At 49.7% G+C, this 71,158-nt stretch overlaps 1 protein-coding gene across 1 annotated transcript; it reads left to right on the forward strand.

Annotated features, from left to right (window-relative positions):
- Positions 1–20,101: 20,101 nt before the first annotated feature.
- SMOX (spermine oxidase) lies at positions 20,102–59,481 on the forward strand. The gene is given in 9 exon segments (XM_045445208.1): positions 20,102–20,302; positions 46,223–46,456; positions 50,001–50,227; positions 54,742–54,915; positions 55,079–55,372; positions 55,375–55,837; positions 56,421–56,581; positions 58,453–58,542; positions 59,004–59,481. Coding segments are annotated over 8 exon segments (1,755 nt in total). The 5' UTR covers positions 20,102–20,302; positions 46,223–46,248; the 3' UTR covers positions 59,142–59,481.
- The last annotated feature ends 11,677 nt before the right edge of the window (positions 59,482–71,158 follow it).

Genomic DNA, 71,158 nt, shown 5'->3' on the forward strand with positions numbered 1-71,158 from the left:
TCGGACGCTCAACTGACTGAGCCACCCAGGCACTCCTATAATGTTTATTTTTGAGAGAGAGAGAGAGAGAGAGCGAGAATGAATGGGGGAGGGGCAGAGAGACAGAGGGAGACACAGAATCTGAAGTAGGCTCCAGGCTAAGAGCTGTCAGTGCAGAGCCTGATGCGGGGTTCAAACTAATGAACTGTGAGATCATGATCTAAGCTGAAGTCAGATGCTTAACCCACTGAACCACCCAGGAGCCACGTCTTTTCTCTCATGTTTAATGTTGGCTGATAAGCACAATAATTTTCTGCTTTTCTTGTTTTCTAATATTACCATTTATAGTTATATGCCAATCATATGTCATGTTTCCTAGAAGTAGAGCCTAGGTTGGGGATTCTTGTGTACATGATTTATTGAGACAGGGCTCTCAGAATAAGGATGCTGAGGGAAGTTGGATAAGGTAGAGGAAGGAGCTAAGCAAGGATGTGATCTCAGCTGGAATCCATCTGAGCCCGATCCATGGGGAGTTCTGGAACACAAATGGCCACAGAACTGTCTCACTTTGAGGCAAGTGAGCTGAAGTTTTGTACTCCCACCAAAGTCATTGACTACAGACCGCTGTTGAGAGTTGGGGGAGGGGGGCAAATCTCCAGGTGGCTCCCATCAACTGAGGGCAATTCTCTGTAGAAGGGGTAGCCATGAGCTGCTGGCAGGCAAATTCACTATTAAGTGTGAAAAAGCATTATGTCTAAAAAAAATGTACATACCTTAATTTAAAAAAATACTTTATTGTTAAAAAATACTAACCATCATCTGGGCTTTTGGTGAGTTATAATCTTTGCTGGTGGAGGGTCTTGCCTTGATGTTAATGGCTGCTGGCTGATCAGAATGGTGGTTGCTGAAGGTTGGGGTGGGTGTGGCAATTTCTTTCCTTTTTTAAATTGAAGTATAGTTGATATACAATGTTGTATTAATTTCAGGTGTACAACATAGTGATTTGGCAATTTTATACATTACTCTATGCTCACTACATTAGGTGTAGGCAATTTCTTAAAATAAAACATTGAAGTTTGCTACATTGACTCCTCCTTTCATGAACATCATGTGATGTTGTTTGATAGAGCTTTGCACACAGTAGAACTGCTTTCAAAGTTGGAGTCAATCCTCTCAAACCCTGCTGCTGCATTACCAACTAAATGTATGTGAGATTCTAAATTCTTTGGTGTCATTTCAACAATCTTCACAGCATTTTCACCAGGAGTAGATTCCAACTCAAGAACCACTTTCTTTACTCATCCCGAAGAAACAACTCTTTATCCATTTAAGGTTTATCATGAGATTATAGCAATTCAGTCACATCTTCAGGCTCCATTCCTAATTTTAGTTCTCTTGCAACTTCCTCCATTGAAGTCTTAAATCCCTCAAAATCATCCTTAAGGGTTGGAATCAACTTCTTCCAAATTCCCATTAATGTTGATATTTTGACCTCTTCCTGAATCATGAATGTTCTTAATGGTAGCAAGAATGGTAAATCCTTTCCAGAATATTTTCAATTTATTTTGTCCAGATCCTTCAGAGGAATCACTATCTATGGTGGCTATAGTCTTACAAAATGTATTTCTTAAGTAATAAGACTTAGAAGTCAAAATTATTCCCTGATCTATGGGCTGCAGAATGGATGTTGTGTTAGCCGGCATGAAAACGACACTGATCTCATATATCTCCACCAGAGCTCTTAGGTGACCAAATGCATTGTAACTGACCAATAATATTTTGAAAGGAATTTTTTTTCTGAGCAGTGGTTCTCAACAGTGGGCTTAAAATATTCAGCAAACCATGTCATAAACAGATTTGCTGTCATCTAGGCTTTGGTGTCCCTTTTGTAGAGCACAAGCAGAGTTGATTTAGCATAATTCTTCAGGGCCCTAGGATTTTTGGAATGGTAATGAGCATTGGCTTCAACTTCGAGTCACCAGCTGCATTAGCCCCTAACGAGAGAGTCAGCCTGTCCTTTGAAGCTTTGAAGCCAGCCATTGACTTCTCCTCTCTAGCTATGTAAGCCCTGACTGGCATCTTCTTCCAATAGAAGGCTGTTTCATCTACATTGAAAATCTTGTGTTTAGTGTAGCCACCTTCATTCTTAGCTAGGTCTTCTGGATAGCTTGCTGCAGCTTCTACTTCAGCACTTGCTACATCACCTTGTGCTTTTGTTTTATGGAGCTGTTTCATTCCTTAAACCTCATGCACAAACCTGCGCTATTGTCAATCTTTTCTTCTGCAGCTTCCTCACCTCTCTCAGCCTTCGCAGAATTGAATTGAACTGAAGAGAATCAGGGCCTTGCTCTGGATTAGGTTTTGGCTTAAGGGAATGTTGTGGCTAGTCCGATCTTCTATCCAGACCACTCAAACTTTCTCCATGTCAACAATAAGGCTGTTTCACTTTCTTATCATTTGTGTGTCCACTGGAGTAGCACTTTCAGTTTTTTTTCAAGAACTTTTCCTTTGTACTCATAACTTGGCTAACTGGTCACAAGAGGCCTAGCTTTCAGCCCATCTTGGCCCTGGGCATGCCTTCTTCACTAAACTTCATCATTTCTGGGAGTGATTGATGTGTGAGAGATGTGTGATTCTTGCTTTCACTTGAGCACTTAGAGGTCACCGTAGGGTTAGTAATTGGCCTAATTTCAATACTGTTGCGTCTTAGGGAATGGGGGGGCTGAGGAGAGGAAGGGAGATAGGGAAATGGCTGGTGGGTGGGGCAATCAGAACTCACATTTGTTAAATTTGCTGTCTTATCTGGACATGGTTTGTGGCATTCCGAAACAATTACAATAGTTAACATCAAAGATCCCTGATCATATTATATCATATTATATTACGTTATACATATAATAATAAGAAAGTTTGAAATGTTGCAGGAATTACCAAAACGTAACAGAGACATGAAAAGAACAAATGCTATTGGAAAAATGGCATCAACAGACTTGCCTGATGCAGGATTGTCACAAACCTTCAATTTGTAAAAAATCCTGTGTCTGTGAAGTGCAATAAGACAAAGTATGCCTATACATGATGTTGAAGGAATTTCTGCAATTCTGTTTTTTCTCTCTCTCTCTCTTTTTTTTAAAACTTTTTAAGTTTATTTATTTTCTGAGAGACGGTGCGTGAGTGGGGGGAGGCACAGAGAGGGGGAAAGACAGAATCCCAAGCAGGCTCTGCATTATCAGCACAGAGCCTGATGCGGGACTCAAACCCACAAACCATAAGATCATGACCCGAGCCAAAGTTGGACAGTCAACCAACTGAACCACCCAGGTACCCCATGTAATTCTATTTTTTTCTTATAAAACAACAACCAGGGATTTTATGAAATAAAATAAAGATTTCCATGAGTGGATAAAGCAGCATTGTGGCCAAAAAGCTTGCTTGTCACTTGCCAAGCAAGGTGGCTCAAGGCAGGAGAAATTCCCAACCCCCTCAAATTGCATGAAAGACATTTCAAGACAACTAGAGGCTGGTGGGTGTGGCTGATGTATCATGTGGCAACTATTGTCGGAGCTTTGAAAATCAGTTTCCCAGAAGCTTTTTGCTGACTTTGAACAGAAGTAGTTTAATGTCTAGTGATGTCAGAGACAAATGGAACTATTATTTTAGGCAAATAGGGAATGATGACAATATCACACATTCTTTAAAAAACCTCAAAATTGTACCGTCCATTCTAAAATCACTAAAGAAATTAATATCACAAGCACAGATTTCTAAAATAAGCAAATCACTGTGATGCTATATGTAGTTGCCACTAACCCAAAGATGCCATGGTATTTTATGTGAATAAGGTGTTCATATAGTTTAATTTTCAAAACAGAATACTTTTGAGAGTGAAAGAAGAAGTGTGGATACTTATGTAAGGATAGCAGGGATTGTCCCAAGCAAACTGGGTCACCCTGATTTTAAATTATAAAGCAATTTCCGAGAATAGTACTTTCCCCAAAGATGTTAATATCAGCTATATAAAACAATGGATGGATGCTGTCTGAGCCAATGGAGGATTAGCTAACAGGTATCTAGAATAGATGTACAGGGGCCATCGGCAACCAGTCTACCCAATACATTACTCTTGATTCATGTTGTGGGCATTTATTTGAACAGTGAGATAATAAGCCCAAGAGACAAAAAGAAGGAAAATACAAACAGAGGACCAGAGACTGAGAGCACACAGTGAGAAGTTTGAATATATATTTAAGGGGCGCCTGGGTGGCGCAGTCGGTTAAGCGTCCGACTTCAGCCAGGTCACGATCTTGCGGTCCGTGAGTTCGAGCCCCGCGTCGGGCTCTGGGCTGATGGCTCAGAGCCTGGAGCCTGTTTCCGATTCTGTGTTTCCCTCTCTCTCTGCCCCTCCCCCGTTCATGCTCTGTCTCTCTCTGTCCCGAAAATAAATAAACGTTGAAAAAAAAATTAATTGAATATATATTTAATCCAAGTTCCGGAAGTTGAAAAGCAAGAGAGATAGGGACAGAAGCAATATTTGAAGAGATAATAACTGAAAAATTTTCTGAAACTATTGAAAGATACCACCCCTCAGATTCAAGAAGCTCAATTCCAGACAGTCTACATAAAATAAAATCTGCACCTAGATATAGAGGACCAAAGACACAGAGAAAAATATTAAGAACAGCCAGAGGAGGCAGAAAAAAGATATAACATTTAGTCAGCTGGCAGTGGAAGTGAGAAGAAAGTGGAATGATACTTTCACTGTATTGGGAAAAAAAAAATCCATATAATTCTATACCCAGCTAAAACATCTTTTAAGAAAGGTGAAATAAAGGCATTTCCATAAAATGTAAAAATCCAAATTCTGAGTTTATCCCCAGCAGAACTTTACTAATGATCGTTCAATAACTGCTTTAGATAGAAAGAAAATGAACTCAGATGAAAGGGCCAGGAAGCAAAAAAATAGGTGAAGAGAAAAAAAAAAAAAAAAAAGAAAGAAAGAGATGTAAACGTGTCTGTGTATTTTTCCATTCTGTTCACTTCCCAGCACCAGACACATTTCCTCTTCATGGCTTTGCCACTTGCCCAATTCTCAGGAGCTACTGAATGGAAAATAAAGCACTGCTATGAAATGCTTTAGGAGGTTGAGAAAAAGTAATTTTGAGGTCAGACTATTTGCTGCATTAGAAAGACTATGACTACCTTTATTTCGAAATATGTGATGGAAACCACAGAGAGAAAAATATGGGTTAAAGGAAACACATGACGGAATCATTTCAAGGCTCTTCTATTTAAAAACAGGAATATAAAAAGAAGTCTCAATTCAATGATAAAACAAGCAAGCCAATAAAAAACGGGCAAGGATTTGAACAGACATTCTACAAAAGAAATACAGATGACAAAAAAACACATGACAAGATGCTCAACATCATTAGCCATTGTGGAAAAGTAAGTTAAAACCACTATTGAGATGTCACTACACTCCTACCATATGACCCGGCAATCCAACTTCTAGGCATTTATCCAAGTGTCCACACATAAATCTGGATGGAAATGTTTACAGCAGTTTTATTCATAATCTCCCAACAAGAAATAACCCATATGTCCTTCAACTAGTGAATAGATGAAATCTGGTATATATCCATATAATGGAATAGTATTCAGCAATGAAAAGGAATGAACTACTAATATACACAACATTGATGAATTTCAAATGCAGTAGGCTAAGTGAACGAAGCCAGACACAAAAGATTACATACCATATGATTCCATTTATTACAGAAGAGGCAAAATGATAGGGATAGAAAACATCAATGGTCTCCTCAGGCTGGAGAAGGGGGAGGGATTAACAACCAAGGGTCATGAGGGATTATTTTGGGTGATAGCACTGTTCTATACATCAGTTGTGGTGGTGGTAACACAACGTAAATGTTTTTCAAGACTTACGGAACCAGATACTAATAAGGGTGAACATTCCTGGAGGTACTTGATACCTTAAAAAAAAAACAACAACAATAAAAAAGTCAAGGAATCCTCAGGGTATTTTACAATCTCACTTTCTTTGACGTGAAAGTAAATGCTGTTCATTACACGCTTGTGTGCGTGTTCAACCCCCTGTCCCCAACACACCCAAAACATTGGTTGTTGTCATGTCAAATTTCCAGAACTGTTCCTTCCAGCCTTCTCTCTCCTTTTGGCAGAGGACTTTTCCACGTACTTTACCAAGAACTGGATTCGACGAATACATCTGAACTTTCCTCCTCCTCAAATGTTCTGTCCTTATTCCTATGAGGATACAAATAACCTCTAAACACCTCAGGGCATTTTTATTCTAGCATGGGAAGTAATTTTCAAATTATTAAAGAGTAGAATAAGCTCACCAAAAGGTATAGTGATTTGGCACTATGATCACACACTGACATCCCTCCAGGTTTACAGACAGTTTGAGGACCAATTAACCATTTGGGTCAAGTGAAAGAAGCCAATCTGAAGGCTACATGCTGTGTGATTCCAACTATATGATATTCTGGAGAAGGCAAAACTTATAGAGACAGTAAAAAGCGGTTGCCAGGGGCTTGGTGGGGAGAGAGAGGTGAAGATGGAGCACAGGGGAGTTTTTAGGGCAGTAAGACCATTGTTTTATATGACACGGTAATGGTGGCTACATGTCCTTACACATTTGCCAAACCATAAAATGCACAACACCAAGAATGAACCCTATATAATCCAATATAAACGATTGGATTTAGTTAATAGCAATACATCAATATTGACTCATCACAAAAAAACAATCGGCTCATCAATGAAAACAAATGTACCACAATAACGCAAGATGGGAACACAATAACGCAACATAGGGAAAATTGGGAGGGAGGGTGAGGGGGGTGTATGAAAACTCTGTATGTTTTGCTCAATTTTTCCTTTAAATCCAGTCACTCTGGAAAACGGTGCGGAGGTTCCTCAAAAAATTAAAAATAGAACTACCCTATGACCCCGCAATTGCACTACTAGGTATTTATCCAAAGGATACAAATATGCTGATTCGAAGGGGCACATGCACCCCCATGTTTATAGCAGCGCTATCGACAATAGCCAAAGTATGGAAAGAGCCCAAATGTCCATCGACGGATGAATGGATAAGGAAGATGTAGTGTGTATACACACACACACACACACACACATATGTACACACATACACTGATGAGTGGATAAAGAAGATGTAATATATATATTAATATTAATATATATCATAAATATATGAATATGTAATAAATGAGGTGTAACATATATTAATATTAATAATATATATTTCGTTCTTTTTCACCACCGAATAGTATTCCATTATATGTGTGTATATGACATACAATGGAATACTACTCAGCGATGAAAAAGAACGGAATCTTGCCATTTGCAACAACATGGATGGAACGAGAGGGTATTATGCTAAACGAAATAAGTCAGTCAGAGAAAGACAAATATCATATGACTTCACTCATATGAGGACTTTAAGACACAGAACAGATGAACACAAAGGAAGGGAAGGAAAAATGAGATAAAAACAGAGAGGGAGGCAAACCATAAGAGACCCTTAAATACAGAGAACAAACTGAGGGTTGCTGGGGGGGTTTTGGGTGGGGGGAAGGACTAAATGGGTGATGGGCATTAAGGAGGGCACTTTTTGGGATGAGCACTGGGTGTCGTAAGTAAGAGATGAATCACTGGGTTCTACTCCTGAAGCCAAGACTACACTGTATGCTAACTAACTTGAATTGAAACTTAAAAAACCAAAGAACCTAGAACTCTTAAGAAGTCTCCTAACCTGGGGTGTCTGGGTGGCTTGGTCAGTTGAGGGTCCAACTTTGGCCCAGGTGATGATCCCACGCTTCGTGGATTCGAGCCTCGCATCGGGCTCTGTGCTGACAGCTCCGAGCCTGGAGCCTGCTTTGGGTTCTGTGTCTCTCTCTCTCTGCCCTTCTCCTGCTTGCACTCTCTCTCTCGTCTCCCCAAAATAAATTAACATTAAAAGAAGTCTACTAACCTTTTAAAAAGTGACACAGATGAGTGGAACTTTAGATGTGAAGTTTTAGGAATACTTAACCAATTTTATGTTCTTCAAAATGTCTTCTTATTATGCACATGAGTGATAAGCCATAATTCACTGACTCTAAGATACTTAAAAAAAGTCTCTGGGGGCGCCTGAGTGGCTCAGTCAGTTGAGTGTCTGACTTTGGCTCAGGTCATGATCTCACAGTTCGTGAGTTTGAGCCCCGCGTTGGGCTCTATGTGGACAGCTCAGAGCCTGGAGGCTACTTCAGATTCTGTGTCTCCCTCTCTTTCTGTCCTCCCCTGCTCATACTCTGTCTCTCAAAAACAGATAAGCCTTAAAAAAAAGTTCCTGAATCAGGTTGCATCTTAAAATGGATGGCATTTTAGATTTGATGAAATATGGTATGATAAAATATATGACTAAATAGATCTAAAGGAGGTCTTTTAATAAGTAAATAAAAATCTAAGGTTAGAAAGTCATGCCATAGTTAAACTGATAGTGTTTTTCTTTTTAATGTTTATTTATTTCTGAAAGAGAGAGAGAGACAGAAAGAGAGAGAGAACGAGCAGGGGAGGGACAGAAAGAGACAGAGACACAGAATCAGAAGCAGGTTCCAGGCTCTGAACCGTCAGCACAGAGCCTGACCTGGGGCTTGAGCTCATGAGCGGTGAGATCATGACCTGAGCCGAAGTCTAGCGCTTAACTGACTGAGCCACCCAGGCACCTGGGTGGTGATTTTCTTTTTAAGTGGGGCTTAAAATAATAGTGCATCTTACAACTGACGTGTCTCAGATTAGATGAAATACAGGTTCAGTGTGCACTATAAAAATCGGCTAGACAATGTATATTTAATTTATCTACTGTTGTCTCTGGTGGTGGGACTTAAAAGGAGTTTACAATTTGAATCATAACGCTTTATTTCTTGTATTTAAAATTGACAAAGCAGTTTGACAGAAAATGTCAACAATGATAAATTTGAGAAGTAGGAGCATGGTGTTATGTCTTTCTTGGCTATTTTATTTTACGTATTTAAATTTTAAACAACAAAACAAATACTTGAAAAAAAATTGAGGAACACCTCAGGAACCTTCTCAGAGCTGCTGGCCAATCTCCAGTTTATTTGTTGGGAGTATTCTTGGGCAATTAGGGGATGGCAGAAATTGAGAGAGGAAAAAGTAGGCAGGCAGACACAAAAAGATAAAGATTCCACTCATAAGAGGTACCTGCCATAGTCAAATTCAAAGAGACAGAAAGCAGAAGCCTTGGTAGTTACCAAGGGCTGAGGGTGGGGGTGGGGAGCAATATTAAATAATACTATTTAATGGGTACAGAGTTTCAGTTTGGGATGATGGAAAAGTTCTGGAAATGAGTAGTGGGTGGCAGTGTTGTGATGGTTACACAACACCGCGAGTGCCCTTAATGCCACTAAACTGCAGACCTAAAAATGGTAAATTTGGGGGGGTGCCTGGGTGGCTCAGTCAGTCACTTAAGCGTCTGACCCTTGATTTTGGCTCAGGTCATGATCTCACAGTTCGTGGGATTGAGCCCCGTGCCAGGCTCTGTGCCGACAGTGAGAAGCCTGAGCTGGGAGTCTCTCTCCCCCTCTTTCTCTGCCCCTCCCTCGTTCTCTCTCAAAACTAAATAAACTTTAAAAAGTGGTAAAAAATTTTTTTACCTCCAAACTGGTCAGGGGAAATCAAGAGTTTTGTCTTGGGCATGTTGTGTTTGAGATGCTCATAGGCAGTTGGATAAGATCCAAGCTCAGGGGAGTGGTCATGGGCTATAGATGCAGATTTAGCAGACACCATGTTGAAGCCATGGGGAGAGAGAGAGAGAGAGAGAGAGAGAGAGAGAGAGAGAAGGGAGGGGGAAGGCAGGTCCCAGAGCAGAGGATCTTCCCAGTGGGAGGCAGGGGTCAGCCGTCTGGAATATTTCTGAGACACTGACCGAGGTGAGGACACCCGGGTGTGGCATGGTCTAGGATAGTTCATCCCCCTCCCCTTTTGGAAACTTAGTAACATTTTTTAAAAATTTTTTATAAAAGAGAGATTGAGCGTGAGCAGGGGAGGGGCAGAGACCGAGGGAGAGAGAGTATCCCAAGTAGGCTCCGCCCTGTCAGCACGCAGCCCAATGCAGGGTGCGATCTCACAAATCTCAAGAACCGTGAGATCATGACCTTGGTGGAAACCAAGAGTCCGAGGCTCAACCAACTGAGGCGCCCAGGTGCCCTGCCCACCCCACCGCCCCCTCCCCCCCCTTTTTTTTTTGAAAAGATGAGAGATGCTGGGGAATGTGTGCTCATGGGAATGGTCCACTCTTCCCATAAGAGAGGGGGTGAGGAAAGATGTAGGAGCGAAGAGAGAACCGAAGGAGGAGGGACACTGGGTGGTGTGGGAGGCCTTAGGTTGGGAGCCCGCACGTCCTCCATTTCTGAGGAGGACGGGAGAGAGAGTGTGCCCCAGACGGGCAGGTCTGAAGATCTGGGGGTGGGAAGGCAGTGGCCTTTGCTTCCTCACCAGCTGAGCTGGGCGCACGAGGGGCCGAGGGGCCGTGGGAAGTTTGGGGACAGAGGAGAAGGTATGAACAAATCCAGGCAGAGGTGGGAAGAGACCACACCCTTTCTTGGGAAGTTCGTTGGGGCGGGCAAGGTGGAGTGCCCTGTGGAGCCCTGCGGCCCTGACAGCAGGGGGAGACCAGTGATGAGGTCGGGTGACTTTTCCTGGCAGGGAGCACAGGCAGGTGGGTCTCACTCAGTCGTGATTCTCAAAGTGTGCTCCGTGGACCAGCCGCTCAAGCATCACCTGGGAACCTGTTGAAATGCAGGTGACGGGGCGCCACCCCAAACCTACTGAATCAGAAGCGCTAGGGTGGGGCCTACCCACCTGTGTTTTTCACAAGCTCTCCAGGTGATTCTGGAAGTCTGAGAAGCTCTGAACTGGAGTGGGGGAACCGAGGGCGCTGGAGGCGACCTGCGACCTGCAGGTCAGAAGGGCGGCCGTTCCTAGCGCTGTGAGCTCCCTGATGGATCTAAAACCCTCCAGGGGAACTGCCCCGAATGGAATGCTGTTTAAAGACACTCAGAGCTTTCCAACGAATGATTATTTTGCAAGACAAACAATGTCCTTCGAAGGTACTTTTTTTTTTCAAATCTAAATTTGAGTATTGAGTTTCCTGCCCACCGTGGTTTGAAAGGACCCCAGGCTCTCCTTTCTCTCCCCATGTCACGTCTTCTAGAGTTGTCACAAGGACCTTTTTGGGGCCTGCTCCGTCTTTCCACATGGCTCCATTGCAGTTTTCAATTTTGTGGGAGAAAAGAACGATGAACTGGCCATTCCCCCGTGTGTGAGGCCTTTTCCTTCCCCGACAAAATAGAGACGAGGATGAGTCAGCTTCTCCCAACCTCCAGGATCTCCTAGTGACTCAGAGGATGGTCTGTTTCATGGGTAAGGGCTCCTCCCACGAAGTGAGCAGCCCTAGCCACCCCCTACCTGAGTCACCCGCCCTGGGTGCTCCCATCAAGACACGGCAGGGGGTGGGGCACGCCGAGAAAGGTCAGCGATAAGTGGACCAGGAAGGATGATGGGGGTCGAAAGGCTAGATGCAGGCGGCTAAATTTGTTCCTCACTTGGGGGTGGCCTTGGCTGGACCCACAAAGGGTTCAGTGTCTCTATTTGAAAATGGGAGAAATCGTGTATCCTACAATATGAGACTCAGCAGTGACCCAAAAGGAGAGGAGATGAGCCTCTGGGAATATGTCTGGCTGGAGACACCCTTTGGACCTTTTCTGCGCAAAAGAGAGTGATCCCTGGGGGTGGTTTATCCTTGAGGATTTCTAGGACAAGCTGTAGTCTGAGCAGGGCCTGTGGGAGGAGCCGGGAGGCCTCCACGGGGGAGGAGGGTGGGGTTTAGGGCACTGAGCAGCTGGTATAAACACAGCAGCCCCCAAACCTTGGATTTGGTGCTGCCTGTTTTCCTGGGTCTGACTCCGTCAGTGTTTCTTCTCCTTCACTCCTGTGTTCATCTGTTTTTCTCTGTTTGTCTCCTCCCCCTTCTCTCCTACATCACAGAGAATAGCGAAGGCTTCTCTCCCCACAGGCTGTTTTCTTTCCTGTTTAGATGGTGACTGGCATCTCTCCGCTTATGGAGGCAGCAATCAATCCATCCTGTTTACTTATTGCTGACACGGTGCGTTGTGGTCAGTGAGGTTGTCCACAGCCCCCCCAGGGTGGGGTGGGGACCAGGGTGCTGACACACAGGCATACACACTCAGCCATGACCAGGTCCGTCTGCCTTACCAGTGCCAGGAGGTCCTGGTCTGATGGTCTGATGTCTGGGATGCTGTGGGGCAATCAGCTGGGCCAAGGTCATCTCCTCTGCTGCTGGGGTTCATGGCCCAGCGTGCTTGGCACAAACACAGGGCTCAGACAAGATCTCCCCACGGAAGCTGAGTGCCCAGTGCACAACTCCTCAGGAGTGGGGAGGTCTCAGAAGCAAGAAGGGCAGTGCCCGGAATAACAGTGTCAGAAGGCAGCTCGCTCAGCGTGCCCATTTCTGCACGAGGGAGATAGGAGCAGAGAAGGCAAAAGGCTTGTGGAATGGATCACTCTTCCCTGCATCCCCTCTGCTCTGCCTCTCCTGATTGGGCCCTTCCCTCCTAATTCATGGGACTTGAGACACACATTTTAGTTTGTTTTTCTTGATTTCCCCACATCCTATGCAGTGGCATTGTTCAGGATTGATCAATGATGTTTTCCGGGGTTAGTGGTATGAGTGGGGAAAGGGGCAGGAGGCAGGCCCGACCTGTGGGGAGACAGGTGGTGGTCGTGATGGGCATTTAAACAGAGGTATGGAGGCACCAAGGCCAGGAAGATGACGCTGTTTTCAGGGTGCTTACCCGGGACCCGACTCCTACTAAACTCTGAGCCCAGGGCCCAAGCACACAAAGATTATCAAACAAAAAACCAAAGAACAAACAAAATCCACAGTAGCTAAGAGTCTAGGCGGATGCCCCTTGATGTTAGGAGAGGATTCTCGGAATTCCTGAGGTCATCTGGAGCTCACCAGGGTCTGCCTCATAGCCTGACTGTGTATCTACTGTTATGATGAAGAGCCAGACAGACCTGGGCTTGGGGGTGCCCAACTCTGCCACTCAGTCTATTTGTCTGAGGTTCAGATTGAGCTGAGTGTCCTGTATTTTAATTTGCTAACCTTCTAAGTCCCCCAAAGGTTGGCCCCCACCCTTAACCCCCCATCCAGAGGCCGTCAGTGGCAAACCCTGCATTATTCTGAAGTCTGGGATTTCACCTCAAAAATTCACATAAAATTTAAGCTCAATTCCATGTTCCTATCCTTGTTTTGATATAAAACAGCTATTAAATTATCCTAGTTAAAAAGCAACACATTTCCCGTGTATTTTCCCTTGGTTGTGAATTAGTTAAAGCCCTGCTCATCCTGTTAGCCAGCTTTCCAGTGGATGGAAGGGAGACCTGGGGGTGTTTGTGCTGTGCAAGAGGGAATGAGGAAAAGAAGGGCAGGAGAGTGAGATTTTCAAAAGGTCACATTTGTTCAATTTAAAGGACTCCATTTTTGCCTTCCTGTTTTGCCTTTTTATACGTGTTTTTTATTTTTTTACATTTATGTTTTGTTGAGAGACAGAGAGAGACAGAGCATGAGCAGGGGAGGGGCAGAGAAAGAGGGAGACACGGAATCCGAAGCAGGCTCCAGGCTCTGAGCTGTCAGCACAGAGCCTGACACAGGGCTTGAACCCACGAACCATGCGATCATGACCAGAGGCGAAACCAGACACTTAACCGACTGAGCCACCCGGCCACCCCAATATATGTTGTCTTCTTCTTCTTCTTCTTCTTCTTCTTCTTCTCCGTCTCCTTCTCCTCCTTCCTCTTCCCCTTCCCCTTCTCCTCCTCCTCCTCCTCCTTCCACACGCACACACAGAGTTGAGAGAGACAGAGAGCACGTGCAAGCATCTTAAGCAGGCTCCACGGCCAGTGCAGAGCCAGACCTGACTTGGGGCTTGATCTCACAACCGTGAGATCATGACCTGAACAGAAATCAAGAGTCAGACACTCAACCGACTGAACCACCCAGGCATCTGTAATTGTTTCTTCTTTCACAACGTGGGAATCACTTTGTTAAAACCATTGAATTCTCTTACCTGGCAAAAGGGTGGGCGAATGGAGAGCCAGAGCCTCCAGAAAAGTGGAGAGGGGGCAAGATGGCACATACCCCTTGAAAACAGTGAAGGGAGCTTTTAGAACAGTGGCTATACGTTGGAAAAGCCAGAGTTCCCAGGTGCTCCACAGGTCCCCTGCCTGTGGGGGGATGGGAGCCAGGTGTTGGTGCTTTTAAAAGCTCCCCAGGTTATTCCAGTGTGCAGTTGAGACTGATACCATTGCTTTGGAGCTTTGCTACTCAAAGTCTGGCCTGAGGACCAGTGGCATTCAACTGGGAGCTTAAATCTCAGGCCTCACCCCAGACCTGCTGAATCAGAATTTATGTTTTCACAGTTGCTTTGTCTGCAGTCTGAGAAGACCCGCTTTAGCAGACCTGTTGGGAGCCTCATCTTGATGGGGTGGTCTCAGCAGCGGCTGGTTTCCTTCAGTGGGGACTTGAAGGCCATGGGTGCTAGTCTCTCCATCACAGCCTGCTGTCCTGTCTCCCACTCCTGGGTGTACAAAGTTGTAGGCTTACCCACAGTGATGGAACTTGCCTTCTTTGCCTGGGTCTGTTAGTGTCTTTCCGTTGATACACCATCGTTCCATCGGGACAACCATATAGTAGCCAAAGACGTTGGCTGAAGATCAGGTACTCCTGTCCTGGTGGAGAAACCTCAGGACACCAGTCAGGATATGGGGAGAGGACAGACAGAAGTATGCAGAAGTGTGCCTTGACATCAGATGCAATATTCACGTACTGTATGGCTATGCAGGTCTGGTTTTGAGTCACATAGTCTCTTGTTTTCTAATTCTTTCTTCAGTCACAAGGAATTGACATACTTATGAAAAATCCGGGTAAGTGAGGTTGCTCTTTGCCTTCATCAGTTGGCTATCGCAACAACAGTGCTGTGTAACAACCACGAAACACACAACAGTATTCGTTTCTCACGTGTATGTTTGCTAGCTGGGTTGGCTGTGCTGCTCTCATGCATCTACAGGTTGGCTGCATGTTAGCTGATCTAGGCTTGGATCAGCTAGGTGCTTCAAGATATGGTCTGGGTGAGTTTGGCTCTTGGCTCTGGGCTGAGCTCTGGTCTGCCTCTCGTGTGTTCATCTGCAGCTCCAGGCTAAAAGGCAGTAGCTATCCAGGGGAACGTTTCTAATGGAGGTGGAGAAAGCACAAAAGAAAGTGGAAACATGCAGGAACTCTCAAAGCTGAGGCTCAAAACAGACTCACCACCACTTCTATTCCATTTCATTGGCTAGAGAAAGCCACACGTTCAAGCCTAACATCAGTGGGTGGGAAGATACACTCCACCTGTCTCAATTGTGGCAAGAATATGGATGCAAAATACTACACGGGGAAGTGAAGAATTGTGGCCATTAAGTCAACCCACTATATCCTCCTTGGGAATGAATGATGCTTCCTTGGGGCTACATGTCCCATCCCTTCCAGAACTTTTAAAAACTTCCTCATAGCAGAGACTGCTGGCTGGTCACCAAAAGTCACTTTTCTACCCTTCCTGGATTCACAGCTAGAACATATCTCCCAGCCTCCCTTGCAGTTAGGTATGACCATGAGACTGGTTTTGATCAATGGTATGTGAGTAGAAGTAATGTTAGTTTTCAAGCTAAGGTTTTCTTCTGCGGCTGGCTTTGTGCTGATGAATACAAGACCTTGATGGTTGTTGGAGGCTCATGCTGGAATGAGCCTAGATCCCTGAATCACAATTCGGAGGAAAGCTGTTATGAAATAGGAATACTTCTTTATTGTCCAGGTAAGATATGAATTTCTGTTATGTTTGAACCATTGTGTTCTTGGGTCTCTTTCTTACAGAAACCAGCATTACTTATAATTAGTAAATTTCCTAAAGCCCTTCTTTGTTACTCTGACCTCTCCCCGGGGTGGTGGGTGTGGAAGTGCTTTGTAAACTATAAAGTGCTCCACACATGTGAAGTCTCACTGTGATCAGTGCTTGACTAATGTTTCAACACAAAACAGAATCTAAATCAGTTGTATGGATGTGGCAGAGACTGATGCTAATAACTACTGATATCTGGAGGGGGCCTGATGGCTTGGATATTGATTTTTATATCTCTTCTTCCTTTTTAATCCTCGTCACAACCCTGAGCCACAGGCTCCTGTCATCACCCCCATTTTAAGAACGACAAAAGGGAGCTTTTGCCGAACTTGCTCAAGGCCTCACAGCTAGTCAGGTGCTTAAACCTGACCTATTGTTCTGGGAGGAAGCAATACGGAACCATCTTAGCTCTAATCCACTTTGCACCAATCAGGCTCCAAAGACCCGCTTGGCTCATGGTGGGGGTGGGTAGAGAAAAATTGGTTGTACCCAAGGTAGCTGGTGGTGGTGGTAGGATTTGTAAGCGGTATTTAAAATTCCAGGCCCTGGGGTGTCTGGGCGGCTCAGCTAGTTAAGCAGTTAAGCTTCTGACTCTTGATTTCAGCTCAGGTCATGATCTCACAGTTGTGGGATTGAGCCCCGTGTTGGGCTCCACACTGGGCGTGGAGCCTGCTTAAGATTCTCTTTTCCTCTCCCTCTACCCCTCCCTGGCTTACTTTCTCTAAGAAATAATAAGATAAGATAAGATAGGATAGGATAGGATAGGATAAAATAAAATAAGTTCTAGGCCCTAATCTGAAACTGTGTACCCTAGAAATCCATTCTTGGAGATAAGAGAGAGGTGTGTATTCCTTGAGGCTTCTGCTTTGTAATAGATTATCTGTAAGATGGCTACCAAGGATTCCTTGCACTCTTGCGTGCTCATTTCCTATGGGTTGAATTATGTCTCCCCCATACGTTTATTGGATATGTTGGAGTTCTAATCCCCAGTACCTCAGAATATGACCGTATTTGGAGATAGTGTCTTTACAGAGATAATCAGGTAGAAGTGAAATTATTAGGATGGGCCCTAATCCACAGGTGTCCTTATAAGGAGGGGAATTTGGACACAGAACAGGGGCATGCACACAGGGGGAACTTGTGAGAAGATGAATATGAGGACAGAGATTGGGGTGATGGATCTACAAGCCCCTGAACACCAAAGATTGCCAGCAAAGCACCAGAAACCGGGAGACAGCAATGAAACAGATTCTCCCTGGCAGAAGGAAGCAAACCTGTAGACACCTTGATCCTGGGCTTCCAGCCTCCAAAAACTGTGAGACAAGGAATTTCTGTTGATTAAGCCATCTACTTTGTGCGACTCTCCTGCAGCAGCCCTCCAAACTAATACCACACTGCACTCTTCCTATCAAGAGGTGGAGTCCGCTTACCCTCCCCTTGAATAGGGGTTAGCTTGGTGACTTTCTTAAGCCAATAGGGTGTGGTAGAAATAATGAAATGGCACTTCTGGGTCTATGCCTCAAGATGCCTGGCAGCTTCCATTTCACCCCAGAGAGAAGCCCGGCTGCCATGTTGTAAGGAAGTCCAGGCTATTCTGCAGGAGAGGTCCCATGGAGAGAGAAACCGCTTGGATTGTTCCAGCCCCAGTCAAGCAAGCGGCAGAAGAGCTGTCTAGCTGAGCCCAGTCCACCCAAAGAGTTGTGAGAAATAAGAAATCGTTGTTTGGAGCCCCTGAGTTTTGAGGGTGGTTTGTTATGCAGCGAGAGACAACTGACATGTCCTTGGGCAAGTGTTCTGGCACCTCTGTCACAGTCATGCCTCCAGGGCCGTCCTGGCTACCATCTTCCTGAATGGATTCTGGGTGACACCTGTCTTCCCACATGCTCGCTTCCACATAAAAATCTTCAGTGGTGCATCTGGTTGCAGGGCCTGGTTGGTGCCAGCACCCCAGCTGCAGAGAAGACTGGGAAGGAGCATTTTTGGTTTTGGAGAAGGGGGGCAGGGTTCGTGCTCCTGGAAAGTTCCCTAAACACAGAAGGGTGTTCAAAAGGTACTGGCCACCCCTGAAATTTGATGAAGGCTCCCAACAATGGCCAATTTTTTTTTTTTTTTTTTTTTTTTTTATGTGAACTCTCTGTGTGTCTGGCACACAGCTCTGGGTCCATTCACCTTCTAATTGTAAACAGTGCCCTGACATCACCCTTCCTCACTCCGCATCCCTGTGGTTAGGATGGGCTGACTCCAGGGCTGGGCATGTGATTCAGGCCCAAACAATGATATGTGACCCAGCAGAGCCAACTTGGTGTAACCTTGGCTTTTTGCTGGGACAGCTGAAAGCAATGAGGACTTGAGCTGTGAGGTTGGTACTTACAGCTGCTGGCAGCCATCTTGCCACAGCAAGGAGCAGAGAAGAGAGATAAGGACAGGAAGACTAAGTCTTGGTAGTTTTCAAACCTCTTGGTGTGCAGATCTCAGACCATTGGCGTCCTCTGTTATGTGAGCATATACATGTCCTATTTGCTTACACCAGGCCATTCTGAGTAGTTTTCTGTCATTTGTAATCTGTCAAGCCCACGTTAGCATTTTTATTGAATCCAATGACTCTTTGGAGTAGGTATTATTTATTAGTCCCATTTTATAGATGAGAAAACTGAAGCACAGGGAGGCCACATGGAGGCAGAGTTCAAACCCAGGAAATCTAATTCTGAGAGCCTACTCAAAAGCATTCTGCTTCCTTGGTGACAGGGAAGGATTCACTGAGGAAGGTGACATTAAACTCGAAGGGGATACAGGGGTTTGGGGCAGAAAGGCTTTCTGGGTGAAGGGACTAGCGTGGGCAATGACCAGGACTTTTCTACTGAGAAGAAACTTCACCTCAAATGCACCATGTCCTTGCCCCGTAACCAGTACGCTTAGTGGGTCCCTTTTGCAGGGGAGCATCAAACCCCATTTCTGTAGGGTCACCTCTGCTCTCCTGGCCTCCACTCATGCGGACCTATGCTCTGCACTGGGGCTGGCTGTGGGGTGTAGGTTAGATGTGGCACCCTCCTCACCCTGAAAGACAGTTCAGGGCAGGGGCCTGGCTTCCACCCAAGCCCCCCCCCCCCCCCCCCCCCCCCCCCCCCCCCCCCCCCCCCCCCCCGCCTTGGACTGGGTCTCTATCAGCTCCAGGAGGCCCTGGAGATGTTCACAGAATGAAATGGTCAGAGACCAAGTGACCTTCCCCATAAACAGGCACAAATGAAAACTCTACAAGGGACCAGAACAGTGCTTGCAGAATCTCAAATGGCGAATAAACAAGTAATTTCCAAATAACTATGATTTTTTAAAAAAGGAAAAGAAAAAGTGACCCTCACACCTAGTTGCTTCGGTTTCACACCTATTTGCTTCGGTGTTTTATTAAACCAAGGATGAGGCAGCGCGTCCCAGCGAAGGCTATTTTGTTACAGAGGCCATTTCCACGTAGTGGGCTACGAAGTGACAGGTTGTGGCTCTGTGAGTGCGCCCTGCGCCAACCCCCTACTGTCTAGGATTGGAGACTGAGGCGCGGAGGTCTCAGAGGCGGGGTAGAGGGTGGTGGCGGTGGCGGTGGCCGGGGAGGCAACGGGTGTTGGGGAGAAAATGAGGCGGCCCTTGGGGACGAACCCACTGACCCCAACTAAGATCCAGTGAAGGGTCTGCGGGAGTGAAGGCAGCTCCGGGAGGAGAGGGGCGCCCCTTCCCTCCAACTCTGCGGGTAAACTGAGGCCCGCGTCCTGGCTCTGCTGGTCGCCTGGCAGGCAGCCTTGACCGCGTTACGCCCAGCATCGGGCCGGCAGGGCTGGGCTGGTTACTCTCCTTTTGGGGATGAGTGAGTACGTTTGGCGCCCAGCTAGAGACGGAGCGTTGGGCCGGGGGCTTCGGGGGCGGGCCCCCACCCCTCCTCCCGGGGGCCCGCGGCTCCCGCGGCCCCCGCGGCCCCCGCCTCCCCGCTCCCTGGGGGCCGGGCTCGGGGAGGAGCTTCGCGCGTCCCCGCCCCGAGGCGGAGCAGGGGGCCGGGCCCAGGCGGACCTGGCGGGGTGGGCCGGGGACGCGAGGCGGAGCGGGGCCCCACGCAGGCCGCGGCGGCTGGCTCGGGCCCCTACGGTCCCGGCGGCGGCTGGAGGAGGAAGCCAGACGGCTGGAAGAAGAGGGGAGGAGGAGGAGGAGGCCGAGGCTGGAGCGCCGCTCGCCACAGACTCACTTCCCCGGCTCAGCAGGGAAAGGTACCGCGCGTCCTCCCCCCAGTCCCCCTGCCCCCCCTCCCCCCCGTCCCGAGCCCCCGGCCCTCGCTCACGCCCGCAGGAGCTGCGGCCGCCGCGGGAAGGTGAGGGGCTCCGAACGGCCCCGAAGGCTCCGGCGGTCCGGGGCTCCGGCGGCCAGCGCGGCGCTCGCGCGGGAGGGCTGGGGTGCGCGGCGGTGCCGGAGGCTCGCGGACAGCGGTGGGCGCCGCGCCCCCTCGCTCGCGCCGGGGGAAGCGGTGGTCCGGCCCGGGGCGGTGATCCCGGGGCGGGGGCTGCGCTGGCCAGGCCAGCGCGCGGGGGTGGAGGGCAGGCCGGACCCTCCCCGAGCTCCGTGCAGCAGGGGAGAGCCCCGGGCGCCCGGCGGGCGCGCTCGGTGGGCGCAGACAAAGCCTGGCGCGGGCGCCCCGCGGCGACTCGGGCGGTCCGGGGGGTGGGCGCTGGGGACAGAAGAGGAGGCGCCGGGGCGACGACCGGGACTCGGGGAGAGGCTGGGCCGCCCTCCCTCCGGCTGTCCGGGTGGTCTCGGGGGCGGGGAACCGCTCTCTCCAGAGGGCCAAATAGGGAGCCAGGCTGGGAAAAGGGTAGGGTGTGTTGAGTGCTCACTTTGGGGGAGGGACTGAGGGAGGCCACTGCCTTGGGGGTTGGGCAGGTGAAGGGCCGGTGGACCCCCTCGGAGCTAGTGCTAGGAAGGGGCCACAGCCTCGACGCGATAAGTGCAGTGGCTGGCACGAATGGTAAGATGTGCCCACAGGTTGTTTGCAGAACCTGCTGGTGGTGACACATCCGTGCCAGTCCGTGGGGGGCAACTCGGTGTTTGGAAGAAGCCCCAGGGGTCGTTGGAGTGGGCACGAATGCAGGGTTGAGTAGGCGTGCATCGGAAAGTGTGTGCAGTGAAGGCCCCACGTTTGCCCACCTTCCCTCTTGTTGGGGGCGGGGGGGCAGGGAGAAAGCATTCCAGTTCCCGCCACACGCCCATGCCTCCACTTGGCTCCAAGGTGGTCTGCTCCCTGTCCCACACTCCGATTACTTCCCCTCTTTCCAGCGTTAGAAGTGGCTTCCTATCCCCGATTCCCAACAGGATAAGAACATGCCTTAATACCCTCCACCCCTCACTTACCGCTCCTTTTTTTTGTTTGTTTGTTTGATTTTTTCCTTCATCCTTCATTCCCCCTCAGCTACAGATCTACTTCTTTACTTCTTTTCACAGCAGAACTTCTGCAAAGAGCTGTCCTCACTTGCTCCTCTGGAGCACATCCCTCAGGTCCTTCAGCTCACCTGACCCGGCTTGGTCCTACCACTTCACCGCAAACTGCCCCAGTCAAGGTCTCCAGTGATTCCCACGCCCCTACAAGCAGGTCTTCTTTGACGACCCCCCCCCCCCCCCCCACACACACACACCTTGGTCTTGTTGATCTTCTCTCTTTCTAGAGTTAGTATCCTCTCTTGACTTCTGGTTTTCTTCCTCTCTCCCTGGCTGGCCCTTCCTTAGTTGTCTTTGGGGACAACTCCTTCATTCAGCTCTAAAGGTTGGGGGATCCCAGGGCTCTGTCCTCAGCCCCTCCGCTCTCCTGACTCCCCACTGTTTACCTATCCTCCAAGCCCTCATTCTTTCTTCTGATTTTTCAAATCAAGCATTACTTTACAAACACACTGATCTTAAATGTACATCACTTCTCTTCTCATGATTTTAAGTAGCGGATTTTGTCACCAGCCCCAGCTTCTCTAGCTAGCCACCCATCTGATGGTTTAGGGTATCCTGGATGTCTCATAGGTATGCAAACTTCATATGGATGACACAGAACCCTGGCTGCACTCCCCAGGTGTGACCTTCCTGGGCCTTCTCTAAATAGCCCATAACCCACCTATCTTTAAAGACAGGACCAGATGGTACCAGCTCCTCCCTTTGCCCCCCTCCCCACATCCAGTGCAACAGCAAGTCCTTTTGACTCTTGCTGCAAAATCTATCTCAGGCTTGTTCTTCATACTCTGACTTCACTGCTATGGCCCCAGGCCATTGCCCCAGGCCAGGTCTTGCCCAGGTGCTGTAGTAGCTGCTACCTGCTTTCCCCCAAATTCCCACTTGCCCACCTCAAATCTATTTTTTTTTTTTAAAAATTTTTTTTTTCAACGTTTATTTATTTTTGGGACAGAGAGAGACAGAGCATGAACGGGGGAGGGGCAGAGAGAGAGGGAGACACAGAATCGGAAACAGGCTCCAGGCTCTGAGCCATCAGCCCAGAGCCTGACGCGGGGCTCGAACTCACGGACTGCGAGATCGTGACCTGGCTGAAGTCGGATGCTTAACCGACTGCGCCACCCAGGCGCCCCCACCTCAAATCTATTTTAACAGAACAGCAAGAATGATTTAGAAAAATAGTGATTACATAATCACATTCCTTTAAAACCCTTGATAGCTCCCTACTGCCATTGGAATAAAATTTCAAAGATCAGACCCTCCATGATCTGGCCACTGCTGACCTCCTCCACCCTTATCCTGACCATTGTCCCCTTTGCGTTCTTCCTGATCGCCACATCTGAATCACTTCTGCTCCTTGAACACCCTAAACTTTTTCCTTCTCTGGGCCTTTGCTTGTGTAGTTTCCTCTGCCTGGAATGTTCGTCCAGGGTTTTCTATTGGGCTGGCTCTGCTCCTTCTCATTGTCAGGTCTCAACTTAAATGTGCCTTCCCAGTCTTGGTAGAGGCCCCCTCCCCACTCCCCTGTAATTTGTCATAGCACCTGGTTTCTTTCCTTTCTTAATTATATTTATCACAGTCCATACTATTTGTTGCAGTTATTTGTTTACTTTGTCCGGCTTCTCAAGTGCTGGACCTTGACTGAATGGCCCATTGCTGCCTCGAGAGCATCCAACACAGTCCCTGGCTGACTCTCAGGAAATCTTGAGCCAGGTGGGAAGGTCAGGGCTGGGTTAGGGAGAAAGACATGGGTATTGCGGTCAGTGCAGAAGCAGTGACCCCAAGGATTTTTGTTTTCTTTCCACAAAAGCAGTTGTATAAACTGCTGTAAAAATTGGAGAGGGCCAGTGGGATGTGAAGAAGGGACATGGGGAGGGCACAGGAGGCTTAAAAGCAGGCCTGTCTGCTTAGGGAAGATTGGGCAGGTCTGGGGGGTGTAGAGTTGGTGTGGGTTGTGGTAGGTTGGGCATACATGATTTCCTTTGCTCTCTTTGGTTGAAATCCAGGCTGGGTCCACAGAGGGCTGTGTGTGTGTGTGTGTGTGTGTGTGTGTGTGTGTGTGTGTGTGTTTTCTCTAAGTCAGGAGATGGGGGTGATCTGGGCGGACAGAGATTTATTTCAGGCCTATCCCTTGGGTGCCTGCTGGGTGCCCAGCCCTGGAGGACAGGAGTTGGAAGAAGAAGCTAGAGCTGAACATCTTTCTATAGACCCTTGTCTCTCCACCCACAGCTCTCTTCTTTGCACAAAGGAGCCAGCTGAGAATTAAATTGTGTGGCTGGTGATCTCAGAATGGAGAGCTAAGAGCTAGGGGACCTCAGATCTGGGAGAGCCCTGAATAGAGGGCCAAGGGACACTGTGAGGGGAACAATGGAATAGGGGCTAAGGGTTCAGATCTAAGGTCAGGCTGACATGCCTACGAAGGGTCTTGAGCTGGAATAGGTGGGAGCAAGGAGAATATCCTGGATGGGAAAAATCAAGCAGAGGCCAAGAGGCTGGGCCAGGGACCTGGTATACTCACTGGGTGCCACACAATGGCCTAAAGACCTTGCAAATATTAACTCCTTTACTCTTCTTAACAGCTCTAGAATGTAGGTCTCATGCCCATTTTACAGATGGGAAGACTGAGGCACAGTCCTATAACTCAGTAGTGACAGAGTGAGGATTTGAACCCAGGCAGCCTGGCTCCAGAATCTGTGCTGTAAACCACTCCACTGTGACACTTCTCCCCTGCCACTCACATCCACACCAGCTGAAGGCTTCTTAACTAACAAGTGCTTTTGCCTGACTCCCAGAGGCGCCTGGCCTTGGAGGCTGGGGAGGTAGGAAAGAAGCCATACCCTGAAGGTAGAAGGGGTCCTCACTCAGAGTGGGCAGCTGCGGTCCTCTGCTTCATGCCCCATTTTTTTTTCTTCTAGAAAGGGCTCCAGGCCCAGGCCAAGTAGTTGGGCGTCATGCGTGTTGTGGTTTTGGGGTGCTGGGGAGGTCAAGTACTTCTGGTGCAAAAGCAGCTCTCTGCTCGGGATGCCATTAGAAGGTCACCCCTCTGGGTTTAGCATGGCCCTTTCCCCTCTTCATCTGCCTCTGGAGAGCTCACGAGGTCACGAGGGGCTCTGCAGATAAACCGCCTGTTTTTGGATTACTTTACAATGTTGTGAGGTGGAGCTTTGGACTTGGCCTTGGGGAGTGTGCATGGAGGTTTGAGTAGGGCTGGGTTGAATGTGGGAGCAGAGCTGGGGGACTGGAGAAATGGGACTTGAATTCAGCTTAATCCACATCACTGTTGGTCTTGTCCCTTACCTCTTTTTGTCTGTCTGTAAAATGGGATTGGAGAGACTTTTTCTTTGCTCCCTAGAGGTTGCAGAAGTTGGCAACTCCTGAGATTGCATGCTTGAGTGGCTTCTTGCACACCCAGCATAAAGGAGTGAGGACTTCCCATGAGGTGCCAGCCCCGAGGACCTGGGCCAGGAAGGAGGGAGGCGGGCGGTGGGTGTGGCAGCCCTGTCCTTCAAGGCTTTCCTGTTTGGTCATGAGAACGCCTCTGGGCAGGTCACTTGGCTTCTCCAGGGTCTGGCTGGCCGGCCAAACAAGGGTTGCTGACCATACAGGGATGGAGTTTCTTGGCTCCAAATTCTGAGCCCCACAGTTTAAGGAATCTGCTCATCTATCTCAGCAGATCCTTCCAGTCCCCCAGGGAGAGAAGGAGGCAGAGTTGGTGGCATTCTTTTCATTTTGGGAAACTGCGGCGCAGGGTAAGCACATGGCTGCTAGAAGCTCAGCAGGCCCATGGGTCTCGGGAGTGCCCCTTCTTTGGCAGGGAGACTCATCCACTGAGTTGAGATGGAAGCTGGGGCTCAGCCTGACGCTGTCAGGCTGGAGCTGAGGGTGGACATTCCAGCTGGGTGCCGGACCCTCTTACCTGTGGTCAGCACCCTGTGCCCCAGCCTGGTGCACGGAGCCACTGGCTACACAGGACAAGAGCTCTCCTCTGCAGGAAATGAGTGAGCCACTCCAGATGTGATATAATGAGGTACTGTTCAGACCAGCTTCCTGGAGGAGGCAGTGCTTGTAGAGGGTCCCCAAGTCCTGGGCAGCGTTAGCCAACAGACGAGGGGATGACATTCCCAAGGAGCAGGGGGAGCCCAAGCTTGGAGTACTGGGTTGAAGCCAGGTCAGGGAAGGTCTTAACTGCCAAGCTGCTGAGTCTAGACCTGATTCACTAGGCCCTGGGGAGCCATTGAAGGTTATAGGCCTCGGGTGCAATGACTTGATTAGACCAGTGGTCTATAAAAGTGCTTCTCAAACTCTAACATAGACATGGATCACATGGGCATCTCGTTAAAATGTAGGCTCTAATTCAGTAGGTCTGGGCCAGGGCCTGGGACTCTGCATCTCCCACACGCTCCTGGGTGGTGCAGACCTGGTCCATGGGCCATCTCTGTAGTGAGGGTTGAGACTGGGGACTCAGGGGCCGAAGCAGGTAGGTACAGGGACAGGTGCAGGTCAGGTGGGATCTAGAAGAGGTAAAGGGACCATGCTGGCTCCTGTGGACTGTCTTGTGGGAAGTGAGGGGAGTATGTAGAGGGTGTGGGATGCAGGGGCCACTCTGCTGGGAGGTGGGGCTGGGTGAAGGGGGCTCTGGGAGTCTGGGTCTCAGACCAGTGACAAAGGTCTGAGACTTTTGATTTTCAGAGCGCCTGACTGTGAGGAACTCTCAAGACCATGAAAAGTGTCTTAGGCGACTGCCCCAAGTCAGGGTGACACACAGCCGGGATACAGGGCATCTTATCTTTGCCCACAGCTGAGCCCGGCCCTGTGGGTAGCCAATCTGGGGTGAGCACTCTTCCTGCAGCCAGGGTGGGGCCGAGGAGACTGGGGAGACAGCTGACTCCAGCCCCAGACATGCGATCTTCTCCTAAAAGTGCCCAAAGTCACTCCAGCTACTAAGCTGTCACCCCCAGTGTGTACAGCATCCCTTTCCCTGGCCTGTGTGAGTCTTTGTAGAGGCCACCGATGGTTACGTGAGCCACTGTTGGGGTCTTGTCCCACTTGGGCCACCTCCCCTCATACCTGGAAGTGAGGAGGCCTGGATGCTTCTCTCTGCGCTGCCCCTGACTGGGCCACTACAGGCAAGTGTCTGCTACCCTCTGAGGCCCTAGTTTTCTGTTAACTGAAGGACTTGGTCCCCTCCCTGGGGAGCAGGGGGGAGGGTGACAGGGCTTGCTGAGTGGGGAACCACATCTTCTCAGAATGGCAGCTTAATGCATTTTAATTTTGGCTTAATATTAAAACTCAAAAGTGATGATGGAGTAGATTAAGTAATTTGCCCAGAAGAACTGTCCAGCCTGCTTTAGGGATTTTCCGAGGCCCCTTGCTCTCTGGGCCCTACATAGCCTGGTGGCGTTGGGGCGGGGGGTGGTATCTGAGGGCCCCAGTCAGGTGAGGTCCCTCCAGATGCTGGCAGGAGTAGACAGTCACCTCATTTGGGGGAGGGTGGAAAGGAGAGACTGAGGGGCTCTCAGTCTGAGTTCCCCAAATGTCCCATCGATGTCCTTAAAGGATACTCTTCCCCACCCCGCCACCCCCTGCCATGATCCCTGCCCGTGTGCCCTCTACTGTGCCAGGCTGTTCTGAAAGGTGGGAAGGGGCAGCATTTCACAAAGACTATTCTGAGAAACCTCAAGGGTTTGGGGACAGATAAGGGTAGAAACTGTCAAATTCATTCCATCAGCCTATGGGAGATTCAGAATGCATTTAGGAGAATTAAAGGTTCTGACAAGTCCTGCAGAAAAAGAAACCTTTTACTGTTTTCTAAACTGATTTGACCATGAAAATTTTTTGGGGAGAAGGTGTCCTAATAATATGTTCCACTCACCAGGGAAACACCTGGTGGGCAAGGGCTGATGTGGAAAGATGGGTGGGCCCAGAAGGATGGATGGGTAGCTCCCTGGGGGAAGTGGGCTTGGGGGATGGATACTATTTGGACAGTCAGTGGAAGACAAGGGCACTGCAGAGGGAGGACTGGTCTGAAGGCAACATGGGCCCAGGGTCAGCCCTGGGTTCTTGCAGCAACAGCTCTGCTTCACTTCACTGGGTGGTTGAGGAAGGGACCTGGGCGGACGTGTGTGGTGCCAGGACACAGCGGTCGCCAGGCTGGGGTCTGTGTGATTCTGGGAGGACCATTCCCCTCCCCTTCCCCTGCCATCTCCTTGCCTAAGGTCTCCCAGCCTTTCACCTTGGAGAGGGGGTTTGTGATCTCTGGGCAAGAAGTCAAACTGCTCCGTGCCTCAGTGTCTTCATTTGGACCATGGGGATGACCTTACCTCCCTTGTAGGGCCATTGTGACACGCAAATACTGGTTGGCTGCTCTTTGTGTGATTGACATGGCTGTAGGCAGTGTCTCCAGGAGGGACCCAGGGAAGGGGGCAGTTGCTGGGGACATGAACAGGCACAAAGGCCACCAGAGAGCCTGGTGGGGCTTAGGGTGGGGTCCTGATTAGACTGGAGGAGTAATCTGTAGAGGGTAGCAAGGACCTGCTTCCTGGAGGAGTGGCTGGCAGGGTGGGGAGATTTTGACAGGCCCTCCTCTGGGTGTGGGAGTCAGAAGACCCAGAGGGTGCCTGTGGGAGACAGGGGCCCTGAGGGCAGGGGGAAGGTGTCAGGGACCTGCCTCCGGGGCCATCAGAGTCTTTGAGCAGGGCAGTGGTTGAATCAGAGCAGTGATTCAGGGGCGTCTGGGTGGCTCAGCCCGTTGAGCGTCCCACTTCGGCTCAGGTCATGATCTCGCTGTTTGTGAGTTCGAGCCCCACGTCAGGCTCTGTGCTGACAGCTCGGAACCTGGAGCCTGCTTCGGATTCTGTCTCTGTCTCTCTGCCCCTCTCCGACTCGCTCTCTGTCTCTCTCTCTCAAATAGAAAACATAAATTAAAAAAAAAACAACAATGATTCAGTGTGAAATATGGCATGGGTGTGCAGTGATGGTGGGGTGGCGGTGCGGGACCCCCTTCAAACGCACACATTGGGTTTCCTCACAGAATAGCTGTGCCCCTTCTTGTCCCAAAGCACAGGGAGGGCTGGGTTGCTTATGTGACCCTTATAGACCTTTGACCCTTTGACCCTTATCCTCAGATTCTCAGAGCTCTGAGTCACTTTTCCAAAAGGCTAAGAATCTCACCATGTCACCTTCCCGGAAGGGGTGTTGCACATGCAGAAGGGGGAAGGGGAGGGTCCCCTGTGCCCTTCTGCTCCCTCTCCCCTCCCTGGTGGCCGGTGGGGACCGTCACTGAAGCTACCCTGCCCTGCCCCTTGCCAAACCTCATTTCCTCCCTGGTGTGAGGATTCTTTGTTCAGTAGCTCAGGTGGAGGAGATGGGGTGTGGCCGCTCACAAGGTGACCCAGGAGAAGTTGCTGTAATGGCGCGCTGGGGCGGACAGGCCGACGCAGTGATGAAGCGCTCAGGGAGGCCCCGGCAGACGATGCTTCCTGCGCCTTCTTGCTGAGCCCAGCTCCAGGCCCTTGTCCTTCGGTGCCCCGTCTCTTTCTTCCTCAAACAGGCAGGCACCAGAGCTTTTCCTGCTCCCTCTACATCAGAGGCTGAGAGGGACAGAAGCTGAAGAAAAGCATTCAGGTTCAGCCAGAGCAGGGTGGCCTGGCTGCGGGGGAGGGGAAGACCCCCGCCCCCCCCCCCACCTCCCCCACCCCGCTCAGTCCAGATTCCTTTATCTTCTAGTTGCTTCTTGGCGGAGAATGTTAAGGAAGGTGTGATTTAAGACCAGGAGAAGAAGCACTTGGAAATGATTTATAAGTTATTAGGAAACAGAAGAAAGAACGTAGCCACCCTCCGCCAACTTTGTGCCAGGCCCTGGCAGACCCATAATTCCTGTCCTCTCCACATGGCTGCACCAGGCATGAGCTGTTGCCCCATTTGGAGCATGGAGGTACTGGCAGTGCTGAATGGCATGACTGGGTCTCAAAGCCAAGGTTCTAGGACATCTGGTGTGATGTTCTTTCTTTACCTCACTGCCTGTCCCCAGGCCTGTCCCCAGGTCCCCAGACCTTCAACCATGCCTCTCTAGCCACTGCCAGTTCTCCTCCAAGCCAGCCCAGCCCTCCAAACTCTAGACCCCAGGGAGGAGAGGCTGGTGGGTCCTTCTTTTGGACTGGCCAAAAATGATGAGACTTCAGGTCAGCTAGATTTTAGGGTGACTTGTGGGGCACCTGGGTGGCTCAGCTGATTAAGTGGCTGTCTCTTGATTTCAACTCAGGTCATGATCCCATGGTTTGTGAGATCGAGCCCTCAGTCTGGCTCTGTGCTGATAGTGTGGAGCCTGCTTGGGATTCTCTTTCTCCCTCTCTCTACCCCTCCCCCTTCCCCCACCCAAAGTAAATAAACTTAAAAAAAAAAAAAAAAGATGACTCGGACAGGAGACACTTAGGATCAGCAATGGGCCAACATCCTTGGGAAAGATTTTTAAACAAAGCTTTTAAATATTTTGTTTTTATTTTTGAAAGAGAGAGAGAGAGAGAGAGAGAGAGAGAGAGAGAGAGACAAAGCACGAGTGGGGGAGGGGCAGAGAGCGAGGGAGACACAGGATCCGAAGCGGGAAGCGGGCTCCAGGCTCTGAGCTGTCGGCACAGAGCCCGATGCGGGGCTTGAACTCACAAACTGCATGATTGCGGCCTGAGCGGAAGTCTGCTCAACCAACTGAGCCACCCAGGCGCCCCTTTAAATGAGGCTTTTAAATGTTAAATACACGGATTACTTTTGATCTTCTTTATTTTAGAAAATCAAAAAAATCATACACAATTAATGCAAAACTTTTGAGTTAATCTGAAAATTTATCTCAGGAAAAGACAATGAAATTGACTCATCTCTTGGTTTTAAAACGTAAAACCTGAGGGGCGCCTGGGTGGCGCAGTCGGTTAAGCGTCCGACTTCAGCCAGGTCACGATCTCGCGGTCCGTGAGTTCAAGCCCCGCCCCGCGTCGGGCTCTGGGCTGATGGCTCAGAGCCTGGAGCCTGCTTCCGATTCTGTGTCTCCCTCTCTCTCTGCCCCTCCCCCGTTCATGCTCTGTCTCTCTCTGTCCCAAAAATAAATAAACGTTGGAAAAAAAAAAAAAAAGAAACTTATAAAACGTAAAGCCTGAGCATTAATATCTTACTAAGCGATTTTTGGAGCACATTATGTTGGATGGCAGGTTATGGGACCTCTCGGAACCTCAGTTTCCTCCTCTGTGGGATGGACACATTGGTGTGAGGATTAACTGATATATTCTACGTGAAGTGCTCAGCACTGTGTTCTGTATTTCACATGTGCTCAGCAAAAAATAGTGATAATGATGACAGAATTATAAGAACAGACATTTCTCGATTTCAAAAGCTGGTGAGTTATTAAGTCTGTCTTTGAACTCAACAAAAGGACTTGAAGAATATGTTTATTGTCCAAGCTCAGCGTCTTAACTCTGTAGGTGTTTTATGGATTAAATCATGGGCTCAGGGCCCACGTGTGCATTTTGAAATGAACACCACTGGCTTTTCAGACCCGGTTCCAGCTCTTGCTGGGGGCGGGGGCGGGGGGTGAGGGTGGGGGTCCTGCTTCAGGCTTGAACTTTATGGAGAGCCCTTTATTGGGCGATCCTGTGTTAGGACTCATTAGAAGAGCACAGTGAAACCACTCTGAAGTTACTGGGAGGGGAATGTCTTGGGCCAGTGAGAAAGGAGGTGACTGTCTAGAGGGAAGTACGAGTTTGTTGCTCTTAGACTTTTCTATCGTGTAGGCAAAAGCAATTAGAACACCATTCCTGGACAGGGCCAGGTGTTTATGGAAGGCAAAACCAAGGGCAAAGGGCTGTGGCCGGCATAGCGTAGTGCCCGGCAAGCCTTAGGCCAAGCCTCACTGGGTAGAGAGGCTAGGGTGGCCGCAGCATACCCCACCAACACCTTGGCCTGGAGGCAGGTGGCCTCCCAGTGGCAGCCTAGGTTTTGGCAGGGCAGCTGGGCTGAGCCGCCAGGCTTGGGGATGCCTCCTGCCAGCCCCGAGTGCCTGGCACAATGTGTTCAGTGTCAGCCTGTGGGGAGGGTAAGACGGGAGTGCCAAGCTGAGGGCAGCCCTCGGGCCCGCTGTCCTGGGAGGCTGAGTGGGAGCCTGAGAACCCAGCAGGCAGTGGGCAGAAAGAGATGAGCTCAGTGTCGTCAAGCCCTGCTCTGCCCCTCACTCTCTCTGGGTGGCCTTCATCCCATCTGGGAACCTTTGAGAGCCTGTTTCCTCATCTGTAAAATGGGCAGCAGGGTGTAGGATTAAATGATTCAGTGAATGGAAAGTCCCCAGCACGGGGCCTGGCACACCAAGGGCTCAGTAAATAGAAGTTTGCTACGGAGTGTGTCTGGTGGCTGGGTTTCTCGAGGATGTTTCCCTTTTTTCCTTTTGTGATGGTATGTGTGCCACCTTCGCCTGTGATAAGCTGTGGTGAACGGGGAGGCCATAAGAGAGGGGGCCTTGCCGGAAAAGAGTTTACAGTGGAGGGGTACGGAATCAGTGCTAAGCATTTCACGGCCCCACAAACCCTGCCTGGGCTCGGCAAGCCTTGGGCAGCTCAGCCCTGCCACCAGGGCTGCCTCTTTGTGGGCGGGGTGTCTTGCGCTAGGCAGAGTGGGGACCCGTGGTGGCTCAGGAGAGAGGATGGGCTCGCAGGAGACCTCCCTCCTCCCCGGGCTTGGAGCCGCAGCACAGACGGGCTTTGTGCAGTCACGAGGGGCCGGCCAGGGGGCACTGTGCCCGGGCTGAGTTTGTCTCACAGCCTCGGTTCTTGTCAGTGGTTTTGAAAGAGTCCGTGGAAAGTGCTGACTGGGCTGTCCTCCTTCACCCCAGACCCGAGGCTGCGGCTCCTGGCAGGGAGAAAGGAGAAGCCCCGCAGGGAAGCCACCTCGTCAGCCGCCCGCTCACGCCTCCCAGGCTTCAAGTTCAAGAGTCCCTCCAAGGAATGGGTGGATCTCTGCAAGGGGACACGAGCCCCGGTCAGGGGGCTGCTGCTCCGGGCTGTGATAGCCCCTGGGCCCTCCCCCTGCCCGAGAATCCCACACCAAGTTCTTCAGCCTCAGTTTCTCACCCTTCCTCCCCACAGGCTTGTCGTGAAGGGGAGAGGCGACAACTAATTGACACGGAACTTGTCAGGATTGGCCGTGTCATGACTGGTCACCCAAGTCATCCTGCTCCTGCCCTCGCCCTCACCCCCACATCCTGTCATCCAGCAATCCCCAGGAGGTCACCGGAGCACTCTCATCCTCTGATCCCCCCTCCTGCCTGTCACTTCCTCTGCTCCAATGTCACCTTATCGGCCAGACTTCCCTGACCTCCCCACGCAGAGCAGCTGCGTCTCCCCTCACCCTGCTCTTCTTTTGTTTGGTGGAACTTGTCACCCTGACCTGTTAGATCCTCTGGGGGGTCGGGTGGCGGAGGCCTCTGGTCGTTGCTGTACCCTGAGTGCCGGCTGTAACGTTTGGCACTCACCAAACGCTTTTGTCGCCGTAGTCGTTTCTTACGGTTTCTTTGGGGGTAAAATAGACATCACCTAAAATTTACCATCTTAACCAGTTTGTAAGGGCACAGTTTAGTGACATTAAGTGCATTCACAGTGTTGTGCTGCCATCCCCACCACTGTCCGTCTCCAGGTTTTTTTTTTTTAATGTTTCACAACTGAAACTAGTCCCATCAAACCCTAACTCCCCATCTCCCCCCTTCCCTGGCCCCTGGCGTCCTACTTGTGTCTATGGATTTGACCACCCTAAGTCCCTCGTATAAGTGGGATCATGTAGTAATTGTCCTTTTTTTTTTTTTTTTAAGGTTTATTTATTTTTGAGAGAGAGACAGTGTGAGTGGAGGAGGCGCAGAGAGAGAGGGAGAGAGTGAGAGAGAGAATCCCAAGCAGGCTCCGCACTGTCGACCTGGAGCCCGAAGAGGGGCTCGAACCCATAAACTGTGAGATGGTGACTTGGGTGGGAGTTGGAAGCTTAACCGACTGTGTCACCCAGGTGCCCCAAGGTAATTGTCCTTTTGTCACTGGCTTATTTCACTTAACATAATGTCCTCAAGGTTCATCTATGCTGTAGCAGGTGTTACAATGTCCCCCCCCCTTTTTTAGGGCTGAATAATACTCCATTGTATGCATATACTCCATTTTGTTTACCCATCTGTCCCTGGACGTTGGGTGGCTTCCCCCTTTTGGCTATTGTCAACAATACTTCAGTGGGCACGAGTGTCCAAATATGTCTTCAAGACCCTGCTTTCAATTCTTTCACATATATACCCAGCAGTGGAATTGATGGATCACATGGTAACTTTATATTTAATTAATTAATTAATTAATTATTTATTTTTCAACGTTTATTTATTTTTGAGCATGAACGGGGGAGGGGCAGAGAGAGAGGGAGACACAGAATCGGAAGCAGGCTCCAGGCTCTGAGCCATCAGCCCAGAGCCCGACGCGGGGCTCGAACTCACGGACCGCGAGATCGTGACCTGGCTGAAGTCGGACGCTTAACCGACTGCGCCACCCAGGCGCCCCACTTTATATTTAATTTTTAAAGGAACCAGCACACAGTTTTCCATGGCAGCTACACCGTTTTACATTTCTACCTACAGCACACAAGGGTTCCAATCTCTCCACATCCTCACCATTTTATTTATTTATTTATTTTTATAGTAGCCATCCTAATGGGTGTGAAGACAAAACATCTTTGAATGGATGAATGAATGAGTGAATGAAAAGTCTGTCCCTTGCTTCCTCCAGCCCCTGTTTTCACCCCTCCCCTCCCTGGGCCTCATTTTCTCTCCTACCTTGTTCATGCATCTCCAGTGTCTTCCCCACTGGCTACACCCTAGGCCTGGAACATGTCCCCCTGTTTTAAGATGCAGCTAAGGCTTCCTCCCCATCCTCACCCCTGCTCCATGTCCTGGGCATCTCACCTGGACATCTCACTGCTCTGCACCCTGCACTATGCTGGGTCTGCAATGCCTGTATTGTTTGCTGAGCGCGAGCGTGACCATCCTGCCTCTTTCTCTGGAGGGTTGGGATGCTGCCTGTGGAGTCTTGTGCCCTCTGGGGTGTTGGGGCCACCCTGCCCCTTCTCCTTGGTGCCCCCACGGGGGCAAGCTTTCGTGTGTGGCCGACTCACCTGGGGAAGCTCAGGGGCACCCGTCATGCCTGCAGAGTGGCTTAGGTGGTGGCGGCTGCAGCGGCAGAGGAAGGTCAGGTGAATGCGGCCACGTGGGGCCAGCAGCTTGGAGGAGGAGCCCTGGAGGGAGGGAAAAGCGGTGTTGAGAGTTGATCTTGTAAGCAGTCTCTCCGAGCCTTTGCCGTTGTGCTGCTGGAGCTCCTTTCTCAGGTCTCCCCTGGAAATCCTCTCTGACTCCTTTCCCTGCCCCCGTTAGGTGCCTGGCCCATGTTCTCCCGCATTCACCATCCCAGCTGTTATCACATCTTCAGCATCACGGCTGTTATCACATCATGTACGTTCTCTCTTTAATCCATTGCTGTGTTCTCCCCAGGGACTAATGCAGTGCCAGGCAGGGCTGTATCTTGGGGGAGAGAAAACATCTAAATCTCTCTGAAGACTTCTGATTGGAGAGCTTAGGACTCATGAGAAAGCAGAGCAGATATGAGGGCAACTACTGTTCCACAGATGGAAATCGAGTCTTCCCCAGGATCACTGAGAGCTAGACCCTGTCCTGTATGCCCCCGCCCCAAGAGTCTCATTTAGATGACCCAGCATGGGGGCTGGGGATTGGTCATTTGTAAAAATCTCCAGGTGAGTGTGAATCCCTGGTTAGGTAGGAGTGCCTGTCTCGTGGGCTTGTAAATTGTGGGGCCTGGGCCACCTTGTCTTTTTACTCCGCCACAGCCCTGAATTTCAGAAACAAGGGAGCTGGGCTCCAGAGTAGAATGGGGAGTTTACCTGGGGGTCTCTCCCTCGGGGGTCTCTGGGGAGACAGAATTGCTGACTGTAGTTAGTTACCTATTGCTGTAACAAACAACCCCCAAATGTAGTAGCTTAAAACAGTAATAAACATTCATCATCCTCAGAGTTTCTGTGAGTCAGGAATTTGGGAGCAGTTTAGGTGGGTGTTTCTGGCTCGAGGTCTCTCAGGAGGTGGAATCAAGATGTCGGTTGGGGCCACACTCATCCGAAGGCTTGCCTGGGCTGGAGGATCTGCTTCCTGGTGGTTCACTCACAGCTTGGCGAGATGGTTTGGCTGGTGGTAGGACTCTTGCCTCCTGGGCCTCTTGATAGGATTTCTGGAGTGTCATCACAAGGTGGTGACCGAATTCCCTTTGATTAAGCAGTCCAAGAGAGCACGTGGACGCAACAGCATGTTTTCTGACCCAGTTTCAGAAATCATGCTCTGTCACTTCTATGATATCCTATTGGTTACACAGGTCAGCTTGGGAGGGGACTACATTAGGGCACAAGTACTAGGAGACAAAGGTCATCGAGGGCCATCATGGAGGCTGGTGACCACATGGGTGGTCATTTCGTTGTACCTACAGCCTCGTAGGTCTTGCCTGGAAGGTCCAAGCACCGCCAGGAAGTGGGATGGCCTTCTCTCCTAATCTTCGTTCCTCCCCTGTCATCAGACCATAGCAGTTATCACCGTGGGCTAGGGTGGTTCTCTTTGAGGCCTAGAGGTCTTGCTCTGGAGTCATCCTTCAGGAAGGTCTGAGACTTCTCTACTGGCTCAACATCCCCGCCACATTTGGTCTCCTGGCCCAGGCCTCCCTTGGTGACCCTGATTAGTACGCACTTGGGCCTGTAGGAAAACAAATATAAAAACCATTGCTGCTACATGCCTGGTTCTGGGCTAAGTATTTTGCATTGTCGCACTCAACCCTGTGAGGCAGGCACTCTTTTTTTTTTTTTTTTTTTTTTTTAAATGTTTATTTATTGTTGACACAACACAAGCAGGGGAGAGGCAGAGAGAGGGGGACAGAAGATCCAAAGTGGTCTCTGTGCTAACAGGCTGACAGCAGCAAGCCCGATGCAGGGCTGGAACTCATGAACCGCGCGATCATGACCTAAGGTGAAGTCGGATGCTCCACTGACTGAGCTACCCAGGTGTCCTGAAGCAGGCACTCTCTATCCTCATTGGGTTAGGTCACTCATCTAATAAGTCACAAAGATTCAAACGATTGGTACTAAAAAACAAGTGATCTGATCCCAGGGAGAACCTATATGCAAACCATGATGCTAGAACATGTTCTCAAAAGAGGGGACTATTTACTAAGCTAGGTCATCAAGTGAACCATAGGAAAGTGTGTTTTTGTGATTGTGATTGTGTGTGTGTGTGTGTGTGTGTGAGAGAGAGAGAGAGAGAGAGAGAGAGAGTGAGAGAAAGTAGGGGAGGAAGGAAAGTAGGGGAGAGAGAGGAAGTAGGGGAAGGGAAGGGGGGAGGGAGGAAGGGAGGGGGGTAAGTGTTTCTTCCTGGGGTTCCCCAAGGGCCATAGTGATTTGGGTGCCTCAGAACAGAGCTGGTGCCTTGTTCTTGAGGCTAATCTTCTCTCAAGTTCAGCCCTTGTAGGAGAACTTCCTCCCAGAGGAGTGTCTCTGTGAGCACCATCTCCCTTCAGGCCCACTCTGCCCACAGCCTGCTCTGCTCACCAAGGGCAGCCCCGCACCAGCGTGGTCCCTAGGACAGCGATCAGTTCTGTGGTCTCTTACACATGTGTGCTTGATGACTTCCTGGAGGGGGACTCAGAGTTTGGGTGTCAGGTCCTGCTTGGAGGGAGGAAATCCAGGCCTTGGGGTCTTATCCTGAGGGCTGCTGAAGCGAGCCAGAATGAGACCTGTGCCTTTAGGACTTTGCTGGGGGACCCTGGAAGCTGGCCAATAGGGTCTGGGGTCCGGGCTAGCCTCACTCCGGGCAAGGGTGATTATTCCCATTTTATTATTCCCATTTTACAGATGGGAAAAGTGAGGCTCAAGTGCTAATGGGCTCTCCCAAGGCCTCACTGGTTGGGGGCAGAGGCGGCTGTCTGGGTAATTTCATCTTCTCCAGGAGCATCTAGGAGTCCACAGTCCACATCTCAGACCCCTGACCTCTCCTTGGGCCGAGGAGGCACAGGGTTTGCTTGCACCTGAAAGTTCCAGGATCTGAGGGGAAGAAGATGGGCCCTGCTGGCACAGAGCTGGCTGCCTCCCTGGCCAGAGAGGATGTTTGCCTGTGGTCACACACAAAAATGGGAACCCAGGGCATGGGGGATGAGGAGCGGGGGTCAGAGGTGGAAGCTGAGCCGGTCGGGCTGGCCCAGATTTGGAGAGGTTCATGGCCGAGTGTTTAGAAGTGGTCATGACTGGCCCCTGACCTGATCTACGATCAGAGTGTGAGCCACTCACTTGTGCTCAGGGTGAGATCTCTAGGGTGGAGTGTGGGACAAAGCTGTTTTCAGTGTGACTGTGGGGGCAGGAATGTGGTCTGGGGCTCCGCCCTGGCCCATCTCTACCTGTTTCCCTCTGGCTACACAATCGTGGAGGTGGAGGCTGCCGGCTGAGCACTAGGCCCATCAGAAACACTCTACCCTTTCTCTGGCTTCCTTCCATGCTTGCTTCCCCTCCTCCACCCCCAGCGAGGCTTCTAGCCCGGGCTGGGTTATCTCCAAGGCCTGTCTCTGTAGGCGGCTATAAACTGGGGTCCTGGAACCATCCTCCTGGGTCCAGGGAGCATCAAGGGAAGTAGGGGTGGGGACACAGAGCTCACCTTTCCAGGAATGCCTCTCCCTCCTGCCCACCAGTGCCTGTGTGGGCCGTGCCATTGGCTCTGTCCCCCCATACACCAAGTCAAGGGCTGCCTCTCTCCATGCAGGATGCAGTATAGGCTTCCCGCTTCTCTTCTGAAAAGGCTTACAAAGACTTTTAAAGTTGCGCTTTTAGGGACTTGACTTTATACATCTAGTTGTGAGGAGGAGATGTGGGTAACAAAGACATTGTGCTGGGAGAGAAGTCTGAGTGCCAGGACGGAAGATGGGGCCCCCAGAGCCCCTTGCCCACGTGGGCCTGTGGCAGCCAGAGAACATTGCTGGTGGGTGGGCTCTGTGGAATGAGGCTCCCACGCCTTCCCTTTTATGAGCTTGGGGTTGCCTAATGACCATTGTCTCTGATACCCGACCCTCCAGAACTGGGTAGGATGTAGGCTGACTCAGAGTTGGGGCCAGTCAAACACAGGCTGTCCATGCACTCTGATTGATGTCAGGGTTAAGGTCTGGTCTGATACTAGGGTTGCAGCCATGGGCTGAGGCCTGGGTCTGAGCTGAGATGCTGACTGGGGTTCTTCTATAAGTGAGATGGAGTCCTGGGTCCCAGGCGAAGCCCCTGTACTGATTTCTTCAGGGGTCTTCTTCCCTCTCCTGCTGTCTCAGAGGTGGCCCTGCTAGGTGCTGTCTCATTTACTCCTCCCAGCTGTCCTACCAGGTAGAGGTCCCTATGCCCATTTTACAGATGGGAAAGCTGGAAGACTAAAGGAGGCCATTAAGCATCAGATGGGGCTTAAACCAGTGTGTCCAGGAGGTGGGGTACAGATGCTGTGTCTTTGGGCTAAGTTCAGAGGTGTTGGCCGGGTGGGACCCAGAGAAGGGAACCCACTAGTCCAGGTCACCTGGTAAGGAAAAGACTGAGCCAGGGTCTGGGCTCCCAGGCTGCCCTTGCCCTGTCCCCATGCTTATGCCCTCTCACTGCCCACCCTCATGCCCCTGTGGTTGGCCAGGCTTGGCCCAGCAGCCCAGCCTCTTTCACTTCCTGGCTGGCTGGCCAGGGCGAGGAGGGCTGGGGAGGGTCTGGTGGGGAGGAGTTCGGGGCCCAGCCCCTCCCTGGGGTTGAGGAGTGGGAGGGGCCTCACATGCAGACACAGAGCCCCTTTGTCTCCGCGGCTGTGCAAAGCAGCTGGTCTGGGATTTCTGGGCATTTTTTACATTTGAAGAATAATTGCATTGTCTGGGGGGCCCAGGAGAATCCAAATCCCTCCCCAGACCTGCCAGGCAGTCCAAAGAGATTCCCCTGGGCCAGCCCCCCAGCTTCCCTGCCCCTCCCTCCCATCTGTTAGAAGCCTGAAGCAAAGAGGGGTCCCTCCAGGGAAACTGAGCTAGGGCTGCTGCCCTTGGGCACTAGTAGTATCTGTTCAGAGGAAAGGATTATAAGTCCCCAAAGTTGGTTAGGGGAGAGTGCAGATGGCCCCCAGAGCCCTGGGTAGGGCTCCTGTGAGGAAGCATGGGGCTTGGAGGTGGGAAGTGGAGCGCTTCAGCTGGAGGAGGCTGGATCCTAAAGGGTGAGGTGAGGTGAGCTGGGTGGGCTAGCTGCCTTGGCAGTCTTCTTGTCCTCTGGGAAATGGGTCGCTCAGAATGAGGTGACCTTAGAAAAAGACAGGCAGACACATTTGAGAGTAGTAGCCTGTGTTTAATTTTTTTTTTTTTTGTAACATTCTTTTTTCCCCATTTTTGAGACACAGAGAGAGACAGAGTGCTAGCGGGGGAGGGACAGAGATCGGAAGACACAGAATCCGAAGCAGGCTCCAGGCTCTGAGCTGTGAGCACAGAGCCTGATGCGGGGTTCAAACTGAGAAACCGTGAGATCATGACCTGAGCTGAAGTCGGACACTTAATCGACTGAGCCACCCAGGCGCCCCAAGAGTAGGCTGTGTTTAGAGGGGAGCCAAGGATGGGTAGAGTTTTTTTGTTTCTTGTGAAGGCTGACTTGGGGAGGGGGTGGGGCACCTGGGAAGTTGGCCCTTTGTGGCAGCCGTTTTTGTTATAGTGGCTGCTGTTGCTATTGGGGAGGGAAGTGACCTGCCGATTGAAGTGAGCTGAAGTGCACCCCAGCCTGAGGCAGAAGGCGCGCCCTGCAGTGAACTGGGCTACTGACCCTTCCTCGAAGTTCACTCCCAGGGCTTGGGGGGGGGGGGGAGTCACCCAGTGTAGCCTGGGACCACGCCCTGCTCCGTGACTGTGGGGCTGCAGCCTCATTACGGAATAACAGACAATAGGATTTCTTGGGGTGAGATGTCCATGCTTGGGGAATGGAAGAAGGACGGGGGTGGGAACGTGGGGGATCACTGCAGAGCCCAGCCAGTGGAAGGAACTCCCCTTTCCAGGGTGCTTCAAGAAAGGTCAGTGGGAGCAGACCTTGCTGGTGGGTCCAACAGCATACAGCTGTGCAGTCACACAGCTGCATAACCAATACTCCGTACAAGGGTGTGCGTGTCAAGAGAATCCAGAGCTGGCTTCTGTGACATGTGTGAGGGAGGGATATTTCCTATGAGGCCTTCATGTGGGCAGTGCCGGGGATCCCAAGACTTTAGTGAAGTTGGGGTATGTGTGTGTGTGTGTGTGTGTGTGTGTGTGTGTGTGTGTGTATGTTTGGGGGCATCTGAGTGAGAATTGAAGCCAGAAAGATCAGCTGAGTCCAGAGGGCAAAGGGCCGATATGCCGAGGCCTTCCCTATGCCTGGTACACAGTTAGCTCAGTGAATTGCTGGGTTACGTTCCTGGTCTATGAGAGGCCTGGGCATGACTTGGGGCAGGCCCAGCAATTCTCTAGGGGTACAGTTCAGATGGAGGAGGCAGGGGTGAGGGGGGGGAATTGAGGGGAGAGGCGACAGTGATTCTGGGGGGTTGACATGGCTTGATCTGATGGATAAGGGCAGGTCTTCCTCTGAGGATGCATTCAGCTTTGAGCCTTGGGACCGCTTGGCAGTCCTGTGGTTTTAATCATGATGGGGAAGCACAAGAAGATGCCTGGTGCCCCCTGCTCAGTACTGGGCATTTCCAAGAGGGGGTCAGCAGTCGGAGGCCAGGACTAAAGTACGTCTCTGGTATTTGGCAATTGGAGGTGCTTCTTGGAGGGTAAATTTGAGGGTGAAGATGCAATTGGTGGGGATGTTGAGAGAAGGTGGGGTGGGAAAGTGGCAACGCCAACGCCCATTTCTGTCGCCTCGCTTTCTCATCTTCATCCTTCTTTCTTGGGTGACCCTGACAAAGGGATGGGGCCTTTCTTCCCTCTTTTCCTCTCTTCTGCTGCTGCCTTCTTTCCAGACTGGCTTCTTGGGCAGGTTCAGTCAGGGCAGTGGGCAGCAGGGGAAGGTGTTGGCTGGTGGGCCAGAGCAGAGGTTCGGGGGGAGGCAGTGGGGCATCTAGAGTGGGGGTGGGATATTCATGCCATGGCTGGCCTGATTTCTTGAAGCTACCAGGCTTGGCCTCTTTGGGCACATGGGAGCCCCAGGCTCCCACCCTCATTTTTCCGTGGAAGCAGGAGCAAGAAGACAAGTGTCCGTTGCCCTGTGCCTCCCTCCTCCCCCTCCCCCTCCCTATCCTCCCCCCCCTCCTCCTCCCTGCCTGGCTGAGCCAGCACTTTTTTCTTCTCTCCTTTATCTGCTCAAAAAGTACAGGGTGTTCTGTTTCTCCTGTGCATACAGATCAAGGAGTGGATGTTATTTATTTATTTATTTCCCGAAGGCGAGAGAAGGACAGGCAGGCACCGAGGAGCATGAACTGATTCTTCTTCCTCAATAAGCCGGTTTCTCATAAAATTAAAAAAAAAAAAAAAAAGCTGAAAGGAAAAGATGCCACAAATCAACAGAAAACAAGTTGCTTCTCACCCTCTCCTCTCCACCCTGGCTGGAGATAACAGCACTGGAAGGCCCAGTTCAGCGTTTCGCTGAGGGCCTGGCACGGAGTAGGCGTTCCTACACATGATTTTTCTGTCCCTTTCAGTTTGGACTCCAGAGTGTGTTGGCTCCGTGTGTCCATATGGGAGGCCATGGGGCAGCTTTCTCAGCTCTCTGACTTCTGTGGGCCCTGTGTAAGGCTTCTCTGACCCGTGGAAGGAACTGGCCTGTGGGATTCCTTTGGAGGGGGGGAGGACGTCATGGGTGCAGGTGACCCACATGGCCCTTGCTCATTACCTACTTTCACCCCTGTGCTGTTTGAGTGCAAGGTCTCTGATACATTGGGAACTCAGGGTCCTTTCTGTGTTCATCTTAAAGGCAACTGCCCACCTGCGTTCCCCACGGGGCATTTCTGAGCCCCCGTCCCAAGGCTCTCTGCTCAGAATTTAGTTACAGAACTTTACAAATGATTTTCACACTTGAGGCTCTTGAAAATATTGTCCGTCTTGCCACATCCGCATAAGGCCTTATTCGACTGTCACAACAATGTAGTGAGGACCAGCTGGCCATTTCTGAGGGTAGCCAGAAGTTCAGGTAGCCGGCTGGGGAGGCGCTGCGCCCCAAGTATCCTTTCCCCATAGCTTCCAGCTTCACTAGACCCCGGTTTCCAGACGGGGTGCCCCACGGGAACTAGGGGTTTTGTGAGGAGACTTCAGAGGGGAGTGGGTCCCTCCCAGTTTTATCCCAGTCACACCTGGAGCCCGCAGGAAATTTTCAAGAAGGGGTTGCACCAGTCAGGTTTGAGAACTGCGGCGGTCCCCCCTCCCCCCCTTTACTGTATAAGCAAGGCGGTTTTGGAGGGTGGCCCCGGCTGGGGGTGCTGATGGAGCCAGGACACCAGCACGCCGGCAGGGGCCCCCCAGTCCTGGGGGTGAGGCACGCGGGCGGGGCGGGCGGCAGCGCCACGTCGCATCGCGGGGTGCCTGGCAGGTGGCGTCAGCGGCAGCGGCAGCTCCGAGCACCCAGTGTGTTTACCAACGTGACGCCACCCCGCGTCGTCTCGGCGACCCTTCCTCCCGCTGGCCGCCCTGGCCGCCGGGTGCAGGCAGCCACACCCTCCCCTCTAAATTTAGTCCACCGGAAGGAGAACCTGGGGGCGGGGAGGGTGGCAGGGCTCAGGGAGGAAAGGACCCAGGCCGCCCGACCCCGTGCTCCCAGACGCTCAAAGGAACCTCGCTGGAGGGAGCGGGGAAGGATAGGAGAGGGAACGGAGCTGCAGGGAGGAGGAAAGGCGGAGCCGCACCGCGTTCTCCTGGAAGGGGGCGGGGAGCCCCGGCCTCCAGCGGAGACTCGGCCTCGGAGGGCTCTGGGCCGCGGGCGCCACCTTCCGGCCGTCTAGGGAACTGCCCGGGCACCCAGGCGGTCGGCCTGGGTCTGGGGGTTTGCCTGGAATTTGGGGGCGGGAGTGGGGGGACAGGCCCGTCCAAGCCCAGGTGCCCAGGTATGGCGCCTGCCGGCGGAGTGGGTGGCGGGAGGCATGAGGAACAGCCCCAGCGTATTTAGAAAAAGACCCTTTTGCTAAGCCTATGATAAAGAGATGTTGGGGGGCGCCATTCAAGGTGGGGGAAGCTTTAATGATCAGACCAGATGTAAGAAGTCAGTATGTAGCTCGCTCGCTCCTTCCTTCCTTCCTTCTTCCTTCCTTCCTCTCCCTCCCTGCCTCCCTCCCTCCCTTTTTCTCTTCTTCTCTCCCTCTCTTTCTTTATCTGTCTCATTCTCTCTCTTTCCTTCCTCCCTCCCTCTTTCTTTTTCTTTCTCTTTCTCTCTCTTGTCTTTCTCTTTCCTCCCTCCTTCTTTCTCTTTCTTCCTTCCCTTTCTTTTTTTCTCTTTCTCTGTCTTTCTCTTTCTTTCCTTCCTCTTTCTTTCTCTCTGTTTCTTTCTCTCTTGTCTCTTTCTCTCTCCTTCCTCCCTCTCTCCCTCCCTTTTCCCCCTCCTTTCTTTCCTCCTTCTCTCTGTTCCTCCCTCTTTCTCTTTTTCTTTCTTTTAATTTCTCTGTCTCTTTTTCTGTCTTGTCTCTTACTCTCTCCTTCCTTCTACCCTCCCTTCCTCCCTCCCACTCTTTCTTTCTCTCTCTCTTTCCTCCCTCCCTCCCTTCCTTTCTTCCTTTTTTTCTTTTTCTCTCTCTTTCTTTCTCTCCTTCCTTCCTTCCTTCCTTCCTTCCTTCCTTCCTTCCTTCCTCTCTTCATTCCTTCCTTCCTTCCTTCTCCTTCCTTCCTTCCTTCCTTCCTGCCTGCCTGACTGCCTTCCTTGCCAGGAATGAATATCTGAATGGTTACTGAGGTACACACGCATACATATAAAAATGACACAAATCCTACCTGTCCAGGTCGGTGGATCTTTGAATGTATACTGTGTGGCCACCGTTCAGATCAAGACATATATTCCTTCCACCCCAGAAAGTTCCCTCCTGACTGTTTTCAGTTATTCCTGCCCCTGGTCTCTCTTCTGTCACCACAGATTCATTTACCTCTTCATGAGCTTCATGTAAGTGGAGTCATACAATATGTACTTTGTATCTCTGGCCTCTTTCCTTCAATGCAATGTTGGTGGAGGGTACCAGTAGTTTGGTTCTGTTTATTGTTGAAGAATATGCATGAAAATGCTGCACGTAGTACAGTGGATTTATCCATTCTCCCGTGGTTGCTTCTGTTGTTTTGGCTCTTATAAATAAAGCGGCTATGAACATTCCTTAGCATGTGTGTTTGGTGGACTATGTCCTGCTTCTCTTGGGCGTATTCTGGGGGGTGGGGCTGCTGTGTCATTGGAAGGCTTATACTGAGCTTTGTTAGGTAGGGGAGACAGTTGTTTTATGTCCCCTGTCTGCTGCACTGCCCAGCAGCCACCTTCCAGACACCCTTCCTCCCCTGTTGTTAGTAGGTTCTACCACTGAACCCTCGGCAAAGACAACTGGAATCGAAGTTGCTTGGGTCAGGGAGGGAACAGAGACAGGATGAGAGCCGAGCGGCCCCTTGGGATGGCCCACAGGCACCTTGGAGCCCTCGTGGTCACTCTGGGAATAGGCGGTAGCCTCTCCCAGCACTGGGGCGATTCAGGGACCCCCCTTGGCTGCCTAGCCATCAGCTCCCTAGCCTGGCGTCTCTGAACAAGCTGGCTTAGTGTAACTGTCAATTTGATGTCTGGCCTCTGGTGCCATGGGTCCTCACAGTCCACCGTTTCCTGGGCTCCTTGCTGCTTTGCGGTGACTGAGGGGCTGGGTGGCTGGGGGAAAACAACCAGAGAAGTACCCGGAATAGCAGAGGCTCGTCCGATACCGGCCTCGTGGCACTTTCTGGGGGGAGGGCGGGACTATGTCCTGCCCACCAAATTGCCACTTCATTCACACTGTGAAAGACTAACAGAAAGCTAGAGGAGGAGAGAAGGGGCAAAGGAGAAAGAATGCCAGGGAAGAGCCACGCACGGGAGGGAAAGTAGAGGGTCCAGCGCTGTGTGTGCAAGTGTCCTGCGGTCTGTGTGAGCATCTTGGGGTCTGTGTGAGCATCCTGCGGTCTGTGTGAGTATCCTGGGGTCCGTATGAGCATCCTGTCATCTGTGTGGGCATCTGGGATTGGTGTGAGCTGGACCACAGCAGCCGTGTCAGAGCGAGCTTGTTCAGGGACAGAGGTGTCAATAGTTTCTCTTGAATTTGGTCTTTTTGAGTCATCCCTTTCCTGGCTGGCTCTAGTCTCAGCCTTGGGGAATAGGCAGTGTGCCTAGCAGGTTGGGGGTGGGATTGACGGATCCCAGGGGCTTAGGGTGGGTTCCCAGCAGTCCTGCTTGCCGGTGGGGGCCCACAGTGCATATTTTCTACCTCTCTCCTTCCCTCTGTCTGTCCTCCTCCTTGCCACATCCTTTGGAGATGGCTCCTCTTGTCCAGGTCTCCGGAAGAGCAGGAGGGCTCAAGAAGGTCCCCCCTCCCCCGCCCCCTTGAGGGCAGAGCTCATGAGTGTCCCATGGGACAGGTGGGAAGTGAAGGCAGAGCAGGTAAGCTGTGACACCCCCACCCCCTGCAGGTTCCTAGGAGGCCAGTGCGGACGGTATGCAAAGTTGTGAATCCAGTGGCGACAGTGCGAATGACCCTCTCAGTCGTGGCCTACGGAGAAGGGGACAGCCTCGCGTGGTGGTGATCGGCGCTGGCTTGGCTGGCCTGGCTGCGGCCAAAGCACTTCTGGAGCAGGGCTTCACGGATGTCACTGTGCTCGAGGCTTCCACCTGCATCGGAGGCCGCGTGCAGAGCGTGAAACTCGGTAAGTGTCCCTCCTCCACCCGCGCCAAGGTCACCTTTTGTCCTTCAGTGCTCTGGCCCTGCCTCAAATCTCATTATTTTGGTTTTTCCCTGGGATAAGTGGGCCTTTGCCAGAAGCTTCCTTTGCCCTCTGAGCAACCCTCTGAGGTGGGCAAGATGGGGCTCTGGCCTTCGTCTTTGGAACATGACCTAGAGTTCAAGTGTTTAGGAAGGAAAGGACACCCAGGCCAGTGTCTCGGCAGTGGGTGGACCAGTTTCTGCTTCACAAGAAGAGTAATTCTGTAAGTTCTTATTAGTCATTACCCCTTGAGTGTGAATTAACATAGCATGACTGAGAGCTAGTCTTGGGACAGTAGGAGCTCAGGGCAGCAGAGTGGTTGGGACTTGGGGCCTCCTTGTGGGTGATGGGCAGATCTTAGCATTGCCTGGGAAGATGATCTGTCCAGGTTACAGAGTAATGAGGCCTCTGGAGAAAGCCTCCAGGTAAGAGACTTTCCCCAGGACTGGGCAGATTTTACCAGGGGTGGGGGAATTGCCTGAAATGCAGCTGGAGGTCAGCACTTCCCAGCCAGGGGGTCTGACCAATGAGAGACCAAGTGGGTAGGGACCACGCTCGATGGCTACCCTCCAGAGGATTTTGTGTCTCTGTTCCCACATGGGGTAGCAAGGCCATGCATTCGATCGTATTGAGAGTCTTCTAGAGCGTTTCCTGGAGGGCAATGTGAGGTTGTGTCCATCTTCTGCTGCGACACACAGGACTGTGTGGCAGGGGGGGATGAAAGTGCCATCCAAAGCACTCATAAACCTGGGGAAAGCCAGCAGGAAGCCCTGGGACGCTTCGCTTGACACGTGATTGGCTGGCTGGGAGCCTTAGGGAAGGGGCAGCTCCCATTGTGGTTCCTGAGTCTCGATAAGACATTCAGTGTATGACGCAGAAACAGAAGATGAGGACAAATGGCCCGGTCTCAGGGGTAGCTGACAGCTGAGACATGCCACGCATGGGACAGGCGGCGGGGTGAAGAGATGGGGTGCGGGAAGCTGCGAAGAAGCGTGATCTGGTGACCTGTTGGCGGTGGGGGCCTTCCTGACTTGGGGGACCTTGGGCAGACTTCAGGTGATGGGGAGAGTTGGGCAGGTAGCAGAAGGGGCCATACGCGTGGAGTGATGTATGTGATCAAGGCAGACTCCGCGAGGAGCGGGGAGAGCATGCCCTCTGGAGGGCGAATTTGCATGTGTTGTGTGTGCAGACATACGGGGCTGAAACCAGGGGCGGACCTGCTACGGTGTGAGGCGGTGGCTCTGAATCTCAGTGGTCGGGGCAGGCGTCGAGGGCCAGAAGCCCCAGGGACACTGGATGGTGCTGGTGCCCTTTGATGCAGGGGTGTCACAAGGATCGCAGTCATAGAGGGGCAGGCAGGCGAGGGCAGGAAATATCTCTCGACCACGACCAGGGCCTACCCACCCCCCCTGTTGCAGAGCCTGGGGAATAGGGGTGGGGTGCTGAGTTTGCTGCCGACCTCAAGCTCCTCACCTCATTCCTGCTTTTGCCAAATGTCCGTCCAGGAAGGATGCTGTCCCACGCCTGGATGTCACTGCCCAGTGACTGTGGTTTGGAGCTCCCTGCGTGCCCTGGGGAGGGTCCAGGCCCCTCCCCGAGGTCTCTTCCTCTCTTGGGAGCTCAAACCAGGCAAGACACTTTGGGGAACCCCAAGCCTGAGGAATTAAAGGAGGATTAGTAATAAATACTCTCAATGCCCACTAGGAACCCACTGGAAGCAGGGCACTGGGTTTTGAGTTTTTTGGTGCCATCCCATCTGCCCACCTTTCTGGACAAAGGGACATACACGTTCCTGCATCTTCTCCCAGAGACCTCAGGAAATTCTGTCTCACTGGCGGTAGCACGAGGTTGACCATTTTGTTCTCTTGCCTGCTGTTTGGCACATACATATATACAGGGCTATTTTTTAGTAACTAGTGGTTTAATTAGAAACAGCCAGGAGAGGGGATGCACAAAAAAAGAATGACCAGTTCCTGGGGTGAGGGGTGATATTGTTGTCTGTTATGGCATATCAGATAACTATTGCTGCATAACAGATCACCCCAAAATGTAGTGGTTTACAGCAGTACCATTTTATTTGCTTAAGTTCAGTGGGTCGGGAATTTGGGCAGGAATCAGGCAGGTGGTTCTTTCACTGGTCTTGCCTGGAATCTCCCACTCGCCTGCAGTCATCCGGTGGCTTGACCGGGGATGGTTTGTTTATGACAGCCTTACCCATTTGTCTGGTGGTTGGCACTGGTTTTTTGGCTGGGCCACGTGTCTCCAACAGGGTAAACCTCTCCATGGTGGTCACATTCTAAGAGTGTGAAAGTGGAAGCCACAAGATCTCTTGAGGCCTGGGCTCGGAAGCCGCAGACATCACTTTCACTGCATTCTGTTAATCAAAGCAAGTCACAGGGCCAGCCCCGATGCAAGGGGTAGGGAAATGGACTCTACCTCATGACGGGAGGACTGGCAAGGTCACGTTGCAAAGGGCTATGTGTACAAGGACAGAGGAGGAATTATTGTGACCGTCTCAGCAAAAAACTTAACTGCACCTGATATCTTGACTCAGCCCTCCAAAACACAACAAAACACCAAAAAATGTTCCTCTCTCTTCCCCTTGCTTTGCTTCAACTTCCTTGGGAGCTAGGCAGGGAAGGAGACAATGTGCCACCATCCCTACAGCATCGGAAGAGGAAACTGAGGCCCAGGCACAGAGGCAGCTTGCCTCAGAGCATCTGGTACCTTGGCTCTGGATGGGATGGTAGGACCAGCACCAGCTCTAGCCCTGTCCCAACTTGGGTCCAGGAGTTTCCCCCTGCCCTAGACAGACTCCTGGGGTTCTGCCATCTAAGGTTTTTCTGCCTTAGGAAGACAGAGTTTAGTTTTCTCTGGAAGTCTATTTGAGACTGCCTTCAGGAGGAGTCTTCCAACCTGGAATGTTTGCCCTCCCTCCTCTGCCTCAGACTGAGCTGGGAGGGGGGCCACTTTTTGTCTGGGATCGGGGCTTAGACTCCGGGGCCATTGGAGAATGTTGAGGAATTGGAGTAAGGTCAGATGAGGACCTCGGGCCAGAGGACCTCAGGTAACCTCTCTCCCCTCACTGGGACCACTGTACCCTCAGGTGCCCACACAGTATCTCCTGAGGGAGAGCCATCAATGAAAAAGGAGGGCTCAGTGTCTGGTGTTGTGTTAGACAAAGGTGGGATGGAAAAGCAGAGCCTTGTAACTAGTCCAGTGAAGCGACTCTGGGGGCAAATCACAAAGGCATTCAGGGTGGCAGTTATCTCGGCTGTAAAGTGGAATCCATTTTGTGCCACACGTAGTTTCCCCTGGGAACTTTTCACTGAAGACTTTGGTTGGTTGCCAGATAGGGGCCTAATTCCCCTTCCTGCTCTGTTGAGGGGATGGAAGGATCCTCTTGGAGGAAGAAGGCTGAGGCAGTGTTCTGGCCCTCTGTGAAGAAATCCCTGCCCCTCTAAGGGCCTGTTGTTGTCACCGTCAGGACACGCCACCTTTGAGTTGGGAGCCACCTGGATCCATGGCTCCCATGGGAATCCCATCTATCATCTAGCAGAAGCCAATGGCCTTCTGGAAGAGACAACTGATGGGGAGCGCAGCGTGGGCCGTATCAGCCTCTACTCCAAGAATGGCGTGGCCTGCTACCTCACCAACCGTGGCCGCAGGATCCCCAAGGACGTGGTTGAGGAATTCAGTGATTTATACAACGAGGTGAGGTGTTAGCAGGGCAGTTGGACCCATGGGTGTGGGAGGCGGGGAGCACGCCGGCAGTGTGGGGGGAGTTGAGTGCCTGCTGGGGTCTTCTATGATCCTGGTTATGTCTTTGCACACTCTCTGGGCCCCATATTTGGAAAAGCAGGGCAATTTGAGGACAGAATGAAGGTGAGGGGTGGAGAAGTACGAGGTAAGAGGTCACTGATACAGATGATTACATATGTCTTCAGAAAAGCCTTAAGCACCTTTTATTAGATTTATTACTGGGTACTTGGGTAGTGATTGTTGTTGTTGTTGCTTTTGGATACTCTTTTAAGTTGTAATTTTTTAAAACTTTATTTTCTGGGGTACCTGGGTGGCTCAGTCGGTTAAGTGTCCAGCTTCAGCTCAGGTCATGCTCTCACGGTTCATCAGTTTGAGCCCCACAGTACGGAACCTGCTTGGGACTCTCTCTGCCCTTGCCCCACTCACACTCTTTCTCTCTTTTAAAATAAATAAATAAACTTAAAAAAACAAAAAACAACAACAAAAAAAACCCCTTTATTTTCAATTTTTTCCCAATATATAGAACTATAACTGATTATATTACATGTTGATTTTAGCTATCTTGATGAAGTATTATTTTAATGCTAATATTATATCTATTAACATATTATTTTAATTTATATTCTAATAATATTTTAGAATTTTATGGATATAATACTATACCAAAACATGAGAATTTTTTCTTTCTAGTAAGATATTATTTTAATTTATATTCTAATAATATTTTAGAATTTTATGTATATAATACTATACCAAAAAATGAGAATTTTTTCCTTCTATTAAGATATTATTTTAATTTATATTCTAATAATATTTTAGAATTTTATGTATATAATACTATACCAAAAATGAGAATTTTTTCTTTCTTTCTAATCCTCACACCAGCATTGTGCAGTAGAACTTTCTGCAATAATGGAGATGTTTTAGACCTGCACTGTCCAGTAGGGTAATTGCTAGCTACATGTGACTTTTGAGCTCTTGAAATGTAGCTAGTAAAACTGAGGAGCTAATTAACTTAATTTTAAATTGCCACAAATGTCTAGTGGCTACCGTATTGGACAGCATAGCCTAAGACCACTTATTTCTTTTCTTGCTGTATTGCACTGGATAGCATCTCCAGTACAGTGTTGGATAGAAGTGCAATGACATGCATCCTTGTCTTGTTCAGGTTTTTAAAAAACTGTTCATAGAGGTGCCTGGGTGGCTCAGTCGGTTAAGCATCCGACTTTCCCTCAGGTCATGGTCTCACGGTTTATGAGTTCAAGCCCCATATTGGGTAAGCTTGAGCCCTGCCACAGGTGAGCTTGAGCCTTGCCTCAGGATTCTCTCTCTCTCTCTCTCTCTCTCTGCCCCTCGCTCACTTGTGTGCTCTCTATCTCTCTCTCAAAAAAAAAAATGTTCGTATTTTTAGTATCTTTCAGTGGTTCTGCGAACTGCACTTAACAAGCAAGGTAGCACGTAGGTCTTGCCTTCTGATTGCTTGTCATTTGTAGTATAACGACCCTTCACTCCGGGTCAGTAAGTTGGCCAAAAAGCACCTATTGCACATCTTCTGGCTCTTGGGTATGGAAAAGGAGAAATGACTCTTGCTTTGGGGATGGTCCTTGTTCAGTGGAGGGCAGGCATGCTGTGACTTATATGTGTACACCCACAAGGTATGTTATATGCAATCCCATGGTACTGTATGTTCTTACTCATGTGCTAGGAGACTGAATTGTTAACGAGCAGATAAGAGCTAGTATTCTTCAAAGTAGACCTTCCTGGTCTACTGGGAATTAGTCACGTCCTGAAATCCAGGTTATTGTGAGTGCTTTCAGCATGGTTGCCTCTTGAGAATGACTTTTCAGGGTCCATGACTTACTTATTCTCTTATATAAACTTAAAAGTAGATCATCATCAGTTTCCGCTTGTGGTTTTGACTTTTGAAACGAAGAGTGTGACTTGTGGAGAATAGCATGGATAAAATGGGTTATCAGTCCGAGGGGTGATGCTTTGGGTTGGCAGGAGAAGGTGTTAACCCTGAGGAAAGTGATCGATTTATTTGTGTGTGGTTCCTAACCAAAGCTGGAGGCCATTCTGAAGAGATATGCTGTAAGCATATGAAGCCCTGCCGGAGGGTGACTTCACAATAAATCTTCAGCCTCCCTCTAGAGGTGACTTCGAAGGGCTACTCATTTCAATCTGTTACATTTGTTAACAAATAAGTGAATTCGTGCACTCGTGTCATATAGAGCTTAGTCCCTAGAGCAAGACTACCTTGATTCAAATATTAGTTCTACTATTTATTAGCTGTGTAGCCTTGAGCAAGTTGTTGGGGGGCTCTCTGAGTCTTAACTTTCCTCACCTGTAAAACAGACATAGTTAAACCCACTTCAGAATGTCACGAGGATTAAATGAGATCCTGATGAAAAGTGCTTAATGAGAATTGGGGTGAATATTGTTAACTGTTACAGGCCTGTGCCATTTCCCTTGGTCACATTGGGAAGATGTAATTTAATCCAGGGCAGAAGACTGTACCCATAGGACAACCCCGTGTGCAGGTCAGGCTGTCCCAGTTGGTGGTGGACACAAAGAATCGTGTTTAGATGGACTAAATTTATCTGTCCTCAGCTGTACATTACGGCCTTTGGTCAACATAAGCTAAAGACTGGCTACCATGTTGCTTATCACTCAAGGAAGAAAACCCAGGGAGGAGGAGGCACACCGAAAGCCTGACTCCTTGGCCGTGGTACTGGGTGAGGAATTTGCTGAGGACTCCAGTTAAGGCCAAACGCCCAGCATCGTGTGACTGTGACTGTAGGGAGAAAAAGTGACCAAGTTAACTCATCTTCTTCTTTAGACTGTATGCTACAGAGACATGTTTAATTCATGTTTCTATCTCATGTGGAGGCTTTTCCCCGAGTGGGATGGTAGGGGATGGGTCATGTCACCTTCCTTTCTCTACCCTGCAGCCTCAGGGCCTCTACCAGGGCTGGATTGCAGGGCAGACGTGATTCCCGTGAACGTGTGCTGACCGAATTCAGACTCGCTTTAGGAGGGGAACCACACCACTAATTGGCACCAGCCATAGATGTTTGGCTAAGGAGCCCACCTGTTGCCAGTGTCCTGGGAGGGAGAGGGCATGTGCTCATGCTCACAGCCCTTCAGTGATGCCAGGGTCCAGAGTCCTTGACGTGACTCTTAGTCATTCATGCCCCACCCCTGACTGCCTTTCCAAAATCATCTCTAACTTTCTCTTTCCTCGCTGCCCTCTTCAGCAAGACTGAGTCGCTTACATTCTCTCTCCCCGCCCTCGTTTTTGAGTATGCTGTTCCTTCTTCCTGAAATACTTTTCCTCTGTCTCTCACTGCCAACTGTCCAGGGTCATCTGCGTTGATCTCAAAACCTGAGGGTTATTTCCTGTCACAGCGCATCCTGCGGAAACAGCCCAGTTATGAGATCTCCCCAGTTTGAGTGAAGGCAGGGGCTCAGGGCTGTGTCCGTCTTCCTCACCGTTACAATCTGTGTTTGGCACGGCCCCGTAAAAGTTTGTTGAGTGAATGTTGGGACTCAGACCTTGCCCTCTGGGGATGCCATGACTGGCCCAGGACTGGCTTAGTTTCTTCAGGGAGATCTGCCCAGTGTTTGGTGGGAGTTACGTGCCTGGCAGGCACGGGACGTAATAGGACCCTGCTCTAAGGGACTGTTTGTTGCTTTCTGTTGATAAGGTATGGTTTGGAGTTCTTGCCAAAATATGCCTGTGAAATGTATTTTCATTCCTTGGGACACTGGAGCCTCCCTCCCCACCACATGCCCTTGCCCCAGCATGGTCATCTTGCTTAAATATGTCTGGGTTCTGCAGTAAAGGGGCACTTTGTGTGGACCTGAGCAGGGCCAGGGAGGGGCTCCTGGGAGGTCAGGCTTCAGGGCTCCTCCTGCTCCCTCTCCCCCAAACACTGCCCAGGCAGCAGTTCCAGACTGCCCTCCTGGGAGAGGGTGAAGCAGATACGCTTGGGCAGGAGTGGCAGGGAGAGGGTTTGGGCATTTGGTTCTTGGAAAAGTGAAAGGTGTGCAGACCCAGGTTCTGCAGTGGGTGGTCTGCTAGGGGACATAGCGCCCTTGAGGGGGCGGTTCCTTTCCCACCAGGCACCAAACGTTTTACTTGGTTTTCAGCAAGGGCCCTGCAGGAGAGCCTCCAGGGCTCCGTCCCTCCTTCGTAGACCCACGGGGCCTTAGATGGTGATCTGGAAGCAAGTAAGCTGGCTGGCTGTCCAGGACGGCTTGCCAGCCCTGAACCTTGGCCCTGTTGGTGTAGCCTGAGCGCAGCACGGAGTGCCACACTGATTCACCAAGGATGAGGAGCCATGGGCTCAGCATATCCAGGAGCATCGGGAACATGGGGACTCCTGAGCTGGGGTCCTTTGGTCTGAGATGGAGGGAGGTGCGAAGAGAGGTGTGTTTTCAGTCTCCTGGGGTTTCTCTGGCAGGTCTATAACTTGACCCAGGAGTTCTTCCGGCATGGTAAACCAGTCAATGCTGAGAGTCAGAACAGCGTGGGGGTGTTCACCCGGGAGGAGGTGCGCAACCGCATCAGGGATGACCCTGACGACCCTGAGGCCACCAAGTGCCTGAAACTCGCCATGATCCAGCAGTACCTGAAGGTATCCTTGTCCTCTCAGAACTTTGTTGAATACAGATGCCAGAGGGAAGAAGACAGATCCTGGGGCATCTGGGTCTGAGGAGGGCGGGGCTGCTCTGAGGTCCCGTTCTGACCCCTGCCTGAGCCCTGGTGGTCACCCGGCTCCTCTCTGGCTCTTCCCGCAGGTGGAGAGCTGTGAGAGTAGCTCGCACAGCATGGACGATGTGTCCCTGAGTGCCTTTGGGGAGTGGACCGAGATCCCCGGGGCCCACCATATCATCCCTTCGGGCTTCATTCGGGTTGTGGAGCTGCTGGCCGAGGGCATCCCCGCCCACGTCATCCAGCTGGGGAAACCCGTCCGTTGTGTGCACTGGGACCAGGCCTCGGCCCGCCCCCGGGGCCCTGAGATCGAGCCCCGGGGCGAGGGTGACCACAACCTTGACGCCGGGGAGGGCGGCCTGGGGGGAGAGGAGCCCCGGGGGATGGGCGGGATGAGGACGAGCAGTGGCCGGTGCTGGTGGAGTGTGAGGACTGCGAGGTGATCCCGGCGGACCACGTGATCGTGACCGTGTCGCTGGGCGTGCTCAAGAGGCAGTACACCAACTTCTTCCGGCCGGGCCTGCCCACCGAGAAGGTGGCCGCCATCCACCGCCTGGGCATCGGCACCACCGACAAGATCTTTCTGGAATTCGAGGAGCCCTTCTGGGGCCCCGAGTGCAACAGCATCCAGTTTGTGTGGGAGGACGAGGCGGAGAGCGGCACCCTCACCTACCCGCCGGAGCTCTGGTACCGCAAGATCTGCGGCTTCGATGTCCTCTACCCGCCCGAGCGCTACGGCCACGTGCTGAGCGGCTGGATCTGCGGCGAGGAGGCCCTCGTCATGGAGAAGTGCGACGACGAGGCGGTGGCCGAGATCTGCACGGAGATGCTGCGGCAGTTCACAGGTGTGTCCCCGCGCCGCCGCGCCCGCTGCCCCCTCCCGGTCCTCTGCCACCCTCTGCATCTTCTGCGCCTGCCGTGGCTCTTCCGCATCCCCAGATGGTGCAGCTGAGGGGGCGTGCCCACTGGGAGAGCCCCCCCCCCCCCCCCCCCCCCCCCCGCCTCCGCACGCGCTTTGGAACTTGAAACCCTGAAAACCGTGGGTGCTGTGTTTCTTCTAAGGGTTGACGGTAAAAACTCAGGTATCACCCCCAAACCTCCGATCGCCCTTTTCCTACCCATACTGCCCTGCTGTGAGATGCATTTGTGTGTCACTGTCAGATCCTCTGAGTTGAACATTTTTCGTATAGGAAATCGAGGGACCCAGAGAGATGAGCTGTTTTGCTGGGCGGTCCGCAGGGAGGCACTGAAGGGCCAACCGCTAGAGCCCCCCAGCCTCTCCACCCCTCTTCCTGCGTCCCCCTGCCTGCTGGCGGGGGCTGGCCTTGCAGCCAGGGAGGTGGAGTGCCAGTTGTCCGCTCAGGGGTGTCCTCTGTGTGCAGCCATTTATCATCTTCCTTCCCCTCGGCTCTTGCGACTTCCCAACAGGGAACCCCAACATTCCAAAACCTCGGCGAATCCTGCGCTCGGCCTGGGGCAGCAACCCCTACTTCCGAGGCTCCTATTCGTACACGCAGGTGGGATCTAGTGGGGCAGATGTGGAGAAGCTGGCCAAGCCCCTGCCATACACCGAGAGCTCCAAGTTGGCGGTGAGCGGGGTGCAGGGTGAGGAGGTCCTGGGGGGCGGGGGGGGGCAGGGGTTTTGTGTGTGGGTTTGGTTGGGGGGGGGAGGGGGAGGGTGGTGTTCCGCCGAGGGGTGACGACAAGCTGAGGCAGACGGTGTAGCTCCTGTGATGAAGGAGATGATGAAGGAGAAAGCAAGGTCACGCGTACTTCACATCTGGAAGAAAAAATGGACTCAAACAGATATTAGAAGCTTTCTTGAGGTTGTAAACGCTGAGCCATTTCGTGTTATGCTCTAGCCATTAGTTACATTTAGTTGAAATTAATTATGATTTAAATTAATAGATTTAAAGATTTAGCTCCTTGGTCGCACTGGCCACATTTCAAGTTTGATAGCCACGTGCAGCTAGTGGCTGTTGGATTGTGTAGCCATAGAGCACTTCTAGCACCCTGGAAAGTTCTGTTGGACAGCGCTCATTCAGTAGGAGTAAGTTTCCCCAATATGTTTTATTTACTTTTCCCCCCGAATATGTTTCAGAAAATAAAATTGAGAGTACTGACCCTCCCCTAAATTATATCAACTATATAATAAATAATAGAGAAAGATAATAAATCTGAGAAAAAAAGTTGTATATATTTCTGTTTTTATGAAGCGGACTTCAAGTTTCCCCCATCAAGCAGACACATACAAAAAAAAAAAAAAAAAAAAAAGTTAAAACCCAGCAGGATTATATTTAAAACAGTTCTTTGGTGTAATTGGTGAAGAAGATTTCCAGCGTGTGTTGGGCATGCCTGGTTGTGCTCAGCGGGAGAGAGGAAAAGGCCCTTAGATGCTACAGCCATCCTCCTGAAAAGCAAACCTTCTCTTGTCACCTTCATCAAGTTAGGACTAGTGCATCCAGCAAAAAGCAAAACAACATGAAAGGAACTGGGGCCTAAAGCAGACAGAGTTTGCTTCTATCACACAGAGACACAAAGGGAGATCCAGAGGTAGGTATCAGGACCCAGTACCATTGGCACCTGGCTCTGTCTTCAAGGCCACTTTGTGGTTCCAGAGGGCTGTGAGGCTGCCAGTCTCAGGGCAGACAAGGCAAAAGAGAGGAACCCCTGGGGCTGAGTCAGTGCTTCTAAACCACAGTGCACTTGAAGCTGATTGGCCAGAACTTAGTCACATGCCTGTAGCAGCTGCTAAAGAGGTTGGGATGCGTCATTTTTATTCTGGATGGCAATGAATCCAGTTAAAAATCAGGGCTTTGTTACCGAGGAGAAAGAGCAGAATGGATGTGGGAGTAGGCAGCTCGCCTACTTCTGCCACGATAAGCCTCCCCCCACCCCTCTGCGGCTTAACGACCTCTGTGGGCTCCTTGTTGGTGGGTTAAAGCTTGCACTTCTCAAAGTGAGTGGTCTGCGGACCAGCAGCCTCAGCATCATGTGGGAGTGTGTTAGAAATGCAGACTCTCAGTGCGCCCCAGACCTGTTGAATTAAAACCTACATTTTACCGGGATCCCCAGTTGGTGCCTTTGCACATTCAGTTTGAGACGCAGTGGGATAGAGTCCAAACTCAAGTTTGGAATGCAAGCACTTGTAGTTTGCCTGGACCCTACCTACACAGCTTGCTTTCTCGAGGTGGAGCCCCGGCTGTACCAAAATTCTCACTGTCCCTTGCTTTGGTGCATTTTTGCCCTCATTTTTCCTTCTTCTTGAAATGTCTTTTGCCTGTTTGTTTACCTAGCATCTTCTGAGAAGCAGCCCAAAGGTCCTGTCCTCTGGGAAGCTTTGTGCAATCCCCCTTACAGGGGGCCTCTTTTCTGGGCTCTCAGCACCTTGCCCAAACACCCATCAAGTCACACGTGACGCCGTTTAGTAATTGGGTTTCGTGTCTGGCTTCCCCACCAGCAAGGAAGCTCCTCAAAGCAGCAGCCCGGTCACCTTTTATCTTCCAAGTGCTCAGAACAGTCCCTGGACCCTAATAGGGGCTCCATAAAGGTTTGTTAAATTACCGCCTAACTTTATTGAGTGCTTATGTTCTTCCAGGTTCTAAGTGCTTTAGATACATTATTTCAATTAATCCCTACAACCACCATCAGAAGTAGGTGGTATAAACCCATTTTGCAGATGAGAAAATCAAGCCTTAGGAAGGTTAAACCATTTGCCCTGAGTTCACTAGAGGCGCAATGGCACAATGAGCCTCTGAGACTGCAGATCTGGGACTCCTAGCAGCCTCAGAGCAGAAAGAACTGAGACCTGGATGTCTGGGGAAGAAGCAGGGGAAGGTGGCCAGGTGGGATGGGCAACTCCTCATCCTGTGGAAGCAGCGATACCTGCATCTCAGGTGCCTGCTCTCTGACTTGTAGTATGGATGGGGGGGGGAGGGGTTCCTGGGGCAGACAGGTAGCCTCCTAGCCTTTCTTGCTCTTCCCCCCTCACTTCCCCATCCCCTGGCCCAGCCCATGCAGGTGCTGTTCTCGGGTGAGGCCACTCACCGCAAGTACTACTCCACCACCCATGGTGCTCTGCTCTCTGGCCAGCGCGAGGCTGCCCGTCTCATCGAGATGTACCAGGACCTCTTCCAGCAGGGGACCTGAGGGCCCTCTTCACTCCTGAGCGTGTTCCTTAAAGAGCCACTAACTCGTGACTGCCAGCCCTGCCCTTTGCTGCCTTGTGCTCCTAATTTCCTAATCCACTGTAGAATGGATTTGTACCTTTCGTAGAGCTAGACACCCCGACTGGCTTCAGATCTGGTCCTGTAGCTTTTCCTTTTCTCTGTGCCGGGTGGTGACCAGGGTGGGGCCCGTTGATTTACCTCTGTGCTCTGACCTCTGACCTCTGACCTCCCTGTGCCTCCCCTCCCCTCCTGCCTTGTCATTGTAAGTGCCTTCAATACTTTGCATTTTGGGATAATAAAAGAGGCTTGCCCTTCCCGTACCCCTCAGCTCGTCTCTTCCATTTACCTCAGCCTCTTATGTGTGTGTCTGTACTTTTTGTTAGCATATCCTCTTTGAATGAGGGGATGGTGGGAGGGCTGTGGCCTGGCTGTGCCCCCAGAAGGTAGGGTGCCTGCCTTACTGGAAGGGGTCTCCCCTCACCTCAATCTGTTTGTGGTTGTTTGCCTTCCTGCCGGCGAGACCCCTCAGGGATAAGGGCTCCTCACTACTCAGCTCAGCTCCTTCAGGATGGGCCTGTGTCTGCCCACCGGCCCTTTGCTGGACTACTCAGAGCCCTACTGGGTGGCATGGCCACATGGAGCGAAGGTGAGTTCCATGGGAGGGGACATCTGTTGTGGCTCCATGCCAACCTCAGATGCATTAATTATCAGTCAGTGTCACCTGGCTGTGGGGCCCTAGGTCTGACCTTTGGGGTGGCTGCTGTTGACTTCTGGGAAGGTGGATAGGGTGGCCATTTTTTTTTTTTTTTTTTTTTTTTTTTTTGTGATATACCTAAGTATTTCTCACCTGCTGTATTCCAAGGGCCTATCACTTACGGGGGGGGGGGGGCAGAGGGGGGGGCAAGTAGTCTTTTCTGCTATTTTTTTACTGAGTGAAAGCACACACATCGCATATACATATAGTCACTTGCACACGTGTGCACACACGCATACACTCACCTGTGTGCACACACAGTACATCCACACATCCACACACCTACATACACTCACTCCCACACAGATACAGCACCCCACACCCTTACAGCTACACAGAACTACATTGACATACACATGCACAGAACCTTAAAGAACAGTTAGTCATTTTATTACTACAGATTTGACTCCAGATTGCTAATGATAGAGTTTGAATTGTATAGACTTGGGGGGTTTGGGTGGTGGAGGAAATTGTGGAAATCCAGGTTCGGCACCCCGCCCCCACCCACAGCCCCCCCCCCCCCCCCCCCGGCCTGACTCTGTGTGCACTTAGGTTGGGCTCCCTTCTCACAAGTTGAAGGCACTGCCCCTAACAGGACTCTACATCCTGTCCCCTGTTTCCTTGGGTTATGGTGGAGATGTCTAACACATAGACACGTCTACACACATGCCTACCTGCACCTCCCGACACACCCTCCCTGCATGCACACCCGCCATGCCCACACAGCTAACAGGTGTCCTTGCTTCACCAAGGTTGGTCCCCCTTGGAGTTTAGGTCAGGGGTTCATAATCGCCTGCCACATAGCTTAAAAGGTTGTAACTGTATAAAAATTATAGGAGGAGCTAAAGATGTGGTTCAAGCTCAAAGTCCTGAAAGGATCTGTGGAGACCCCTCCCTCCACACCTGCCCCCAGTACCACTGTTGCTCCCCACACCCCATGTGATTAGTGCCTTGTGTGTCCATTTCTAGATATGTCAATATAAAGATGGGCCCTCCTCTCTCCTTTTTGCACAAAAGTGACCAAGTATTCATCCTGTCCTGCATTTTGCTTGTTTTAGTCAACATAATGTATCTTGGAGATCATTCCGTAACAACACTTAAACAGACCATGTAAATTTGGACCTTGCTTTGGTCCAGGGGTGTATCTCCCTCCTGGCCCAGAGTTGCTTTGCAAGAAGCATCCTCTGTTAACTTGGCCTTGGGAGGCAGTGATCCAGTGTGCACCCTCCCCGTGTCCTGGATTTTCCCCACTAACTGTGGTGGGATGGGTAGAAGTGGCCTGTCACATAAGTATGGGGGAAGAAAGTAATAGGTAGATTCTGAGGCTCACTGGCAGGGGAATTTTAACGGACTCTATGAGGGTCAGAGGGCTATAAATGTTTATTCTATGATTGCATGCTGGGGAGCTTCAGGTGTGGGTAGTGGGGAGGGAGGGAATAGTCACTTAGAGCTGGCCACCTGCCAGGCAAGGTGCTAGTTGTTAATGCTGGGTGCACGGGTCTCTTAATTTGATATGGATGCCAACTCGGGCTGGGGAGGGCAGTTTATCCCCATGGGGAGACAAGTCTTACAAGAGTTATGTAATGGCACCCAAGGTCATGGAGGTCTGACTCCGCATTGCAGGCTCATTCTATTTATTGAACCATGTAAAGAAGAGGCTGGTGCCACCAAAAAAAAAAAAAAAAAAAAAAAAAAGGAAAAGGAAAGAAACCTGAGGCCATTGCTGGAGAGAGTGGAAATGGGCAAGCCACACTGGGAAACTCTGTGGCAGATTCTACTAAAACTGGCATGTGCCCACCCAAGGGATAAGAATGCATATGCCCACCAAACTTATGTACCAGAATGTTCATAGCGACATAGTTTGTAATAGCTAAAAACTGGAAGTGGCTAGATGTCCATCCATAGTAAAGCAGGCGAACCGTATTACCTCCATACAATGGAATACTACGTAGCAATAGAAAAACACAAGTTGAGATTTGCAACATTGATTAATTTCAAAGACATTATGTTGAGTGAAAGTAGCCAGTCACAAGGCTATATGCTGTATGGTTTTTTTCAGTGAAGTTGAAGAACCTATAAAACTATCGTGTTAGATATGAGGGGACAGAGCAGTGCCTGGGAGGGAGTACAGGGGTGCTTTCTGGTTACAGAACTATTCCATATTTTGACCTGGGTGGTGGTTGCATGGGTGTATACGTTCGTAAAAATGCACTGGGTTACACACTGAAGGTTTATGCACTTTTCTGTGTGTGTGATATAACTCAATTTATGAAGTTTAAAAAAGAGTCTGAGGACATCCTTCCCTCCACCCTTCCATCCAAAAATATACGGTTGTGTTGACCCAACAAGTTTCCTCCTTGCAACAGGGATGACATCCTGAGAGCAGATAAAGGGAGGAAGGACCTACTTATGTCCCTCTGGCTGCCCGGTGATAAGGACTGGCCTTGTGTTTACTAGTATGTCACCATTTATCAGACTCCTTGCCTGTGTCCCCTCATCTAGGCACCTGCAGCCATGTGAGGGAGGTGGGGACTGTTTCACAGCAGGGGAAATTGAGGTTCCCAGGACACTGTGGGATTGTGCAAGGCCGTGCGGCTTGCAGGGGATGCCATCTGAGGGGGAAGGGAACAGCTCTGGGGGAAAGGTGGGGACAGGTATGGGAGCGGTGGCCCTGGAGAGTTTGCCAGAGCCTGCCAGGGTACTGCCTCTCTATCAAACAATCATTTAATGTGGGTAGCATTTATGATTGGCAGCTTCAAAAACAGATTTGAGGCCAGGGGTGCCTGGGTGGTTCAGTCGGTTAAGCGTCCGACTTCAGCTCAGGTCATGATCTCATGCTTCACGAGTTCGAGTGCCGCGTCGGGTTCTGCGCTGACAGCTCAGAGCCTGGAGCCTGCTTTGAATTTTGTGTCTCTCCATGTCTCTGCCCCTCCCCAGCTCATAATCTGTCTCTCTCAAAAATAAATAAAACATTAAATACACATATTTGAGGCAGATAAATGCAAGGGCCATTCAGAAGCAAGACAGATTAGATGTACCAGGAACACGGGATGAATTCCTTGCTGTGACTAAGTCTCTGAAGCAGCCTTGGCCTTGATTGAAACTCAGAGGACTCTATCAGGGGTGGCAAATGTGGCATGCTCGGGCCAACACCCACGTCAACGCCTGCTGTACATTTCCTGTCACCTAGAGAAGGTCACGTGAGAGGAAATTTCTTTTCTGGCCATAGGATTCTAGTAGGATAGTTGCATGATGTCTTGTGCCGTGGGCATCAGTGACCTCATGAGCAAGGCTTTCAGTTGTGGCGATGTGGAAGCCTCAGAATTGTTTCTTCAAGGGGCCTGGGGTACTTGGCAAGTACTGTGCCTCTCCACCTTTGCTGCTATGGGACAGGTTAACAGCTCCTACTTCGTGGGAGCCACTTGGAATGTCTGCACTCTGTACAAAGGTAGGAGAGAAGCATCTCTGATTTGAGTTTCTCTGCATTGACTTACTTGGGCCCGTTGAGACGAGCCCAAGGGTAAGCCCAAGGTGCAGAGCGAGGTGGGCTGCTGGTTCAGTTCTAGAGAACCGCCTGCCTAATTAATGGTCTGCCAAACATAATGGTAGAGTTACACGAGGCCGTGTTTTCTCATAATGACTGGCTGTGCCGTTTGTTGAGGCTGCTCTTGATTTGGGTGGGGTAATCTAATCTCAACAGAACGGAAGACTTGTGGCCCTAAGGTGGCATCCAGGACATCTGAGCTGATGGTAGGCATTTAATGTAAGAAAGGAAGGGGTTGCTTCATACTGTTCAATTGGAGATGCGGATACAAAATCTGCTCTCGCCTTTCATGATTTTGGCAGTGGTTGTTGGACGCTGATTTTGCAGGTGTGTTCAAAACCTGACTTTCTGTTAGGGGATGCAAAATGTCAGGCATGTTTTATTTCAATGAGCTCAGTATTTGAGCAATTTTGAGGCAACCCTCTTAGATTTCCCTTGTCTGTTCTCCCCTTCAACCCCTGAACCCCCCTGTCTCCTCACTGTCAACAGACAACAATGTCTCCCAAAGTGTCCTTCTTCATAGGCTCACTAGAAGCCATTGGAGGCAACTTCCTCTACAGGTCTACAAATAGCTAATCTAAACACCCATCCTTATAGGGACCACCCCTATCCCCCCCACCCCCCACTCCCCCATCCCTGACCCCAAAGGAAGTATGTGACCCTCCACTTGTGCATCTCATGTTCCAAACTCAGGGACCTTGCCTCACCTTTCCCTCTCCCCCTTCTCTCTACTCCATCCTTCCCATCCACATTTCAAGATGCTCTTGTCTTTCCATCACCCTCTCCTCTTTCTACCACCTTCCCTTGCCTTCCTTTCATGCTAGTGTTTCTACACTTGCTCTCTGCATTCTCACTATCCTTACCCTAGCAGTTGGTGGTGGGGATCCTGAGGTTGCAGACACACACACACACACACACACACACACACACACACACACACGGGAAGGCCTGGGTTGGCTCCCCTTCTCACTAAGACTAGCAGAGGCGGGGAGGATCCCTGCTGACTCCAGGGTCTCTTGAAGTGAGGACGACCTCATCGTTTGAAACCCGTCCTTTGGCGCCATCTGCTGGCCATATAGGACTACAGCCCTCTTGGCTGCAGGGAGAACGTGTGTGCCCTGGATTCTCTGTGGTCTTTTCTGAATTCAACAACAAAGAGACCTCCCAACAAATCACAGAAAATACCTTTAATTTATGTTGAGTAAGTGGGTAAAATAACATTGTAACTTATTCTGGAGCATCGTTTATTTTTCATTCTTAACGGTAAAAAGGGACCTTGTTGGCCCTGAGATGAGATTTTTTTTCTCTCCTCCCTCCCTCTCCTTCCCTCCCTCCCGCCTTCCATACCCTCCCGTTCTCTTCCGTTTCTCTACCAGACTTTTAGTGCATTCCTTTTGTATGCCAGCCTCAAAGAAGATTTAATTATGCTTTGAGAAATACATTCACTAAGTAGATGAGTGAACGAATGAATAAGAAATGTGACTTGTTTGGTTTCCCAAACAAAGTTGGACGGTGTGATTTAAACTCTTTTAAATTTATGGAGTTTGTTTTATGGTCCAGCATCTGGGCTCTCTTGGTACAGGATTTATGGGCTTGCGAAGGATGTGTTTTCTGCTATTGTTGAATGGAGTGTTCTGTGGATGTTGATGATATCCTGTTGGTTGATGGTATTCTTGGTTTCTTCTGTATCCTTGCTGATTTTCTATATAGTTCTAGCAATTGTTGAGAGAATAGTGTTAAAGGGTCTAATTAGAATTTTGTATTTATGTATCCTTTTCGTTCTATCAGGGTTTTTTTCTTTTGTGGTATCATTAGACTATTTTAGATCGGTTTCAGATGTAGGAAGAAGTAAATATATAGAGTCCCCTCCCCCAACCATCTCTCCTATTATTAACATTTTTTTCATGAATATTGTATGCTTGTTACAACCAAAGAACCAATGATGGTACATTATTATTAACAAAAGTCTCTAGTTGATTCAGATTTCCTTAGTTTTTACCTAATGCCCTTTTTCGGTTCCAGAATTCCACCCAGGATACTAGGTTATATTTAGTTGTCACGTTTCCTTAGGTTCCTCTTGGTCGTGACATTTTCTCAGACTCTCCTTGTTTTTGACGATCTTACCGATTTTGAGGAATGCAGCCAGGTATATTGCACGATTACCTCTCTACTGGAATTTTTCTGATGTTTTTCTCATGACTGGACTGGGGTTATAGGTTTTGGGGAGGAAAACCACAGAAGTCAAGTGCCATTCTATGTCATCGTGTCAAGTGTAGGTACCATCAACATGACTTAGGACTGTTGGTATGAGCCTTGCTCAGTGGTTGAGGTTGTGTTTGTCAGGTTTCCGCACCGGGAAGTTAGTCTTTTCCTCCTCTCCATGCTCTACTCTTTGGAAAGAAGTCACTTTGTGCAGTCTCAAGTAAGGAGTGATGCTCCCCTTCCTTAGAGTATCTACCTTAATTTATTTGGGATTCTTCTGCCCAGGAGCATTGTGTCTCCCCCCATCCCAATCCTTTATTAATTTATTCAGTTATTTTTATGTATCAGAATGGATTCATGGGTATTTATTTTATACTTTGGATTGTCCAATACTACTTAATCTTGTTATTATATTGTTCCAGCTTTGATCATTGGGAAATCTTTCAGTGGACTCCTATGTCCCTTGGACGTACCCCCATCAATGTGTGTGTGGCTTTTTTTTTTTTTTTTCTTTTTTGGAGTGCTTCTTTACTTTCTGGCACTACAAGATATTCTAGGCTCATCCTGTGACATCCTGCCCTAGTCATAGAAGTAGACATTTCTGTACGGAATCCTAGCCCTTTTGATAGGGCGCCTGGGTGGCTCAGTCGGTTAAGCATCCAACTTCGGCTCAGGTCATGATCTTCACAGTTTGTGAGTTAGAGCCCCGCGTGGGGCTCTGTGTTGACAGTGCAGAACCTGCCTGGAATTCTCTTTCCCTCCCTCTCTGCCCTCCCCCCACCCTCAAGATAAATAAACTTAAAAAAAAAAAAAAAAAGAAACCAAGGTTTGGGCATTAGGTGTGCTTGTGCCACGGAGGTATCATTGCTTCTAGGCCCTCTCGGCTGACAGAGCTGTGTGTATACTAACCTACGTATCTACACATCTGTGAGCATTTTTTAATGTACCTATCCGTATCTGCGTTAGGTGTGAGTTCTTACTGATGTCTTCATCACCACATGGATCATTCTAGCCTCCTCCCAACCCTTTCATTCTGAAGGACATTTTCACTGGATGTACGATTCTGATGGGCAGCTTCTTCAGTACTTAAATGCTGTGCCTTTCTTCTGGCCTCCATGATTCTGATGAGAAATCCGCTGTCTTTACAATTGTGTCTCCCTACAAGAAGGTGTCATTTCTCCCTTGCTTGCCTCAAGATTTTCTCCCGGGTTGCCAAAGCTTTAAGACTCAGCATCCAGCTAATCCCCTTTAATGAGCTTTCTGGTGATTTTACTGTCTTATCCATAACTCCCTGCCCCTTCTAGAAGTAGGTTTCTGTCTTCTGAATTCCCAAGGCGCTTCAGTTTGATTTTTTACTGTCATCATCGTACCTGCCTTGTTTGCCAATAATGCGATTATGTGTCTTAGGTGGTTCACAGTGACTGCCTCTTCATACCCCCATAGCATCCAAGCATTTAACAAGGCTACAAAAAAGTTTCTTACATGGATGAAGGTAATAATATAATTGATACAAAATTCTCAGATTTCTTAAAATTTATTTATTATTTATTTTGAGAGAGAAAGCACAAGTGGGGGAGGAGCAGAGAGGATAGTGAGAGTGAGAGAGAGAAAATCCCAAGCAGGCTCTGCACTGTCAGCGTGGAACGCAATGTGGGGCTTGAACTCATGAACCGTGAGATCATGACCTGAGCTGAAGCCAGATGTTTAACCAACTGAGCCACGCAGGCACCCCCGAAAATTCTCAGATTTTTAAAAATTAGTTTTTAGTGACACAAGTACTTGTGAAAATATTCTCCTAAAAATAAAGGAACTTTACAGATAAAGCTGGAGTTTCCTGTGATCATTTCCTTAATTCTGATCCCCCATCTTAAGAATTTGGTGTTTGTCCTACCAAAATATAAAAATAAATTCCTACATACGTAACATGTGAATGAAAATTATATAGTATTTTGTATGTATATGTATTTTTAGATAAATGGAATCACCCTGTACGTATTCTCTCTTTTTTTTTTAAGTTTATCTTCATGTTTATTTATTTTTGAGAGGGAGAGTCAGAGCACGAGTGGGGGAGGGGCAGAGAAAGAGGGGGACACAGAATCCGAAGCAGACTCCAGGCTCCGAGCTGTCAGCACAGAGCCTGACGCGGGGCTTGAACTCATGAATGGTGAGATCATGATCTGAGCGAAAGAAAGTTGGATGCTTAACCCACGGAGCCACCCGGTGCCCCCATATTCTCTTTCAATTGGCTTTTTGTTCACACAACAAAAAGAGAACTCTCTGTTGAAATTATGTATCTCATATATTCCTTGTAACTGATACATAACATTTCATTGTATGACCATGCTTCACTTAAGTATCCGCTCTGCCAAGGATGGACACTTTCTTGTTTCTAGTTATTTGTTATTATAAACAATGCTGTAATAACCATAGACAGTGCCTCTGTGTGCACCGTGTAAAGGTCCCTGGATCATAGGGTGTAAGTATTTTCAGTTTTGGAAGACACCGCCAAATTACCCTGAAAAGCGGTTTGCCAAATTATACTCCCACAGATGGGGTATGTGAGCACTTGTATCTACGCCATTTTGCCATCACTCAGTGTAATGAAAAATTCGTGTTTATTTAGGTGTAGGTAAAATCAGGTGTCTCATTTTTGTTTTTTGTTTTTTAACGTTTATTTATTTTTGAGACAGAGAGAGACAGAGCATGAACAGGGGAGGGTCACAGAGAGAGGGAGACACAGAATCCGAAACAGGCTCCAGGCTCTGAGCTGTCAGCACAGAGCCCGACGCGGGGCTCGAACCCACGGACCGTGAGATCATGACCTGAGCCGAAGTCGGATGCTTAACCGACCGAGCCACCCAGGCACCCCTCATTTTTGTTTTAATTGCATTTCCCAACTAGTGATATTTTTTCTTGTGATTATTAGAAATTCTGCCCCCCCCCCCCCCCCCATGGGTTGTCTCTCCTATCCCTTAGCCCACAGTTTTGGTAGTTTCTTAGTGATTTGTAGGAGTTAAAAAAAATATATTGAGGATTATAGTCTTTTTGTCCATGACATGAATTGCATATATTTTCTTCAAGTCAGCTGCATTGTTTATGGGGTCTCTTGACATATAGAAGCTTTAAATTCAGAAAGAACAAACTTTCATGAATCTTTTCTTTTATGGTTTGTGCTTTCTGTAACCTATTTAAGAATATGCATTTCTATCCCAAGTCATGAAGATAGGATTCTGTGTTTTTTAAAAATAGTTCTTAAACTTTTATTTTATGTGTTTAGATCTTTAGTGGACTTGTGGTATGAGGCAGGGATTCGCTGCTTATCCCGATTATTTCTTGTTGGGTGGTCCACCTTTTCCCCACTGATATGAAATGCCATCAAATGATTATTTGATTTTTTGTCTTGCTGGGGAATAGGAAGGCTATTCCTGAATATTGGTTTATACTTGGCTAAATGCAAACTCTTTTATTAGTTTCAATTATTTATCCAGGACTTTTCTCGGGTTTTCTGGGTAGAAGGTCATATTACTTGCCAAATTTGATAGTCCTTTTTTTTTTTTTTTTTTTTTACTGTTAATGTACCTGTTGTGTCTTTTTCTCTTTCCTTACTGTATTGAATGTAGCTACTGGTACAATGTTGAGTAAAGGAGTGATAAGGGGATCATAATCTTGTTCCAAACTTTAATGGGAATGCTTCTGCAGTTTCTAAGTATGCTGTTTGCTTTTGGTTTCTGGTGGGTACCTCTTATCAGGTTGAAGAAATCCCCTTCAAGATCTAGTTTGTAACTGTTTTATTATGAGTGAATATTGAATTTTATCAAATGCTTTTTTGGTATCAATTGAGATTATCATAGGGGTTTTCTCCATTTATCTGTTAATGTGTTAATTACGTTAATATTTCTAATGTTTCCCTTGTATTTTGGAGACCGTCTTCACCTTGGTGTATTAGTCAGCTTAAGCTAAATTCTGCTCTGTAACAAACAATCCCTAAATCTTAGTGAATTACAACAGATGTTTATTTCTTGCTCATGACATATGAGCACTAAGGATTGATTTCATGTCTTCTTAATTCTAGGGCCCACGTTGATGGAGCATCTCATGGTAGATGGAAAAGAGAGATACTGGAACATCTTAACATTTCTACTCAGAAGTGGCATATGTTATTTCTATTTACATTTTATTGGTCAAAGCAAATCAGTGGCTGAACTTGCTTGATGTCAGTGAATAGGCATATAATCTTCCTGCAGAAAAGTACCCAGCAGGTTGGGGCAGCAAATGTTTTCATAATTATAATATAATCTATCATACTGGTCATGACATATTATTATTTTAATATGCTGATGGATTTCACGTGCAAATATTTATTTCGGCTTTTGCATCTATGTTCACAAGTGACCTAAGATTTTTTATCTTAGGCTTTCCAGGCTTTTCTTTCTTCCCCTCTTGGGCTTTTAAAATAATTTGGGTAGCTTTGCATCTTTTTACTATATGCATTAGAAAAGTGTGTATAGAATGTTAAATATCTGGTTCCTGGAGGTTTAAAGAACTTACTTGCAAAACTGGTTGCACTTGGTTTTTTTGGAAGTAGAACTTTGATGTTTTAATTTCTTTTATGATCACATTCTGTTAACATTTTCTACTTTTGGGGGGGGGGATGCAATTTTGGTGATTTATATTTTCTTAGAAAATCGGCCTTTTCATGATGGTTTAAACATTTACTGCTTTCAAATTGTTCACAGTATTCTCTGGGACTTCAGTTATAGCCCCTTTTTGTTTCAGATTTATTCTTTTTCATTGTGTTTATGTTGACTGGGCTTTTTCGAAGGGTACTGTTTTAAAAGAAGAATTCATTCATGTCTGGGAATATTTGCCTCTTGCCTTTATGCCTGTATGATACCCTATTTGGGTCAGAAAACCACAGTCTCTCTTTATAACTCTTTTCTTCAACACACATGTACAATAGGATCTCATTTGGTTCTCACGGAAAATGTGAGCCCCCGGTAACAGACGGAGGAACCTAGGGCTTGGGATGGTGGGGTTCTTGTTCTAGGCCACACGAGTGGGTGTTCCAGTCTGGGCCATTGTTTGTTCAGGCTCAGAGCAAGAACTCGATTGGTATTGCCACTGTGGTAGATGATGACAAAAGTTCTTCCCTCCTCCCTGTGACCCCATGCTTTGCCATGTGACTTTGTATCTCCTCCCACTAAAGAGGTTACTCTGGGTTGAATTGTGTCCCCCACATTCATATGTTGGTGTCCTAACCCAGCCACTTGTGATAGAGTGGAAGATTATTCAGCAAATGTTCAATCACTTTCCTTTCCCTCTGGGAGCAGAGTTTCTTTTCCTGCATAATCACTTTAGGCTTGGCCATCTGACTTGTTTCACCCAGTGGAACATGAACAGACATGACATGATGTGATATGAGCAGAAGTTTTAAATGTTTGCACAGTTGGGTTTCACTTCTCATGTACTTGTCATTTGTCATGGGAAGAACGTGCCC

This window comes from Leopardus geoffroyi, chromosome A3, assembly GCF_018350155.1.
Source record: "Leopardus geoffroyi isolate Oge1 chromosome A3, O.geoffroyi_Oge1_pat1.0, whole genome shotgun sequence".
NCBI classification, from domain to species: Eukaryota; Metazoa; Chordata; class Mammalia; order Carnivora; family Felidae; genus Leopardus; species Leopardus geoffroyi.